Source organism: Mesocricetus auratus, unplaced genomic scaffold, assembly GCF_017639785.1.
Source record: "Mesocricetus auratus isolate SY011 unplaced genomic scaffold, BCM_Maur_2.0 Super-Scaffold_100007, whole genome shotgun sequence".
In the NCBI taxonomy this organism is placed as follows: Eukaryota; Metazoa; Chordata; class Mammalia; order Rodentia; family Cricetidae; genus Mesocricetus; species Mesocricetus auratus.
The window spans coordinates 78,590,125-78,652,831 of NW_024429191.1; the positions used below are offsets into that span (position 1 = coordinate 78,590,125).

General features: G+C 46.0%; 1 protein-coding gene across 8 annotated transcripts; it reads left to right on the forward strand.

Moving 5' to 3' along the window:
* The first annotated feature begins 342 nt into the window (after positions 1 to 342).
* On the forward strand, positions 343 to 54,260 carry Atp6v0a1 (ATPase H+ transporting V0 subunit a1). Of its 8 annotated transcripts, none has more exons than XM_040749721.1 (23): positions 343 to 493; positions 2,755 to 2,914; positions 10,338 to 10,416; positions 12,417 to 12,514; positions 13,038 to 13,166; positions 19,409 to 19,512; positions 20,051 to 20,177; positions 21,908 to 21,990; positions 23,084 to 23,177; positions 24,555 to 24,767; positions 27,431 to 27,581; positions 29,384 to 29,523; positions 29,882 to 30,039; positions 30,929 to 31,019; positions 33,399 to 33,517; positions 34,326 to 34,542; positions 35,082 to 35,189; positions 36,016 to 36,090; positions 39,643 to 39,750; positions 40,681 to 40,698; positions 46,816 to 46,933; positions 47,328 to 47,499; positions 52,782 to 54,260. In XM_040749721.1, the coding sequence occupies exons 2-23, from the start codon at positions 2,798 to 2,800 to the stop codon at positions 52,873 to 52,875; spliced, it is 2,613 nt and encodes an 870-aa protein (XP_040605655.1). In that variant the 5' UTR covers positions 343 to 493; positions 2,755 to 2,797; the 3' UTR covers positions 52,876 to 54,260. The 8 variants fall into 8 exon arrangements, with proteins under 8 accessions (XP_040605655.1, XP_040605658.1, XP_040605657.1 ...); XM_040749724.1 differs by having other exon boundaries at positions 19,430 to 19,512; XM_040749722.1 differs by lacking the exon at positions 343 to 493 and adding an exon at positions 1,164 to 1,241.
* Positions 54,261 to 62,707: the final 8,447 nt, after the last annotated feature.

A 62,707-nucleotide genomic window follows, 5' to 3' on the forward strand; every position in this document is an offset into this window, starting at 1 on the left:
TGTGAGTGTGTGTGTGTGTGTGTGTGCTGAAGCCCCCTGCAGCTCTTACGTCATTCTATAATGTCAATTTATCTCACGCTACTTTCTTCAAGAAAAGGTTGTGAACTGCTTCCCTGGAAAATATAGATGGCAAGTAACCTTGCTCCAGGGACAACAGAGACAAAGGGTTCTGACGGGCTCAGAAGTCAAACACTTCAAAAGTCACACACGCCCAGCACTGACGATTCCAAACACTCCCGGTTAGAAATCACAACGCCGGAACAAAGATGGCGTCCGCACAGCAGGACTCGCCCGAGCCCCCTGGACTCTGCACTGCGGCAGCCCGGGAGAGGCAGCATCCCATTGGTCAACTGAGATGAAGTCATTCTGGGGGCGGGACTCGGCGGTGGCGTCGGGGCGGAGCCTTGCTTGCGTACGCTCCTCGGAACTTGCCCTGCCGGAGCTGGGGTCTTTGCTGCGGCGGCTGCGGTCGCGGCGGCCGTGCGGGCCAGAGGTGAGCGAGGGTTGTGGAAAGAGCGCGTCCCGGAGCGACCTTCAAGGGGACACTAGGGCGCACTCCGGTACATCCGGCCGCTTGTCAGAAGAATTAGCAGGGGTTTTAGGTCTCTGGGAGAAATACGGGGGGAGGCGGGCTCATCCCCCTGTTCAGACACCCTTCCTGTGGGCAGAGGAACTGGAGGGCCACTGCCCCGGGAGGACCGGTGAGGGGAGGCGACCGGATAGAGGAGATAGGATAGGCAGAGGGATCTAAGGGGATTTCTTAAAGGGTCTTAGAATTTGGGGATTTCTCCCTTACCCGGGAGACAGGTTATGCCCAGTCCAGAGAATTTCTGCTTTCTCACTGTGCAGCCCAGAAATGAAGCAGATGAACCACAAATGCTCCCTGTTAGGAAGGGGAGATTGGAAAACCGGAGCGAGATAGAGTCCTCTAGGGAGGATGTTGGGTTTGGATTCTCCCCCTTCTGCAGAATTATTCTTTGTTCATGTTTCATTTCGCGACCCCCGGGAACTGCTCTTCCAAATTCGTTTTGTGTTTGGCTTCAATGTGGGTAGAGATAGAGAGGCCTGTAATCATGAAGGAACAGGAGGAGGGTGGCAACTTGTTAGAGGTTGTCATCCCTGGCAGCTCCTGGTCTATGCTGATCAGACATGATTTCATTTATTTTGAGGTTGTGGCGTCTGTCCTTGTTCGAGGTGGAGAGACTGGTAATAGCTCTTGTGGGTGATTCAGATATCCACAAGTAAGTCAACCCACATAATCTCTTGGGAAATCCTTGCTTTAGCAGAGTGTGTTGTTTTGCTGTCCTTGAGAACACCAAATGCAGAAAGGATTTGTTATTTGGGTTCCTCAAAATGTCCTCCTGCCTTCCTTCCCAAAGAGCAAATCTTCTCTGAAATGTCAGTCTCGCCTATCAGTCAATGTGGAATATGCATGACCTTACGACATTAAAAGCAACGTAATGTATGATCTGGTGGCTTTAGAAATTGCAGACCGTGCTGTACCTGAACTGAACTGGAGCTTATCGAGAATAAAATAATTGCAATTTCAGTACCACTGATAGCGCCCTTGCTGACCTGAAAGGAAGTCTTCCGTGGCTTACAAGGGGAGATGACAGTTGTTTTGAGGATGATGGGGATGGGAAGTAAAAAGCTGCAGAGGTGGAAGGCTTTTCCTCTGGCTTATTAAAAGTGATTTATCATTACCAACGTGTTCCTGTCATGCCAGAGTTGAAACTGTGGGGGGCTCCTTTGTCTTTTTACAATGATGTTTATATATTGGGATTCCTTAGACGAGGAATGATGTTTTCCCAGGAGTTTGGAAGCTTGATCCCTTTACCCACAGCTTTTTGATAGTACTGGGGATTTTTGGATGTTGGAAGTGGGCATTGTTAATGGAGGAGGGGAAGCTAGGCACATCTTTTATGTAAGAGGGTAATTAAAGTCTCTTGTTGTTTCCTGCTCGAAAATGAAACAAACACACAATGAGAAACAACAAAGAGGATCCCTTTTAGTAAGAAAATTCTGTCAAGTGTGAAAAAAAAAACCCAAATAGTAACAACAAAAAGCCCTGGTTTTGTTTGTTTATTCCAGTAATCTAAGGAGGTGGAGGTAGGAGGATCAGGAGTTCAATGCCAGCCTCCACTCTATGTTGAGTTTGAGACCAGCAGAGGTTATATAAACAAAATAAAACCAAACCTCCAGGCACTGTGAATGTCACTGTATGATATGACAGAGCTTTTTGGAGTTCCCAATTCCTGTCCTTAATCTGCATATATTCCATTGTATTGTGTGTTCAAAATACTGTCAGTCAGTCCTAATATTAACTATAAAGGAAGTGACTCTGTATAGACTCTGTAGTCCGGGATTTAGTAAGGGCTTTTTGCAATTTCTCTTTTGCACTTTTCTTTCTTTCTTTCTTTCTTTCTTTCTTTCTTTCTTTCTTTCTTTTTTTTTTTTTGGTGTTTTGGTTTTTCAAGACAGGATTTCTCTGTATTGTTTTGGAGGCTGTCCTGAAACTTGCTCTGTAAACCAGGCTGGCCTCAAACTCACAGAGATCCACCTGCCTCTGCCTGCCAAGTGCTGGGATTAAAGTTGTGTGCCACCACCGCCTTGGCTTCTCTTTTGTACTTTTCTAAGCAGATAGCAAGACTTCTCACAGGGCACAAAAGAAATAAAGAACCTCACCAGGGGTATTGTTTGTTATTGGTTCTAGAGGTTAATTCTCAAGCCATGTCATTTTCTCTCTTGCCTCAGATTGGAGTGAACCACAGATATTCACTGACCACTCTCTGCCAACATGGGGGAGCTTTTCCGGAGCGAGGAGATGACCCTAGCCCAGCTATTTCTACAGTCAGAAGCTGCTTATTGTTGTGTCAGTGAATTAGGAGAACTCGGAAAGGTCCAGTTTCGTGATGTAAGTGGAAGCCAGACTGCTTTTTGATCACCGTCGAACTGTTTTGTTTGTTATGTTTAACTGCTTTGTCTGGAGTCTTTTGCCTTTTATTTGCAAAGTAACATCATATCACTGGCTTAGTACTGAAAAACTTCAAGTTGTCTTTTGCCTTTCTAGAGGTAGAAATGGTTTCAGCCAATCCTTCTATGGTTTTTGCTAATTCTTCCTTAGACAGTCATCCTTAGCTGGGTATGGTGGTTCATCCCTATAATGCTAGCACTTGGGAGGCTGAGGCAATGAGGTGATGAACCTGAGCTACAGAGTGAGACCTTGTATAGAAGGAGGAGAAAGAGGAGGAGACAACAACAAAAAAATCAAAAACAAACTGAGCATGATGGAGGGCAAATGACCTAAGACCCCTGCACTTTGGCAGTATTATGAATTCAAGGTCATCCTTGGCTATGTAATAAGTTTAGGCCAGCCTGAGCTACATGAGAACTTGTCTGGGGGAAAAAGAAAAAGGAAAACTATTTTATGTAATGTCAGGTAGTTGTTAGGAATGCTGGCAGAGGGTACCACACTAATCTTTTACTTTTTACTTAATTTGGGTTCCTTTAACATCACAACCGGATATTTAAGACAATAGCAAAAACTGTAGTTTTTCCTTTCAGTGGGATATAAAAGAAAGTTTTTAAACAAAATCTGAGACAGCTATATACATGAACAAACTTATATAGTATGTAAGTAAGCATACACTACTAATTCACTGTTTTGAATTCTTGGAAAGGATCTCAAAACAAAAAGGACGTCTAAGATTTGTTTTTTGTTTAATAAGCTCTGGGAATTTATAATTTGAGCAAGAAGATACACTGTGCATGTTAGTATGCAGGCATCTGTACTGGCCTGCCTTTTGAGTTCTGACAGCTATGCCACTAAGAGCACCACCTGTGCACATTCACTATGTTCCCTTTAAAAAAGGGACCCTGCTCACCTCCTATCCCTCTCTCTTTCTCTCCTCTCTTTGTCTGTCAGTTCCTCTCTCTCTGCATCCCTCTCTTCTCTGTCTCCTGCTGCTCCTGTCCCCAGAGGCCAGTTTCCTTCCTCTCCTTTTCCTTTTTTATGTTCCTTTTCCCTTAATAAAAACCCTCAGCTTGAATTCTGTCCCTTGGCATCTTCGCTTTTTTAAAATCTTAAAACGACAACAGTGCACACAAATGAAAGGTGTGTGTGGTCAGGAGGTTCAGAAGGGTCCCTGACTCAGCTCCTGCACTCTCAGAGATCCAGGTACTTTTGATAGCATTCATAGTGGTCATGATTTCACATTTACCAATGGGAACAGTTGACTGTAAAGTCCCTCCACAATGATCTAAGCCCCATAAAGACAAGAATCTTCTGTGTTTTTACTCATAATTGTAGCTTTAGTGCGTATACAGGCTTTTTTTTTTTTTCATCATAGTTGGTTGGAATGAGTGGGTGAGTTAAACCGGAGTGATCAGAAATGGGTAGGATTGCCGGGCGTTGGTGGCGCACGCCTTTAATCCCAGCACTCGGGAGGCAGAGGCAGGCGGATCACTGTGAGTTCGAGGCCAGCCTAGTCTACCAAGCGAGTTCCAGGACAGCCTCCAAAGCCACAGGGAAACCCTGTCTCGAAAAACCAAAAAAAAAAAAAAAAAAAAAGAAATGGGTAGGATTAACTAATAAAGGTCCTGGAGTTGTTGAGCTGCCAAGAAGTTCTCTGGCACTACTGTGCACACCTTGTAACCTCTGTGTAGTCAATAGACTTGCCTTAAAAACAAAACCAGTCAGCCGGGTGTTGGTGGGGCACGCCTTTAATCCCAGCACTCGGGAGGCAGAGGCAGGCAGATCTCTGTGAGTTCGAGACCAGCCTGGACTACCAAGTGAGTTCCAGGACAGCCTCCAAAGCCACAGAGAAACCCTGTCTCGAAAAACCAAAATCAAAACAAAACAAAACAAAACCAGTCGTGATAACTCACATCTCAAATCCCCAAATTGTGCTTGGGAGGCATAGGCAAGAGGATAGCGAGAATGTGAAGCCAATGTTATCTACACAGTGAGGTCTAGGCCAGCCAGGGCTACATAGTTATTATAATTAGGAGGTTATTGTAGTAGCAGCTTAGCTGATAAAGTACTTGCCACATAGAAACCTTCACTGAGTCCTTAGCTCTAAAAAACTGGCTATGGTGGCATATGTTTGCAATTCTAGCACAAGGGAAACAGAAACATGTGGATCCCTGGAGTTTGCTAGCCAGACAGCCCAGCCTAATTAGTAAGCACCAGGTCCTACTGAGAGAGCCTATCTCAAAAGGCAAAAACAAAAGAAAAGAAAACAACAACCAAATAAACCATGGTAGGTGACTTCTGAGGAATGACATCCAACATTGAGTTCTGACACCCATGTGTCTCACTAGTCAGACTGGCCTTGAAATCAAAGAACTTCCTTCTACCTCAGCCTCCCTGATTTTGGGATTTCAAGTGTGCCTACTATGCTGTTCCTATTCTATATTTATTTTTTGTGTGTCTGTGTGTGTGTGCACACACACGTGCGCGCACATGCACATATGCCTATAAAGGCCAGAGGTAAATATCAGATATATGCCTTAGTTAGTGTCCACTTTTATTTGTTTGCTTGCTTCTGTCTTTTTTTGATACAGGGTTTCTCTGTGTAGCCCTGGCAATCCTGGAACTCTCTCTGTAGACCAGGCTGGCCTCGAACTCACAGAGATCCACCTGTGTCTGCCTCCCGAGTGCTGGGATTAAAGGTGTGCACCACCTCCGATGCCTAGCTCCACCTTAGTTTTTGAGACAGGGTTTCCTCACTGAACCTGGAGCCTGTCCAGCTTTCTTTTCCTTCTTTCTTTCTTTTTTTGGTTTTTCAAGACAGGGTTTCTCTGTATTGTTTTGGAGGCTGTCCTGGCACTCACTCTGTAGACCAGGCTGGCCTCGAACTCACAGAGATCCGCCTGTGTCTGCCTCCCGAGTGCTGGGATTAAAGGCGTGTGCCACCACCGCCCAGCTTCTTTCTTTTTTTTTAATTTGCTAATTTTTATTTTATATGTGTTGGTGCTTTGCCACGGGTGTCAGGTCCTCTGAAACTGAAATTATAGACAGTTGTGAGCTGCCATGTGGGTGCTGGGAATTGAACCCAGGTCCTCTGAAAGAGCAGTCAGTGCTCCTAACCACCGAGTCATCTCTCCAGCCCCTGTCCAGCTTTCTTATGTAGGTTCTGGGGTTTTCATGTTTCCATGGCAGGCGCTTTATTGTCCTCAGCCTTGCTTAGATTTCTCCATTGTAAAGGTATCTTATCCCCCATGTAATTAATAAGTAATCTGGGGTGATACTTTTAAAAGCTGTGTGACTATCCTGTTTCCCAGAATTGTTTTACTCAGTAGTTTTAAAAAATGTGAGATAGGGTCTTACTATGTAGCCCTGGCTGTCCTGGAACTCCCTATCTATACCAGGCTGATCTTGAACTCACAGAGATCTGACTGTTTCTACCTCCTGAGTGTTGGGATTAAAGGCATGCACCACTATATCCAGCTTATTTGTTATTTTTTTAATCTTTAAAAATTTATTTATGTTATTATTTTGGATTTTTGAGACAGGGTTTCTCTGTGAAACAGCCCTGGCTGTCCTGGAACTCACTCTGTAGACCAGGCTGACTTCGAACTTACAGAGACCCGCATTTCTCTGCCTTCCAAATGCTGGGGTTAAAGGCAACCAAGTTTAAAATTTATTTTTGATTATGTGTTTGTATGTGGGGATGCACATGTGAGTGCAGGTGCCTGAGTAAGTCAGATTCCCTCGGGAGCTGGAGTTACAGACAGTCATGAGTTACCATGTATTAGGGTGCTGGGAATTGTACTTCTCTACTTGGGAAGAGCAAAGTGTTTTTAACTGCTGAGCCTAGGTTTCAATGTAGCAGAAATATTTTTTTCTTTCCTTTATAACTTGTGTTTTTTTGTATGCATCTTGATTTCTTAACCTTTCAGTACTTGGGAGGTAAAAGCAGAAGTCTATGGAGCTCAGGGCTTTCCTGGGCTATATAGCAAGTTGCACTGTTACCGCTTAACTGTGCTGTGACTGAGTGGGGCAGGGTGGTGAACCCCTATAATCCTAGCACTTGGGAGGAGGAGACAGAAGATCAGCAGTTCAAGGTCATCCTCATCTACATACTGATTTCAAGGCTATCTCAGCTGTACATTATACCTTGTCTTAAAAATTCAACTAAGGGGCTGGAGAGAAGTTAAGAGCACTTGCTGTTCTTTGGGGGACCTGAGTTCAATGTCCAGCACCCACATCAGGTTCTCCTGCTCCTATTATTACTTTTGAGAAAGGCACTGCCATACTGTCTATTTATTTATTTATTTATTTATTTATTTATTTATTTATTTATCCGTTTGTCTGTCTATCTATTCGCTCATATATGTGTTTATTTATGTGTTTATTTATTCTTGGTGCTGAAAATTGAACCTAGGTGCTCGTGTGTATTAGGCAAGTGCTCTGCCTATGAGCTACACTCCCAACCTTTTATTTCGAAGCAGGGTCTTACTAAATTGTCCGTGCTGGCCTAAATTTGCCCTGCAACCTTGTCTAGCTTTGAACTGAGAACCCTATTTCAGCCTCCTGAATAGCTGGGACTATAAGGCCTGTACCAAGTCCAGCTTTGTTAGTTTGAGTTTGTTTGTTTGAGACAGTCTCCTGTAGCCCAAAATGATCTCTAACTTCTGATGGAGCTGGGGAGAGTATTAAACTCCTAATCCTGCTACCTCTACCTCCTAAATGCTAGAATTATAGTTAACCACCTGGGTTGCACATCAGTTTTTTTTTTTAAGTTTTTTGTTGGTTTTTGTTGTTGTTGTTGTTGGTTTGTTATTGTTTTGAGACAGGGCTTCTCTGTGTAGACCTGAGTGTCTTGGGACTCTCTGAGGATCAGACTGGCCCCGAACTCACAGAGATATGCCTGCTTCTGCCTCCCAATTCCTGGAAATAGAGCTGTGCACCACCGCTGCCCAGCTTGCTTTATTTATTTACTTATTATTATTATTATTGGTGGTAGTGTGTGTGTGTGTGTGTGTGTGTGTGTGTGTGTGTGTGTGTGTGATGTAAAGGTCAGAGGACAGGTTTTTGGAGTTGATACTGTCCCTCTAGCTTTATGTAGGTTCCAAGGCCTGAACTCAGGTCATCAAGCTTGCACAGTCTCCAGGCAAGCACCTTTACACACTGAGCTATCTTGCCTACCCTGCAATTGTTGAAAATTTTATCTCTGGGCTGGAGAGATGACTCAGTGGTTAAAGCACTTGCTGTGCTTCCAGAGGAGCCAAGTGTGATTGCCAGTTTCATGTCACTCCAGTTATGTGGAATTAGATCATCTCATCTATGTTTTGCCTCTGGGATTTTTACCTTTCTCTATTCTATATGTCTTTCTTTCATTCTTACTCTGAGGCTGGCTAGTGGCTGGCCCCTGGCATCCTCCTCTCCTCCTTTTCTCACTCCTCTCCCTTCTCCTTAGATTTCTCTTCCTTTTTATTCTCTCTGCATGCCATCCCTGCCTAGCCTTTCTCCTGCCTAGCTATAGACCATTTAGCTTTTTATTAGATCAATCAGGTGTCTTAGGCAGGCAAAGTAACACAACTTTACAGGGTTAAACAAATGCAACACATCTTTTCGTCATTAAACAAATAATCCACATCATAAATGAATGTAACATCTTAAACTAATATTCCACAACAACATGTAGGTAGGATGCAATGTGCTTGGTGTATCTCACTTAGTATAACCTTCCATGTGTTCTTCATCGACACATCTCTTGTTGGGTTGACTCTATATAGTAATTGTTGGGAATAGCCCTGCATATTCATTTCAGGTCTTCTGTGTACCCTGAAGGGGAATTGCTGGATTGTATGGCAGTTCTACCCATGCCCTGCTGGGACTGCACCAAGGTGTCTGTGCATGCTAAATCCCCATCTCTTGGTAGTTGTTTTTTTTCCCTTTTCCAAGACAAGGTTTCTATATATAATAGTCCTGGCTGTTCTGGAACTTGCTCTGTACACCAGGCCTCAAACTCACAGAGATCCACCTGCCTCTGCCTCCTGAGAGCTGGGATTAAAGACTTGGAATTAAAGGCATGTACCACTACCACCACCACCTGGCAGTAGTTCTTTTTTTTTTTTTTAAGAACTTTTTTTTTCCAGGAACTACCCTGTTTTCCATATAATTGCACTAATCTATATTTCTTTCAACAATACACAAGAGTTCTCTTTTGTCGACATCTTCATCAATTCATGCCTCTCATCTTTTCAGAGGTCTTGCTATGTAGCCAATGCTGGCCTATATCTTGCTTTGCTCTCCAGGCTGTCTTTGAACTTCTAATCCCCCTGCTTCTACAGAGTTGGGATTACTACATGTATGGCCAAGCCTGGCCCCCATCTTTTTCATGAAAGCCATTCTAACAGGTGTGAGGTGATACTCCTTATGGTGTGGCTTTAGTAAATTAATAAAATCAGACTGTCACCAGAAGGTGAAAACCTGGGGGAGAAGAGCAGGCATTTGCCTTCTGTCCCCTTTGCTTGGGGAGAAAGAGAGAGGAAGACCACACAGAGCACCTATGACAAGGCTTCCAGGTGGGGGGAAGCAAGGGAGCTCACAGTTTTGGCTTATTTGTCTCCTTCTCAGCTGTGTTGCAGCATCGACGGAGGCTTTTAACTTCAGCTTGTGTGGCTGGCACAAAGCCCTTCACATGGATTGGTAGACAGTTTTGATTCAGGTTGCATTATACAATGGCACAAAATTAAGATTCCATTTATGGGATGTGTTGCTTATAAAATAGGATGTTGCCTGGCGGTGGTAGCACACGTCTTTAATCCCAGCACTCTGGAGGCAGAGGCAGGCAGATCTCTGTGAGTTCTACAGAGTGAGTTCCAGGACAGCCAGGACTGTTACAGAGAAACTCTGCCTCGAAAAACCAAAACCAAACAAACAAACGAGTAAATTAATAAACAAAACAGGTTGTTGTGGACAGATTTTTTCTTTTTGGTCTACCAGCTCACCAAAAAAAAAAAAAAAGACATAGAGAATTATTAATTATGAAAGCTTGGCCTTATCTTAGGTTAGGCTTGTTCCTAACTAGGTCTTACAACTTGAATTAACCCATATCTTTTAGTCTATGTTCTTTTACATGACTCTGTTACCTTTACTCTGTACTGCCCATCCTGCTTCCTCTGCATCTCACTGGCAACTCCTCCTTTCTTCTTCCCAGAGCTCTCTGTCCCCAGAAGCCCCGCCTAACCTCTTCCTGCCTAGCTAATGGCCATGCAGCTCTTTATTAAGCCAGTCACAGAGATAATATCTTCAAACAGTGCAAAGGAATATTCCACAAGATGCAGACTCAGTGTTTGAAGTTTGCTATCATGTTCTTGTTTTTCAGTTAAACCCAGATGTGAATGTCTTCCAGAGGAAATTTGTGAATGAAGTTAGAAGATGTGAAGAGATGGATCGAAAGCTTCGTATGTACCATTTGGTCTTATGTGACACTCCTATAGTGAGTCATTTGTCTTAAATTAGAGCCACTAGCCTGCCTCTCAGTAAAGGGATAAAACTGTGCGATAGAAAAGGAAAGTGGGCCAGGGAGGTGGCTCAACATGTGGAAGTACTTGCCATGCGAGCCTGAAGATCTGGGCGCTGTCCTTGAATCGTGTGTAAAAAGCCAGACGTGGCTGCCTAGGATTCTAGTTCCTTATCCAGCCGGTTCTCCCTTCGCAGTGTATTCGATAAGCAACAATAAGGAAATCACCAGATGTGACGGTGTATGTCTGAACCCTCAGCATTCCTTCAGTGAGGTGGGAGGGCGAGGCTTGCAGGCCAGCTAGCCCAGAGTACATGGGCAGCAGAAGCAAGGAACAAGCCCCTGCCTCAGCAGGGTGGAAGGCGAGAACCAACTCCCAAAAGTTGTCCTTTGACCCCCACATCAACACCCACACTCATACGTACATAACATACATACACATGCACAAAATAGCCTTGTTAAAAGACTTGAAAAAGGAAAAGGGAAAAATCTGCATCCATGACATTAAGATGAACTTCTTGTATATAAATAGATTTTATGGGGAAATCTTGTTCAAAGGGCAAACTGAAAACACTGTGGTTTTTTTTTTTTATTAGATTTTTTTTTCTTTTACTCTGACACTTTGTAGCTCAGACTGACCTGGAACTCTTTGTAGCTTTCCCAGGCAATGATCCTCCTGCCATGGTTTTTGGAGTACTGTGGTTACCTGTATATGTCAGTATGCTTTTAGATTCTTATGGGTTTTTAATAGCAGAACCGTGTTGTAGAACTCAAAAGATAGGACCCAGAATACTATCAAATTCAGATGTCAGCTGAGCTGTCTTTTCATCTGAGCAGTTTATGAAAAATGGGACATTCTCTAAGACTTTACTAAAGGCTGGGGTGCTGATTAAGACCTCTATTCATTCCCCCATGACACCCTTTAAGGAATGGTGGCATACATCTCTAATCCCAGCACTTAGAGGCAGACAATTCCTGTAAGTTCCACACCAGGTTGGTGTGCATAGACACTGTCTCAAAAAAAAAAAAAAAAAAAAAGGATAGGTGTCACCCTCATGTAAGGACTGAGAAGCCTGTGACTTCCTTGACATACCCAAGAATATAAACAGTCATAATGGAGTCAGCATTTGAAAGTAAGTGGTTCTGCTTGGCTCCAAACCAAAAAAAAAAAAGATAGGTGTCACCCTCATGTAAGGACTGAGAAGCCTGTGACTTCCTTGACATACCCAAGAATATAAACAGTCATAATGGAGTGAGCATTTGAAAGTAAGTCGTTCTGTTTGGCTCCAAACCCATGATCTTGCCATTCTACCAAGTCCATAGATAAATTGGTTCGTATTCAAAAAACAAAAAAAAAAGTTGATAGTTGTCATGAAAACACTTTTCTCTTTTGGTGTTTTGGGGCATTTGTGCTTAATGTTTGGCTTTTGACGTTAGATAAAATAACCCAACTGTTTCTAAATTAAATGAATCTTTTTGACTTAGAATTATCCCAACTCCCAAGTGGCCTGTTAATGCTGTATTCTTCTGGAGCTTTGATTGACCAATAATACCTGTAAAGAGAGCTGTCAAACCTGAAGGAAGTACTTCACATAGGGTGGGAGGTCAAGTGGCTGCAAGCCAGTTCTAAACTCAGAGAAAGCCAGACGCCTGTAATCACAGGTAGAAACTGGGAGAGAGTTGGTAGTCCAAGGTCATTCTCAAAACAACAGCAAAGACCAGCAGAGAGAAAGGAGCAGCCATGGGCTTGACCGCCCTCTTTGGGATAGCCTTAGAGAGTCAAGTGCGAGAAAGAGAAGTGCAGAGAAAAGAGCCGCTTCTTTGGTTTGTTGGTTCTTCCCGGGATGAAGCTTAGTCAGGTGTTGGATCTGTGTGTGTGTTTTCTCAAATAATGAGAATTCCAGGCATCTACATGTGAGTACTCTGACTCTATCATTTTAGGATTTGTTGAGAAAGAGATAAGAAAAGCAAACATCCCAATTATGGACACTGGTGAAAACCCAGAGGTGCCCTTCCCCCGGGACATGATCGACTTAGAGGTAAACAATTCTTAGATAACTTTCTATGTAAATGCAGGTATTGCCTTCCTGAGTGGCTGGCATAGAGGAATTCTTGACAACATTGTGAGCATTGTCTTTCATTGTAAATTTTTTCTAGGTGGGACTGGAGTGAATTCCCTCTTTTATAATGTCAAGCAGTACATCACACAGAGATAGCATATTATAATACACCACCAAATTAATGCTTATTAGTTTCCTGTTCCCTTGTTAGCTGATAACCATTACACACTAAATGAATAGCCAATGAGCTTTTGATATTTTTGAGTGTCTGGATTCTCTCAAAAAAACTCACTGAGTGCACAGTGGACTCTGTAGACAAATAAAGGCTCATTTAAGCTAAATGTCTAGTTTATAGTTGCTCTTAAAATCACAGCATTGGCTTAGTAGCTGTAGCTATATGTTGCCATGGCAACAGTTCTAGAGTACAAATTCAGTTAATGTCCTTTAGAGCAAGCACAGGGAGCTTATTTTGAATTAACAACTTTCTTTTTTTAAACCCTAGGCCAATTTCGAGAAGATTGAAAATGAGCTGAAGGAAATCAACACAAACCAGGAAGCTCTGAAGAGAAACTTTCTGGAACTGACTGAATTAAAATTTATACTTCGCAAAACTCAGCAGTTTTTTGATGAGGTCAGACTATTGTTTCTTCTAGTACTTGAGCAGCTGGTATACCTGCACAAGTGGGCCATTTTTTATTCAAATAATTATTTTAATTTGCTAGTTTGGAAGCAATGCCATTTTTGCACCCTGTTTTAGTTAGAGTGTCAGGTTGTGTTCCATTTTCCATGTAGTACACAGCCAGCCATGGTTTCATATATTTTCACAACTTGTGCAAACCTTCATCTCAAGGTGGAGGATGGAATCCTAGAGTTGATGTATACGTATAGTTAGTTGCAATGTCTCTGTGACACTTTGTAGTCATGTGTTATAAGGTAAGTACAGTATACATGAAGTTGAAGAAACAAGCCTCTGGTTGTGTGCAAACTTACAGTGAAGTTTCAGTCTCCAAACCTTTAGTCATCCAATTACTTTGTTCACCAACCCTTGGGAATTCTTTATCACTTAGGGCTCACGTCACAGTTTTCGGTGGCGATATTTTGTTTGTACTCTAACAAATAAAGCTTGTCTGAAGGTCAGAGAAGTAAATGAGCCAGCCACTAAAGAGATCTTTTACCTCTACCAAATCCTCAGACCAAAGTGGGCAAGATCCTGTCTTCACAAATCCTCAGACTGAATATGATGAGCTCCTGTCTCCTCACACCTTATATTCCTCTCTCTGCCCAGCCACATCTCTTCCTGTCTCCACTTCCTCAGTGTTTTGCATTCTGATCTTCAGTGGCTTTATTAGACCATAAACAATATATCACCACATTTTCCTGAGTTTTCATTGTGTCCTATGGAAGCATTGGTTTGATACTAGTTTGAATTTTCCCATAGACTCAAGTTTATTACTTATAAGGAAAGATGTTACTAAGTTTTCCCTGGTTAAATATGAAGGTACTGAATCGCCAAGTGACAATTTGCCAAGGAGACCCCCACCCACCCACCCTGAAGAGTTAGTTCAGATTTGTAGAATGTTTCCTTCTCCTAATTAACCTTGGGAAGGGAGCATAAGCATCCAACCTGCATGTGGTTTTTCTGGTGGCCTAAAATATTGATAGTGCTCTTTTTGACAGATGTCTTTCCCAACCAAATATTAAACACTTCAGACATCGCCCTAGTTACTGTTACTGTGTTCCACCCATAAAGTTGATTTCCTTTGCTTAACAAAAAGCTTTGACAGAGATTTGATAAAGCTGGGTAGTAGCAGTGCACCACCAGGGCAGGTGGATCTCTGTGAGTTCAAGGCCAGCCTATAATACAGAGTGAGTTCCAGGACAGCCAGAGCTACACAGAGAAACCCTGTCTTGGAAAAAAAAAAGAAAGAAGGAAAGAAGGAAGGAAGGAAGGAAGGAGAAAGAGAGAAAGGAAGAAAATTGGATATAGAGAGCCTATCTCAGGCAGTATCTGTTATGTTCTCAGTTTTACTTTAACTCTGTTGCCCGAGAAGAGACCAGTACTCCATAGTTCTCAGGGCTTCCAACTAGCATCAACAACCTCTTCTGGAACCTGTGAGAAATATAAATGATCCTTCCCCACTGAGGACCTACTGAGTTAGGAATCCTGGGGATGGGGCCCAGCTAGCTGTTTTAATAGGCATGTTTTTATGAAGACCACTATCTAGAGAAAAAAATCTTTTGAGGAAGTGATACATTTCTCAGTAACTATGGATTTGATCAGACAGTCATGTTAATCCAAAGGGTCTGTGGAAACAAGGAAATGAGAAAAGTTCCTATGAATTTAACTACCTAGTCTTCCCAAGAGTAGGAATCTGGTTATAAAATAATAAAAATTCCATATGAATATTTGCTTATGCCCAAGTTGAGAACTTTGAGCCTGATCACTTTAGAAGATGTGAAACAATGAGATCAACTCTGTACAAGTGCTTAGGATCCTAGCCACAGGCAAAGCCACTTACGTCTTATGATTCCACTGAATGTTCGATTCCAGGATGCTCACTGCCTGCATTTTGCTGTATTCTTATCTGTCATTTCCTTGCGTGTGTAAAGAGCATGTACTCTTTATGAGGTACAGATTGTGAAAGACCCAGTTCCTTCAAAGGATACGTCATTGGTTATGTCAGGAAACCCCTGATCCTGGAGCTCCATATCTCACAGATTTGTACTTTTCCTAAATATGTCCACGCTGCTCTAGTGTATCCCACCTGACCTCACCGTCAATGCTCAGCTACTTTTAGATTCATTTGACACTTCTTGTACCATTTATACTGCTTTTATATGGGGGACCTGATCTTACTATATATTTGAGATTTTCCAGATTGCTAATTCAAGGCCAACCTAAGCTTTATAGTGAAACTCCCCCTGCCCCTCCCCCCAAGAATCCAGTAAAGTAAGATGAACCATTTAAAAAGGTGATTTGCTATTCAAAATTGCACATTAGGAGTTGGGTGTGATGGTATGTGCCTATAAACCCAGCATCTGAGAGATGGAGGCAAGAGAACTAGGAATTCCAGGCAAGTCTCAAGCAGAAAGAACAGGCAGAAGGGAAAAAAAAATAAATGGATTTTTAGTTTTGTTTTATGATTATGAAGTCTAAGCATGAAGTGCCAGTCTTGAGGAGACTTTATTACCTTCATGCCCTGTCCGTGGTGGGTTGTTCTCTCTTTCCTATGCAAAGCCACCCCAGCCCCAATCTCCCAGAAGCTTTGAGCATAAGGCCTTGGGTATGAGAGCTTCTCCCCTGCTCTTTTCATCAATCCCCGCTCATTTCAAGCGCCACACAGCAGTGCAGAAAGGCCCCTGGCCAGAACCACTGTGCTTTTCTCACCCCTTGCAGTCAGCCCCTGGCCCATTCTGGCCACTGTCCCAATCTCAGCCAGGCCCCTTTCCATAGACCTTGCCCTGCTGTCAAACAGCAATTGCAGATGCTGCCGCCCTGACCCGAGGCAGAGCCTCACTGAGTGTCACACTGCGTGCAGGTGCACATGTAAGAAAGGCTAGCGAACCTGGGACCTGAGATGTCGGAAATTCAGCTCATAATGAGATTTCGCTTCGTGTTTGAAATTGTAACGTTTGTAAATGGCACCAAACACTGCCAACTACAAACCTCTCGCCTTTTCTTATAATTTGGTGAATTCAATCAGTAACTCATACCAATCCATCAAAAATGGCTAAATCAGAAAATGATGTTCTTCTCATTGGTGATAATAATTGGCAGGGTGTGTAGAAAGGGAAGAGTAAACATATGTTGAATATTCTTATGATTTAAGATGATTGTCAATTCAACGTAGCCATTTCTTACCCAGAGCATTTAAAATGATTTATTAATGATTATCCTTTTCTAGTCTTCTTGCTTATGAAGAACTGTAAGAGCTGGAGAGGTTTCTCTGCATCTTTTACCATAAGCATCATAACATATGAGAGCGTAAAGAAGACTGGGAAAGTAATGGTTAATGGCATGCAGATCCCCGCCTCCCCTTCCCTCTGCGTTTTCACCCATCTGCTTTCTTCTTTTTCTTTTCCATCTGCCATCTCCTCTGGGTGAATACCTCAAGTAGTGACATGTCATTTCTTTCTCACTGTAGCTAGACAGCTAAAGGGTTCTTAGTAGCTGATGTAGCTTGACTGGATGTGCCGCTTATGTTGAAATGCTACAGACAGCTGAGGTTCCATTCAGCTACTCGATCTCTGTAAGGTATGGTTTTCAGTGTTCTCAATGGGGAAAGGGGCAACTCAGAGGAAAGAACAGGTGATTTAGAGAACTTGGCAGCATTTGTTGTTACTAGAGAACTGCGTGGCGTTGGGCTGGAGAGATGGCTCAGTAGTTAAGAGCACTGGTTGCTCTTCTAGAGGACCTGGGTTTAATTCCCAGAACCCACATGGTAGCTGATAATTGCATGTAACTCCAGTTCCAGGGGATCTGGCACCTTTAGACATGCATACAGGCAAAACACCAATGCACATAAAATCTTAAGGAGAGAGAGAGAGAGGGAGGGAGAGAGAGAGAGAGGGAGGGAGGGGGAGAGAGAGAAAGAGGGAGGGGGAGAGAGAGAGAGGGAGAGAGAGGGCCTCAGGTTTTGGTTTTAGATTTAAAAAAAAATATGTATATATATATATATAAAGTTCCTTAGTTCTGGTCACTGTAGTTTCCCATCAGGCACGATTCCATTTATAATTTTTTTGGCTTTCCTATGTAAGACTTGAAGTGGTTAAATAGACTATCTATGAAGTGGTGAGATTAGTATTTAGAATTTGATCTTTCTGTTTAATTTTAATCTGCTGTTTTCTTTAAATCTAAGCCCCAGTTATCATCTTTTGAGCGGGGCCAATCTAAGTACAATCCGCCGTTCTTGTCGCCTGTCCCCTTTGAGAGCACACAGGCTTGCACGGTGTTGGTAAGACTCGCCTCTACCCAGCACTTAGGAGGCAGAGACCGGTAGATCTCAATGAGTTTGAGGCTGGCCTGGTCTACAAAGTGAGTTCCAGGACAGCCAGGACTGTTACACAGGGAAAGCTTGCCTCGAAAAATCCAAGAAAAAAGAAAAAAAGAGCACAGATATCCACACTGATTCAAATGTTTGTGGTTTAAGTAAGAGCCAGGTTCTGAGATCCAACCCATAAAGTAGTAGGAGAGTCTGTGGGGAACAATCAATTTTATTCATTTTGCCCATGGGCACCCCAATAACCATTGGAATGTAGTAATTTGAATATTCAGATTGCTTTCAGCTGGATGATTTGTTTCTAGGTTGAAAAAAAATCCTTTTCCACACGTGACAGCAAATAGTCACCAGTGTCCCCATTATCTCATCTTAAATATTTCTAATCACATGACAGTTTTTCTCTGCCCTGTGTGCTTTTAAAAAAACCAAACCAACCAAAAAAAAAAAAAAAAAAAAAACAACCAGCCCTGACCATAACTTCCCAAAACAATTACTTTCACTTTTTTGCCCTTCAGAGTTACCTGGTTTGTACTGTTTACCACATAAGGTAAACATGTGCCTTTGTTCCCCTTCATAGTTTAATTGACAGGAATAAGGCGAAGTTGAAATTTGGAAAGAAAACAAAAGGGAATCTCTGTTGGTGTTTTGTTTGGCTTTTGAAGAGGGAGAGTATTGTTCTGGCTTCTTCTAATCTTTGGGCAAACACATGGATGGATATGACAGCTGGGTAGGTTAGGCTGCTCGAGTTCACCTTTTAGGGCAGCTTCTCCATTCTGATGAGACCAGGTGTTAAAGAGAGCGAGGTGAGGAAATAGCAGACCTCTGTAGGGAAATGCTGTGCCTTCATTTCATTGTATAAGCTGTCCTAGTGGAAGTCATTTTAACTCTAATCCGTTAAACAAGGCCAGGAGCTCTAGATTGTTTAGTTGTGGCCTGTTATTTCTTGTTCTCTGCTATAGAGTGTACATGAACTTTTCAGTATTCCTAGATCCCTAGTCAGAAATAGAACCTTTGGATGTTTTCGCTTTTTTCTTGCCTGTATTGACTGCAGCAGAGGCCCAGGCCTGTGCACCTTCCCCACTTCTTTTTTGTTTTCTTGGTTTTTCACCCCAGGGTTTCTCTGTGTAGCCCTGGCTGTCCTGGACCTCACTCTGTAGATCAGCCTGGCCTCGAACTCACAGAGATCCTCCTGCCTCTGCCTCCCGAGTGCTGGGATTAAAGTCTTGTGCCACCATGCTGCTGCGCTTCTTAGCCTTATGACAAAACCCTTTAAATCCTATGCTTTTGGGGTGTTTTATGTGTAGGCATGCTAGCAGTACTCCTGTTTTGGGTTTACCAAAGACTAGCGGTGCCCTTTCTAGCTCCAGGTCCCTTACTTGAAATAGTGTCCTACTGCCTGCATGCTTGCACAGAAGTGTTCTTGCTGTCTAGATATCTGCAGAGCTGTTTGAGGTTTTGTTTTTTGTTTGTTTGTTTTTCTCTCAAAAACTTGTCAGCTTCCTGCCCAGGTTTATTTAGGAAAGCATTAAAGAAAGAAAATGACTTCCACCAAGTAACAGATTTATACATGTCACCATCATTTCATGTCTTCTTCTGTCCCTTATTTCTAAAACCATTTCCCCAGATGCTCTTCTGGGGAAGTTTTGCTTTCTTTATCTCCTGTGTTTTCCTTTGTTTCCCTCCTTATTACTCTCTCTTCTTTTTGTGGGTATGCTGTATCTTTCAGTGTTTTGGGTTTGTTTGGCTTTTTGTTTTGTTTTCCCTCTTTTTCTTTATTCTTTTCATCTTTATTTTCTGAACCCATCTCCTGGTTCCTCGGTCCCTGCATGCCACTAACTATTTTCATTAGATATTAATTGATTTGTGAATTCAGGCTGAATTGCATCATCAGCAGATGGCGGATCCAGACCTGTTGGAAGAATCCTCATCACTCTTGGAGCCAAATGAGATGGGAAGAGGCACGCCCTTAAGACTTGGGTAGGTAGCACTTCAATCTTGGTGGGTGTGTTCTTTGCTATTCAAAAGAGCAGTGAGTGGTACCAAATATAGTGGTGCATGATTATAATCCCACCCCTCAGGAGGCAAGAGCAGGAAAATCATACATTTGAGAATAGCCTGGGCCACATAGTGAGGTCGTATGGTAAACTATGGGCTGGAGATATAGATCAGTGGTAGAACATTTGCCTACTATGTCAAGGCCCTGGATTTCATTTTGGGTGGGGAGTGAGGGGGAATCATGAATGAGTCTTGGGACTGATTTGCTGACCGGAGCCACTTTGTTCAGAACCATTGAGAGCTGTTCCTAGATTTGTCAGAATTCAGTTCCTGGATTGTCTCTCAACCCTCTGTTGGGTCTAGAAATGAGGTCAGGAATAATAGAGTGGCAGCCAGCCCTCTTGACACCACTTCATGTAGTCTCATGTGCAGTGTATAATATTTCCCCTTTCCCTCACTCTCCTGCTTTGTCTTAAATCCCCGGACCTAGAGTTCCCAACCCAACTCTTTCTCCCCACAGCTTTGTGGCTGGTGTGATTAACCGGGAGCGGATCCCCACGTTTGAGCGCATGCTTTGGCGAGTGTGCCGAGGGAATGTGTTCCTAAGACAGGCTGAAATCGAGAACCCGCTGGAGGATCCTGTGACTGTAAGACAAGGGAATTGTGTCTTGGGGAGTAGTTCTTGTAAAGTGAACCCGGAGCGTCAGAGGAACCCTTGTTTGATCAGGGCCTGGAAGACTCACTCCCCTTTCTTTAACTTAGCTCCTCCATGTAGACAGGAGACACACAGATTTTTAAACTTTGCCCATACAGGTTTTTTCTTTTTCTTTTTAAGCACATTTTCTTCAATTATTCTAAATTTTAGCTTTGCATGTTTCTTGTTACTAATTTGGGCTGAAAGAAAAATAGCTTTTTATGGAAACTAACATAAAACCAAGATACCTCATTCCAAATTTGGTGATGTCATGTATAAAAAAGATAGATCCTAAATCTTAGTCTTTATAAGCTGATGTAAACTTCACTTGCCAAGATTTTATTATCTGCCTGTTTATTGGGCAGATTAGAAACTTGATCTCAGCATAGATACACTCAAGGTAAGGGTGACCTTGTCCACCCTGTTCTTTGTAATGTTTTGGCATTTGACACAAGACACAGTTCGTAGCAACAACTGCATGACATGGGGTCCTGATCTCAGGGATCTCAGCAAAGGTCAGATGTGTCACTGAGACAGCATGTCACTCTTACCTTAGTATTATTTAAAAGCCCGAAGTTAGCCTACCTTATAAATGTCTTAAGGTAGTATTTTTTGTCCTAAGAGGAATTTAACTTGGGAATTTCTCAGCTTTAGTCGGTAGCACTCTGTGGCTTTCACCCCCTCGCTCAGTAGGAACATGGTGACTGTGAATACTTAAACCCTGGGATGTAGTTCTTCAGGCTGCCTTGGGTTGTGGAAACATTGTAATCTGTAGTCATGCCTAATATGGAGCCCTTCTAAGGGATGTTCAGGCAAGTTTTCTCTCCACAGCAGGAAGATTATATTATCAGCAAATGCAGGAAAGCGGGATATGATATCTCTAGCAGAACAGCTGCACCAAGAATGAGTTCCAGTTTAGTCGGGAGTGTTTTGAATCTATCTTATGATAGCTTCTGAAGTTGTTTTCTTTTATAAAAGCAGTACACACTCTGTATGTGAGGCATTATGGGAAGCCTGATAAATCTTAGTTAATAGCTCATACGCACATTTTCATTTTTTTCTGATTTTTCCTTTCTGTTCTTGTATTTGAGGTGTGAGCTTGGTATTTGGGATTGTCTGTCTTCTTTTTTGCTTAAAGTCTGACAGCGATTCTCGAGATTCAACAATGTTCTTACCAGTGACTTAGTTCCTTTGTATCCAGTGAACTCTTTATCTGGTTCTCTCTAAGCCCAGGAACAGACAGGCTTCCTTCTGTTTCTTCTCCTCTGTACTTTTGTCATCCTGGAAATACAAGAGTGCTAGTAGATAGATAAACAAACTCTACTGTGCTGAGCAGCCCCTTCTGTGTCAGGCTTCCGGTTGTGTCTAAAACAGGAAGATGTTTGTGGATCTGGGGTTATAGGGCAGATAGTCTCACAATGAAGCTTAGGGGCTGCAGTAAGGGTAGAGTACAGAGGCCATGCCCTTAAAGGAATCAATCTGATGCCACTCAGGTTTATTTGTTCTAGAACTTTCCAGCTATAACTGTAAGCCCAGCACTCAGGAGCCTGGGTTAGGACTGCCATGAGTTAGTAGGCCACACAGTGAATGCCAGGCTAGCCTGAGTTGCAGTATAAGACCGTCTCAATGGAAGTTCTCATCTATATTGAGTTCTGAACTCTTGGTTTTTCTTTTGGGGCCTAGGGCGACTACGTGCACAAGTCTGTATTCATCATTTTTTTCCAAGGTGACCAGCTGAAAAACAGGGTCAAGAAAATCTGTGAAGGGTAAGAGATGCCTGCCTACAACCAAGAGGCACAGCTGTGCTGCCTGCTTACAGCTCAGAAAAGTGACACTCAGATCCTTGTTCTGCTTTACACAATGAGTGCGCTGCTCACTGGTGTTGGCAATATTTTCAACCCTCAGAAGTTTGTTTTTCATCAGAACCACAGCTTGGGGACTGGGTGATAGCTCAGAGGATAAAGTGCTTACTGCACAAACATAAAGGCTGGAGTTCAGATCCCCAGAATCCACTTAAGTGCCAGGTTGCATGGCAGCCACCTGTAATCCCAGACAGGATCCCTGGAGCACTCTGGCTAATTAGGCTTCCTGCATGGGTGTACTCTAGAATCAAGAGAGATCCTACCTGAAGGACTAAGGTGGAGAGCAGTCCAAGTGATTCCTGGTGTCAACCTTGGGTCTCCAGGACATGCACACCATACATATAAACCCTTACCCCCAAAAAACAACCAAACTCAGTTCCTTTATTCAGGGACAGTGGGTTTACATGCCAGCATAGTGCCATGGGCACTATATAAACTATGGAATTCTGTGTTATGGATAGAAATTTTGCTGTGTCATATTTCTCTAATAACATGCATGATAAGAATTGCTTTTTAATTATTTTTTTTCAAAATCCTTTGGTAAAGATTTACTTATGTTTATGAGTACTTTGCCTGTATGTGTGTATATGTACACATGCATGCCTGGTGCCCTTGGAAGCCAGAAAAGAGTGTCGGATGGATCCCCTAGAACTGCAATTACAGGCAGTTGTGACATGTCACACAGGGGCTGGGAACTGAACCGGGGTCCTCTGAAAGAGAAGCAAGTGCTCATAACTATCAAGCAATCTTTCCAGCCCCTTATTATTTTTTAATCTCAAAATGATTTCATAGCTATGGAGACTGTCAAGACTGTTCAGTGTAGGTTCACTGTGGGCTTCATATAAGTCATTAGTGTTGATTGGCACAACAGCCTGACCTAGTTGTGTTTTGATCCTACTGATTTACTACTAGTTAGTTAGGATTACTTTCTGAGGTGATGTAAATAGAACATACTCAGCAACTTCGGTGTTCCTAAGGCTGCTCCCATCCCTTCCAGGTTCCGAGCCTCCCTCTATCCCTGTCCTGAGACTCCACAAGAGAGGAAAGAAATGGCTTCCGGAGTCAATACCCGGATTGATGATCTCCAGATGGTACATGGGGGACCGTGGGAATCTGACTTTGTGAACTATGACAGCAGTGAGCCACTCTACTCCCTTGAGTCCTCGACAGTCTGTTAAGGCACCTGCAGCAATTGAGGATACCAAAAAAAGAAATGTGTGTGGGTAGTAAGTCCCTCTGGAAACTGGAAAACTCTCAGGGTAGGATTCTTAAAAATGGCATTAGTCATCCTCCAGCAAGAAAGGAATGCTATGAGTCTGGAATCTTTATTGCCTAAGAGCAGCCCATTCCCCTCTGCTTCATGAACCTGAGATGTTTTTTCCAATAATACATTTTTCCTATACATGCTGAGTTAAGAAAAAGAAAACTCAAGCAATCCAGAAGTACATGTAGAATCCATTCTTCCCTCACACTCTCCTGGCAGCCACTTTTAACAGCGTGATATAGCTTCTGATTACCTTTGATCTTAACCACGTGGGCTGGCCAACGAGCCCAGAGTTGACTCTTGAACACAGTAAGAGACTGTTAGATTTTTTATCAATTTACAGTGCAAAAGTGTGGCCCTAACAGGGTTCTAGAGGAAGAGTCATGATGTGTGAGTAGTTGAAGGAAACAGCAACCAGGGAAGTGTGTTACTTTTTGAAAGAAAGACAGTAATAGTTGTTTGCTTTCTTGAAAACATCGATAAGCACACCTCACCCCGAAGCAGTTCTTTGAAGCAGTAATATATATAGCAAATATGTGTGATGGATCCCATTTCAATTCCTTTCTCATGTTACCTCCAGCCCCCTCTGTAGATGACCTACAGCTTGAACTATTGCTGCCTCTAATATGCTCATTTTCCTTTCCTTTTTTTTTTTTTTTGTGGTGCTGCTAGGAATTGAACCTTGGGCCTCATGCATTCTAGGCAGATTTCTCTACTACTGATTATGTTCTCAGCTTCAGAATTCAAATTTCATAAGCTATAGAGACATGATTCAGTGGTAGCATGCTTGGATAGCATGTACAGGCTCTGAGTTCCATCCCTAGTTCCTAGCACTGTGACTTGACCAACCCCTACCACCCTAAACCCACAAGTAGTCCATGTTGCTAGGGGAAGAATATGACTGTTCCCTGGCAACCCTTTTTAGAAAGCAATGCCACAGCTGAGCATGGTGGTGCACACTCAGGAGGCAGAGGCTGGTGGAACTCTGTGAGTTTAAGGCCAGCTTGGTGTAGAGTGAGTTCCAGGACAGCCAGGGCTGCACAGAGAAACCCTGTCTCGAAATAAAAAAGAAAGGAAGGAAGGAAGGAAGGAAGGAAGGAAGGAAGGAAGGAAGGAAAGCAAGTGATACCACTTCTCCATCCTATCCTAGGATGGAAGACTTGTCTTGGAAAGATCCCTCTCCTATTTCCTCTTCTCCTAATAGGTTCTGAATCAAACAGAGGACCACCGCCAGAGGGTTCTGCAGGCAGCTGCTAAGAACATTCGGGTCTGGTTCATCAAGGTGCGGAAGATGAAGGCGATCTACCATACCCTGAACCTGTGCAACATAGATGTGACCCAGAAGTGCCTGATTGCAGAAGTGTGGTGCCCTGTCACTGACCTTGACTCCATCCAGTTTGCACTGAGAAGAGGCACGGTGAGTCTCCCCCGAGGATGAATGTAGTGGGCAGGAGGAGAGCCTCCTATTAACCAGCTTTGTATTTATGACATTTTTGCTTTCAGAGTTCTTATGTGTGCTTATACCCTGAGAGTACAATCTGTCTGTTGCCTGAAAGACTGGCCTTATTACAGAGTGAGGGCTGCAGCTCAGCAGTGCTAAGGGATATTTGGTGATGGCCTTGATTCCTTAGGGCAGACCATGCAGGAGCATCAGCTTCTGACTCACTCTGACTGACAGCTTCTGCTTGGCGGTTAGAGCAGCCACTTTCTAAGACACTGACCTAAGCCAGGGAAGGTGCATACATATACATATGTGTATGTATATGTGTACATATATACATAAGTATGTTTATATACATATATATGTATACACATATACATATACAGAGGTATGCAGCTATTCTTGAAGTACCTTACAGTTAAGACAGGTAGATTGACGAGAGACAGTCTAGGCTGAGTGGAGATGTGTGTGGGGAGGGTGGGGGTGGAGCTTTTCTAACTAACGTGACCAGAAAAAGCTTTAAGAAAAAGTGGAGTTGGTGGGAAAGGAGTGTCGCTCAACAGCTTTTGCTTGGCATGTGTAAAAGCTGGGTTCAGTCCCTAGAGCTACAAACAAATAAGCCAACAATGAAAAGGTGACTTGTTTGTTGAGACAAGATCTCATGTAGCCCAGGCTGGCCTCAAACTTCCTATATAGCCAAGGATGACCTTGAACTCCAGATTCCCTTGCTGTTACTTCCCAAGTGCTGGAATTACAAGGACATGCCAACATACCTTGGCTTATGCAGAGCTGAAGATTAAACCAGGGCTTCATAGCCAGGAGCAATGGCACACATCCTTAATCCCAGCACCCAAGTGGCAGAGGCAGGCAGACCTCTGAGTTCAAGGCCAGCTCGGTCTAGAGTTCCAAGACAGCAAGGGCTATACGGAGCAGCCCCGTCTCAAAAACAAAACATACAAACAAAAATACCAGGGTTTCGTGCATGCAAGGCACGCAGTCTCCCAGTTCAGCTGCTCCCCCAGCCTTGTCCATATGGTTTTCTGCTTACTTAACCATTGTACCCATTCGAGTCCCTGGTCACAAGGCACCTTTTGGAGCCTGGTTATGACTGATTTTTCAAATGTTACAGGGTTTAAAACTTACTCTGGAGCCAGGCGTTGGTGGCGCACGCCTTTAATCCCAGCACTCGGGAGGCAGAGGCAGGCAGATCTCTGTGAGTTCGAGGCCAGCCTGGTCTACGGAGGGAGTTCCAGGACAGCCTCCAAAACAACACAGAGAAACTCTGTCTCGAAAAACCAAAAAATAAAAACAAAAACAAAACTTACTCTGGGAGGCTAGAGAGGCAGTGAGTAGAGCAGATTTGAAAACACGATCAGCAGACCGTGAAGAGCAGAGGAACCCTGAGAGTGGGTGGCCAGTCACGAGGCTGCTGTGAGCACAGAGTTGTCCTTGATGAGGGCTGTGGGCGGGACTTGAGAAAACATGATGAATTCATGAGACATTCTGAGGGGAAAAAATGAGTTCATATCCTTTAGGAACGAGAATTTAAAAACTTTCTGAGGCACCAGACTGTGTGTACCCGAGGATTAATGTTCATGGAAGTCAGAACCCAGCGGGAGGAACTTCTCAATAGGAAGGACGGCAGGTTAAGCTGCCGGCACACTGAGGCCCTGAACAGAAATCTGTGAGGAAATATCAAGCAGACATTGGGGCCAAACTAAGGAAATCAGAGTGCTACCAAGAGTGGAGGCACTGAGACCTCAGAGGAGATCCTAAAGAGAGAAAAAGGAGTCCCTGGGAGCCCTGTGGTGTCACAGGGTGGGCAGAGGCAGGCTGGTGTCTAGCCAGTCACTTCATGAGTGTTTCAGCTGAACCGCAGGACTTGGGGAGTGAGGAGTTGGTGACTACGAGAGGCAGACAGCATATTTTGCTTTCTCTGATCTTGAACTCTTGAATTACTTAAGTGATCCTTCCTCCTCAGCCTCCTGAGTGTGCCACTGCCTGGCTTAAAGTTTTTCACCCTAATGATATACTCCCTAAGCCTTAATTAAAGCTTACTTTTTATTTATTTATTTATTTTGCCTGCAGATATCCAGTCTGTTTGCTTTGTTTTTTGTAGTTTCCAGTTGTTTCTCACTATGTAGCTCAAACTGGCCTTGACTCCCAGTCATCTTTCCTCTACCTCCTGGAGCACCAGGGATCACAGGCATGTATGCTATGCCTGGCTCCAAGACTTCATTGAGATCCTCTGTTGTCAATTTTAGATCTAGTCCCAGTTTTTCCAAAGACTGAGAAAGATGTAAAATAATCTTGATTTTTTTTTTTTTTTTTTTTTTTTAGCTGTGTGTTGGTGGTGCACGCCTTTGATCCCAGCGCTTGGGAGGCAGAGGCAGACAGATGTCTGTGAGGTCAAGGCCAGGCTGGTCTACAAAAAGAGTTCCAGGACAGCCTCCATAGCAATACAGAGAAACCTTGTCTTGAAAAACCAAAAGAAAATAGTCTTGATTTTGTTAGTTTAATTGAAATGTAGCAATAGAAGAAGATACAAGTTTTAGGCGTGCAGTTTGGAGTGTGATACATATGTGTGTCTGCATAGCCATGAGAACACCTAATTTTGACATGTTGCTGATGTTTCCTAGGAACACAGCGGGTCTACTGTCCCCTCAATTCTAAACAGGATGCAGACGAATCAGACTCCCCCAACGTACAACAAAACCAACAAGTTCACACACGGCTTCCAGAACATAGTAGATGCTTATGGGATTGGGAGTTACCGAGAGATAAACCCAGGTAAAAACATTTGATCTTTTCTCCTTAGCAGGTGTCCTCAGTGTTGTAATTTAAGAAAAGCAGGGGGGGCGCATGCGACAGGGTTTTTTTTTTTATTAGAGAAAGATATCATAAAAAGGGAAAGGGAATGGGGGAGACCTGGCCTCCAGAGACAGGAGCAGCAGGAGAGAGGGGAACAGACAGAGAGAGTAAGAGAGACAGAAGAATGGGAGGTGGACAGGGCCCTTTTAACAGTGAACATAGTGAATATGCACAGGTGGTTTGGAGAATTTTTTGACAATTTTTTCGTTAAGTTAATTGTGTAGTTCTCTAATACAAACTTTGTAAATGGCAACATTATGTCAACGTGTCAAAAGGTTGGACATGCCTTCTACTTTTGTATGATTCTTTTAAGTTTTTAAATTCCTTTTTGTTTTTAATGTTTTGTTTTGGACAAGGTCTCATCATATATCTCTGGGTGGCTTGGAACTTGCTTTGTAGAACAGGTTGGCTTCCAACTCACGGAGACTTGCCTGCGGCTGCTTCCTAGTGCTAGGAGGACTAAAGGCCATGCACCACCACACTTGGCTAATATTTCAGCATTTCCTTCCTTCCTTCTCCTCCTCCTTTTTTCTTCTTCTTCTTTTTTCAAGACCAGGCTTCTCTGTGTAGCCCTGTAGCCCTGGCTGTCCTGGAATTCTCTCTATAGATCAGGCTGGTCACAAACTCACAGAGCTCTACCTGCCTCTGCCTCCCAAGTGCTGATATAAAGTTGTATGCCACCACTGTCTTGCTAATAATCCTGTTGGACAACTGCTTTAGAGATGTTTGGATCTCAGCCAGTGTGCAAAGCATACCCATTAGACATGAGCAGATCATCACTGAATAATGCTTCACTAAGAACTTCTTACTGGATTCTTGTATGTTCCCTCAGAGCTACAAAATGCCTGGCCTCTCAAAATAGCAACAAAAATGTTCACTGGTCATGGTGAATCCCATCACTTGGGAGGTACAAGCAGGTGAATCTCTGAGTTCAAGTCCTTCCTGATCTACATAGTGAATTCTAGACCAGACAGGGCTACATAGTAAGATCTTTCTCAAAAAATCAAACAAAATACCACTTTTTTTGGAGGAGATACTTAAACAAACACACAAAAAATGTTTTTAATGTCTTATATCCTAGAATGACTTCTTGGCTTCCCTGACCTGAGGCTAGGCAAAAAGTAGAGGAATAGTAACTTTTCACTTCAAGTCGGGTCTTTCCCATGTTCAGTTAATTATTAATTCGACCTACTTTGCTCTGGTTTCAGGCTTCCCCCTGTTGCCTGAGGGCTTATTAGTCAGAAAGGGTTGCTGCTCAGAGAGGCAACCGATAGCCTAGAGTCCTGAGACTGGAGGAAGGATGTAGAACAGCAAGCTAGTGTTGTCAAGGCCCTGTTTCCTGTCTTCTTTATAATGTGGAGTATTAGCTGTAGCACGCAGCCCATCAGCTGCTCTGTGAGAGTGTGGATCTCACTGTGACAGAGTTCCCTGAGGGAGTCCATTCATCCAGCATGGAGGAATAAGCCACCCGTGTTGACCTCAGAGTCCAGACAAGAATGAGGCATGTGGCCTTTAAACCCAGCACTTGGGAGGCAGAGGCAGGCGGATCTCTGTGAGTTCGAGGCCAGCCTGGTCTACAGAGTTCCAGGACAGCCTCCAAAACAATACAGAGAAACCTTGTCTCGAAAAACAAACAAACAAACAAACAAAAAAAGAATGAGGCATGTGGGGGACTCGTGCTTTTTATGCAGCTCATGGTTTTCTCTCTGATTTATCCCTAGCTCCATACACCATTATCACTTTCCCTTTTCTGTTTGCTGTGATGTTTGGAGACTTTGGACACGGCATTTTGATGACGCTTTTTGCAGTATGGATGGTGTTGAGGGAGAGCCGAATCCTCTCCCAGAAGAACGAGAATGAGGTACTGTCTCAGTGACTCCTGCACTGGACTGAATTCTCTAGTATCTCAAGCAATTTACAAAAAGGAATAAAGTTGTTTGGATTTTGGTGGTGCCATGTGCCATGCAAGTGAATTTAACTTAGCATTCTTTCTTATTTCATTAGTGGTTGTGGGAGTTGACCCTTGGGCCTCACGGGGACTAGGCAGGTGCTCTGCCATCAAGCTACTCCCCCAGCCCTCTTAGCCTTATATTGGTCATCAGCTCAAGCTTTCAGAGCCGGCATGGGGTGGGCTGGTGCATGGTTGGCATATCATAAGTAGTGCTGTCACAACAGAAGCTGCCACACTTGTTCTTAGAACTCCTTTCCTCTGGTTCCAGATGTTCAGCACTGTGTTCAGCGGGCGATACATTATTCTTCTGATGGGACTATTCTCCATCTACACTGGTCTCATCTACAATGACTGTTTTTCCAAGTCTCTGAATATCTTTGGGTCATCATGGAGTGTACGACCAATGTTCACTCTAGGGAACTGGACGTAAGTTGCAGAACTCAAAAATCAAAACTAATTCCTTGTATGTTCAGCTCTGACTTGTAGGGCGAGCAGTAAACTAGAAGAACCTGAAAATGTCCATTTCAGAGGGACGTGTTGTCTCCTCTCAGTTATGCTTCAATATGTGAAGGGCTATATGATTTGTTCAGCGAGTATCAAGAATCTGAGCCTATGAGTGAATGTAAACATCTATTTATTTTTTTTGTAAATTAAGAGCAAGTTACCTAGATTCCCTACTTAGTTAATATTCGTGCTTACTTTTTCTCAGTGTTTGCTTTCCTCTTGTTCTTGGCTACTAATTTCTCCTTTTTTTCCTGAGTATGTATGTGTATGTGTGTGTATGTCCAGCTGTGTAAAGATGCATGTGTGTGTGTTTGTGTGTTTTAGTGGTACGGAAATGCATGTGTGTGTGTGTATTTAGTTGTGTGGAGATGCATGTGTGTGTCCAGTTGTGTGGAGATGCATGTGTGTGTTTAGTGTGTGGAGATGCATGTATGTGTTCATTTGTGTAGAGGGGTGTGTGTGTTGTGTAGAGATGCACATGAGTGTTTGTGAAGGCCCACGGTTGTCTTCCTAACTCATTTTGTCCCACAGCAGACTTCTGGGTCTCCTCCTGAGCCTGGCAGCCGCCACCCAGCTAGGCAGGGCTGCTTGTTTGTCTTCCCCTCCCCACCTCCCCTAAGGGATGCTATACCTGCCTAATTTCATGCTGTTCTGGGGATGTAAAGTCCTCCTGCGTGCCAGGCGAGCACGCTCTCGCTGAACCACCTCTCCAGCCGCAATAGCCATAGTAGTTTCTTTTGTGCTCAGTTTTTAGACCTGGTAGTATCCTTTTCTCAATCAAAAATAAATGTGACTTTCTTTAACCCAATAGGGAAGAGACACTTCTGGGGAGCTCTGTTCTCCAGTTAAACCCGGCTATCCCTGGAGTTTTTGGTGGACCGTACCCATTTGGCATTGATCCGGTAAGTGTGCCTCTTGCCTACATGTGGCTTTCCCTGAAGGTTGGTGCTTGTTTGTTATGAGGGCTAAGAACTGACCCGAAGGCCTTGTGCGTGCCAGACAGATGCTCTACTTCTTGGGCTGTAGGCCAGCCCTTGGGTCAACTTTTGTTTTCATTTGAGATATGTTCTTACCACACACTAGCTCAAGCAGAGCTTGAGCCTTTTAATCTTCCTGCCTCAGTTTTGAAGCTTTTAACTGACCTTGAAATGAGGTCACCTAAACGCACACCTATAGTCCCAGCACTGGGACTGAAGTAGTGAGACCACCCCAGGTCGGAGGCTAGCTCAGGCTGTGCAGTGAGACCCTGTCCAAAAGAAACAAAACAACAGACAAAACCCTAAACATTAACTGAAAGTTAAATAGGAGCGCAGCTGATAAAGTTCTTGTGAGTTTTGTAAATTAAAAAACGGTGCAAGAGAGAAAGATGCCATGCGACAGGGTCCAAGCAGAGTGGTTTATTATTATGGGAAAAGAATTATAACAAGGGAAGGGGGAGACCTGACTCCAGACACAGGAGCAGTGGGAGAGAGGAAAGGGGGGGGGGGCAAAGGGAGAACAACAGAGGGGGGGCAGGGCCCTTTTAAAAGGGAACATAGTGAACGGGTACAGGTGGTGCTCTTAATAGCATCAGCTGAGGGTGTATCCTGTCAGAACTCCAAAGGCAGGCCAGCACAAATGTCTAAACACTAACATTGAAGATCTGAGTCCAGATCTCAGCACTCACATAACAGCTAGGCATGTTGGCACCACCTATAGCCCTAGTGCTGTGGAGCCAGACCGGCAGAGCCTAGGGGAATAACTAACCAGCTACTAGCTGAGTCAGTAAGTGCTAAGATCAGTGAGAGACCCTTCCTCAAAAAGAAGCAACTAAGGAAGGCATTCAACATCAGCCTCTACCTTCCATGTGCCCACATACACATAAGCACACTTAACATATTTTTAAAGTTTAAAAATTTTTTTAAAGCCGGGCATTGGTGGTGCATGCCTTTAATCCCAGCACTCAGGAGGCAGAAGCAGGCGGATCTCTGTGAGTTCGAGGCCAGCCTGGTCTACAGTGGGAGTTCTAGGACAGCCTCCAAAACAATACAGAGAAACCCTGTCTCGAAAAACCAAAAAAAATTTTTTTAAATAAGTGAAGATATGTTATAAATTAGACTTTTTGAAAATGTATACACAAGGTTTTTTTCTTATAGAAATATAACAGTATAATTATGAGAAACAAATCATGTTTTTCTATCACCATTTATTAACATATAAGTATCAAATTAGTGTCTTTTTGGGTTGTATTGCATTAGAATGTTTTTTTCTTTTCTTTGTATTAGTATTGATGAAACCCAGGGTCTCAGGCATGCCAGGCGAGCACTCTAGCCATTAAATTATGTCCCAGCACAGAATGTTTGAATTGCTTGCCTTGAGTTCATTTGAGAGGTAGAAAAAGACATTAAGTTAATCTTGCATAAAATTAGGGCAGAATTTCCAATAATTTTTGCGATGACCCTTAAATACACTTCAGCAATTTTGTATTATATACTTCTGCAGAGCAGAATTCTAATGTTGATAATTATAAAGTTAGAATATTGATCAAGTCTGAAAGTGTTAAGGATGCTTTACATCAGACAGTAGCAAATATTCAGCCAACATCTAATTCTTTTGTGTGTTTTTTGAGATAGGGTCTCACATGGCCCAGGGTGGCCTTACTCAGTCTGTAGTGGAACTCCTGATTCTCATGTCTCCACCTCTTAAGTGGTAGGATTACAGGAATGTGTCACCATGACTACATGAAGACTTAATTCTTGGGGCTGGAAAGATGGCTCAGGGGTTAAGAGCACTGCCTGTTCTTCCTGAGGTCTTAAGTTCAATTGCCAGCAACGATAACCATCTATAATGTAGTCTGGTACCCTTTTCTGGCCTTCAGGAATACATGCAGGCAGAGCACTGTTTATATAACAAATAAATCTTTTTTAAAAAAACTTTAAAAAAATATTTAATTCTTAATGTAAAAATAAGCATATCCAACTCATTACTATATGAATCTGTTTTCTTTAATAAATGATAAAATTGTACCAAATTTATTTTAAAATTAAGTTTATGATTCATTTTCATTGAGTGTTTGATTTGCATGCCTGTTTTATATAGCTGTCTACCCAGTCTAGCACCATTTTTCTCAGACAGAAAAAGATTGGCTGGTAGGTACATGAAAGTTTGTTTTAGTATTGTCCCTATTTAGTATTGTTTGGAATTTTCCATAACAAAAAGGGTATTTTTTAGGTAGATGGATAGTGTCTTCCCACCTGAGAATTCTTTGTGCAGTACCTTTTTGTTTTCCTGCATTGTAACAGATTTGGAACATTGCAACCAATAAACTGACCTTCCTCAACTCCTTCAAGATGAAGATGTCTGTTATTCTTGGGATCATCCACATGCTGTTTGGAGTCAGCCTGAGCCTTTTTAACCACACGTGAGTCCCTGTCCCTGTCATCAGAAGACTGTGTTATTTATTTAGATAACATTTTTGCCTAAAGAAGTCATCATCACACCTTTGGAGAGGAACCAGAAACTCAGAACTCCATTCTATACTGTAGAAGCAGTCTATATTATACAAACATTGTGGTCTTAAATGAGGCTTAATATTAGTTCCTTAACCATTTATAGATGCAAAAAAAGATCTTTAAAAAAAGACATAGCAAGTTTCATTGGATTTAGGGAATTCTTTGGTTGTTGAAGATGATGATTGACTCAGGCCTTGTACCTGCAGGTAGACACTACAGTGGACCTAGACCTCAAGCTTAAGTGAATTCTTCTTTTTAGATATATATTAATTTTATTCTGAATTATGTGTATGTGGGCAGCATGTACATGTGTGTAGGTAATCACAAAGCCAGAGGCATCAGATAGATGTCCTGGAGCTGGAGTCACCTGAGGTTGTGAGCTGACTGACATGGGTGCTAGGAATTTGCACTTGAGTCCTCTGCAAGAGTAGTAAGTGCTTGTAGCTAATAAGCCCTCTCTCCAGCCCCATTACTTCTTCCTTGATGTGTAATTACAAACTGTGTCCATATATTAGATTTTCCAGGTACTTTCTCAGAGAGTTGGGGGGAGGGGTTCCTGGAGCCATTTGAGGCCCAGAAGTGGTCTCTGTTGTCTCCAGTGCTACTTAAAGTGACAGCTGAGGGAATAGTGTAGAAAAGTTTATTGAGCACTCCCGTCAATGAAGGAGTGACATAGGCCTGTTTACTCTTAATATCATTTTCTCTTTTCTTTCGTAGCTATTTCAAGAAGCCCTTGAACATCTACTTTGGCTTTATTCCTGAAATAATTTTCATGTCCTCCTTGTTTGGCTACCTGGTCATCCTTATCTTTTATAAGTGGACAGCCTACGATGTCCACTCATCTAAGAATGCACCAAGTCTCCTGATCCACTTCATAAACATGTTCCTCTTCTCCTACCCAGAGTCTGGTAACGCAATGCTGTACTCTGGACAGGTATGTCAGCCCCAGAGGAGGGGCGCTGTAGGTGGCTACCCAGGTCACAAAGCCACGTGTAACTCAGACCTGACGAAAGCCTAAAATACTGTTCTCAGGCTTTCGGCTCACACTACCACATATTAAGTCAAACCGCTCCCCCACCCCTCTTAACATTGGAAGGCTGGCTATAATTCTGTTCTATAAAGGATAGAGATTGTAGAGCTGAGTGCCACAGACCTGTAATTCCAGCACTCAGAAGGCTGAGGTGGGAGGGGCCAAAGATCTCGGCAAGCCTGGGCTACCCAGTGAATTCCAAGCCAGGGTGAGCTACATAATGAGGACCTGTCTCAAACAATTAGATGAGTAAAGAGGGTCAGAATTTAGAACTACCATTTTATGAGTCAATTACTGGGCTTGTCATGGCACCTTCTCATTATTTAGAGAACCAATTAATATTCACAGACCAATAAGATAAAAGTGTCTGGGGGAAATTGGTGCTATAGTTGGAAATGGTGTGACAATGGACTCTGTGAAGTAGCTTGTCTCTTACTTTGCAGAAAGGGATTCAGTGTTTCCTCACAGTGGTCGCCATGCTTTGTGTCCCTTGGATGCTGCTGTTTAAGCCACTGATCTTGCGCCATCAGTATTTGAGGAAGAAACATTTGGTGAGTACACGTCTATAGCTGAAGGTTACTAGACTTTTTCCTTGTTCATGATGAAGCCAGTTTCAGAGGACATAATTAATTGTGCACACATGCATGTATTCTTAAAATGCATTTGTGTTACATATGAGCATGAACACCAGGCCTGCCAATGTCAGAGAACTATGTATCTGTTGCTCAGACACCTGAATTCCAGCTTCAAGTAACTGGATTGGAGTGAATCAATCATGTTTTTACCTCTCCTGATCATGATGTAGTCATGCTTTCCTCAGCAGACCCCAGGCCTAGGCCTGTCTAGATGCAGCGTCAGCCAAAACAAGGTTAGAAGAGCCACAGATGACAAACTCACTCGTGCGGTTTGCCTGGGCAGCCACAGAACTGACACCAAGACATTTTTTATTTTTTAATGAGACCATGATGCATTCATCTGGGAAAGGGGTCTGATTTAGAGCACAATGATTTTTTTTCTTCTTTTAAAAGCAGCATATGCACAAACAGGTGTTTACTTAATGTATGTGTGTATACCAGCTCTACACACATACACACAAAGTTAAGCTTGCCAAATGTGCAGTACTGCGTGTAATTTCTGACTATCCAATAACGCTTACGTACTGCACTGCCTGGGAAAACCCGAGAGATCTTGTTGCATGATTCCTATGGCTGTGAGATGATCCCTCCCATTGGAGAGCAGCTGAGTTACAAGACCCTCCTTCTCCCTTTTCCGACCATCTTCATCCTTTCATGTGCCCTCCATTCGTCTCTCCTTTCCCCTTTCCCCCTCCCTTTTTCGTTCTCTTCTCCCTTCTTCTTTTCTCCCATTCACTATCAGGAAGGGCAACCCGTGGAGGCCCCAGTCAGCCCAACCCCGAGCCAAAAGGGACTAGAGGCAGCATCGGCTGCAACAGTGAGTCAATTAACTCCAGCAAAGCCAATGTTTGTTTAAAGAGGTGACAAACAGTGCAGCCGAACTCTTTTTTAATGCTGTTGAGAGCATGGGACGTGTGCTCTCAAGACGTGTGTCCTTGTTGCTCACTGAGACGATGACAGAGGAGCCTTCCACCTCTTAGGAATAGATTCAGGTATCATCTTTACTGTTGGCCTACTAAGTTTCTGTTCAGATGTGTAAGTACAGTCCTACCCTTAGGAGCAAAGTGCCTGCTGTTCCTCCTCCAGCCCCATCATCTTACTTGAAGACAGCTGCTTTCGCAGTCATGCACTTTTGTGTCTGTGTTTTGTGACATGTGAGGGGTAAGTTTTCAGCATGGAGGAAGAGGGGCTTCTTTCATTGATGTCTCTGTACTTGAGAGTCCATCTTTAAAGGATGCTTGGCTATGACTTGCCTTCCATAGAGAAGGCCTGTGTACACACTCTTTCCCTTTCCGGACGCCGGAGCCCTGTGTACTCAGCTGTCTTACCGAGCCCTCCCCTCTCATGTGCTCATGTGTGTCTCCTGCATGCTGCACACCTGTCATAGCAACCAAATCCATCTTTCTGGACCTTCCCCTCGTCTGATACTAACTTTCAATCCCGCAACCACACTTTGAACGTTAGGCATTTAAGCATTTGTCCTGAGAAACCATCTCTTCAGCAGAATCTTAGAATGCAGTAGTGTCTATGTAGTCCAGCATTCTAGATTTTCCATTTCACTGGTCAGGATTGCTCTATTTAGCATATACTCCTTTAAAGAAAATGCATGCTTATGCCAGATGAACCTCTCATCTTGCTATTTGAAATTATTTTCAAGTAGGAACACATACTGCCCATGGTTGATTTTCTTTCCACGTAGTTTCTTGCTGCTGTCTCAACATGGCAATGTGCATCTGAGAGATTCTTGATGCCTTTAAGTCTGGCACCATCTTCCATGATAAACTCCTCAGCATAGCTCTGCTCATCTGGAAGCTTGCAGCCCAACAGAGTCAGGATAACTACCCTCCAAAAAGGACCCTGGACTTTTGTCCTCCAGGGGCTGAGGCTAAGAGCATAGATCTGTTTTTGTTCTGCTCCTTGTCTCCTTGGATGTCTCTGTGAGTGGTATTAATCACAGTTCAGCCTTTCCTTTCCAGTCTTTGCTGATGTGTCTGTCATCTCGTTCCTGTAGCTCTTGTTTCCTGCACTCTGCAGGGAACTCATGAGTCTGGCTGGGAGGTCCAACCTGTCCTCACTTCTTCTGCTGGCTAGGAAAACCTTCAGAAATGGCCTCTGTTTGGAATCCTGAATTACGAAGCCTTCCTCCTCTACCCTGTATAACCCAAGCCAAGATACAATGGCGTCTCCCCTGCGCCCTCTGTAATGAATGCTTAGAGTCCTCCTTTAGAGGTATCGAGGTGCCATCTGTACCCAGCCTGGAAGTGCTTAGGCTTCAGAGGTTCCCAAACCTGACTGTATATCAGAATCACCTGGTAAACTCTGAATCTGAGGGGAAAAAATTTAAAGTGGCCCATCCTTCCATGACCCCGCTGATCTAGAAAGGAAAGGAGGGAGGGAGTGAGGGAGGAGGAAGCGATGGGTACACTCTGCCTGGAGAACTAGACTACTAACCAGAAAGACACCTCAGTCCCCACCACTGTCCTCTCTGGGACATTGCTATCAGGTAGGGGCTTTGCCTTCAGCACATGTCTGTCATCTGTCAATACACATGTAGACATGTATGTGTATCTAGAAAGAGAGATTTGTGTCAAGAACTGTTTTTTGTTTGTTTGCTTGCTTGCTTGGTTTTGTTGTTGTTGTTGTTTTTGTTGGTTGGTTGGTTTTTGTGTTTTTGGTATTTTGAGACAGGGTTTCTTTGTGTAACTTTGGGGCCTGACTTGGAACTCACTCTGTAGATCAGTCTGGCCTCGAACTCACAGAGATCCACCTGCCTCAGCCTCCCAGGTACTGGGATTAAAGGTGTGTGCCACCACTGCCCAGCTCAGGAACTGTTTTGTACTGAATCACTCTTCCACCTCTTAGTGTATTATAGAGGTTGTTTTCATCGTATTCCCCAGTCTTTTTATGGTACCCAGCATTCCCTAGGATCCACTGGATATGCTGACATAAGTAATCACTGTTGATGATGGTTGTGGTATTTATTCCAGTTCTTTGCTGTTATAAATAATAATGCAGAGACTATTCCTGATGCACATGTATGCTACTGGATTTTGTAAGTACAGATGTCCTAGCAATGGGACTGTTGATCCCCATGGGTGCAGTGTGTTTGTATTTTGGTGTACCCTTCACAAAGATTATACCACTTTTGGGTAATGCCTTCCTGTACACCCCAGACCTACTAAGTTTATACTTTCTGAGGATAGCATTTGAGACTCTATTAAAAAGGTAACTTCCAGCTGGGATTGGTGGCAAATGCCTTTAGTCCCACTACTTAGGAGGCAGAGGCAAGTGGATCTCTGAGTTTGAGGCCAGCCTGATCCACAAAGTGAGTTTCAGGACAGCCAGGGGTACACAGAGAAACCCTGTATCAAAAAAAAAAACAAAAAAAGAAGAAATAAAGAAAAGGTAGTTTCCAAAGTGCTCCTCCTGTAGCTGCTTCCATGACCAGCTTTGTAGGACAGCTGCTATAAGAAAAGAGGGAGTCTACCTACATAAACCCTGTTTCCATGACCAGCTTTGTAGGACAGCTGCTATAAGAAAAGAGAGAGTCTACCTACATAACCTGGGGTCTGAACTGGTCAATGAACGGTAGTAAAAGAGGAGCTCCAAAGGTGAAACTAACCGGGGTCCACCGGGAAGTTCCCAGCCCTGTTCACACACTGCTCGTGCTCACTGGGAAGGTCAAGTTGCAGGCAAGCAGTTCCCATAGGAAATAGTTCAGGGGCTGCTTCCCAGGTCCCCTTCACTCCGCCCAGAACCCTCTGGTGGAAAGGGGTCTCTAGTTTATTTTACAGAAATGAGTGTCTGTTAGGATGTTGTTTTGTTTTATTTTCTCTTCCCTGACTTAGGGAGTCCTTTGTTCCTAGGCAAACCTGGTGCGTTTCTCGTAGAGGATGCTGGGAGCCTTGGGCTCCTGTTGAAAGCATATTAGACCAGGGTAAACTCATCATGTCATTTGCTGTCATCTGTCCCCCAACACCCCACTTGGAAAGTTTAATCTTCAGTTCTGGCAGCACATAGACCCTTGTGGACTTACAGATCCAGCTGCACTTGTTATGAGAGTGTGTTCGTGTTCAGCTCCTCACTCGTGCAGAACTCTGTTAGCGTTGACCAAGGCAAGGTTGCTCCGTCTTGGTGTCGCTGGATGAGGTGATAAATGCAGGCTGCCCCTCGTGGGGGCCAGAGCGGTGGTGGTTGGGGTGGGACAGTTACTGGTTTTACTTAGCTTGTTCAATCGGTGGCTGTTGCTTTTGTTGTTAGGATGTATGCCTCTCTGAGGTATGTATGTACTAACCATCACCCTTCCCCACCTCACAGAGTGCCACATTAAAGCCCAGGCGAACACTACTCTTTCTGTTCATCTGTGTAGGGAACTCTCAACTTTGGTGGGATCAGGGTGGGCAACGGACCCACAGAGGAGGATGCTGAGATAATTCAGCATGACCAGCTCTCCACCCACTCAGAGGACGCAGAAGAGGTAAGATGCAGTGGTGCGGGCTTCCTCTCCTACCTTGGGCAGCTCCAGTCTTGCTTTCTAAGAGGCTTACTCAATCATCTCCTTGAAAAATAAAACCACTAATGATTGGCCACTGTCAGGCCTGCTTAGGCTGCACAGCTTGCCCTGTGGGGCCTGTTCTAATCTCTAGGCAGCCACAGAGCCCATGCGGCTTTGCTGTGCTCGTCTTGAATTCTGCCCGTCTGTGGTGCGCTGCATGTGACCTCAGTTACTAACTGCTCTCCTCCTCCCAGGCAGCACCCAGCATCCCACCTCTTGCTACCGGAAACCTGGGAGCCTTTAGAATAGCTTTTCCATCCTTCGATCCTCCCAGGAATCCTTAGTCACACTGCTTACTGGCTGCACTCAGTATTTCTTTTTGAGGCCTACCCCATAGATGTGTTCTTGATCCAGGGGTTTTTGTTTGTTTGTTTTTACGAGCTTTCAAAAATTGTTATCTGTCTTTTTTTTAGAGTGAGAGTGGAAAGGAATCAGGCCAGTCTGCCCTTTCCTTTTGATGCTTCCAATTTTGGCTATTTAAAATTCACTCTCCTTGTCCGAGCACTTGTGGCACAATGCATCCAAACTGAACTGTTAATCCTCACCTATTCATTATATTATTTTTAAAGCAAATAAAATAGCAATGAGCAACCCAGGCCACCTTTTTTTTTTTTTAGTCTAGCCACTTTGGTTATGTTTTTTTTTTTTTTTTTTATCTAAAGCATTGGGAGTGCCTTTAAAAATGTGTATCTTAATTCTGTGATGCCCCTCGACATGTTTGCTAAGGAAGAGTGTCTCTAGCACCTCGTCCCCATTAGCTGTCCTCTCCCAAACAGTCAGTAGCACGTGCTCATAGCTTGTGACCTTGTGTGCGGCACAGCCTCCCACTAAGTGTGACTTTGTGTTTTCAAGCCTACCGAGGACGAAGCGGTAAGACCAAAGCCTTTGTGTCTATCTGGGGCTTCTCCTTTCCCATCCTTGTGCTCACTCTGCCCACCCTACTGCACCCTGGGGCCACGCATATGACGCCATGCATCCTGCATCTCATTGGCCATTTCTAACCAATTTGTGAGCCTGCATTCTGAACCAGTTCATCTCCATTAACTGCATCTCATGTCGGTCACCTCTGTCCTTGTGTTGTTGACTGCTGATCTAATACCTCTGAAACTGGCTTTGAAGAAGCTACAAGTAATGTCTGTACTGGCATTCTTGAAATCACTGCCCTCGTGGTTAAGTTCCATGCGCCTCCACTTCCTCTCCTGTGATGTGTTGGTTGCCCTGCCACCTGGGGTAGTGGTCCCCACCCCGATCCTCTGAGTGCTTGCAAGCAAAGCTTACCCTTCCTCCCTGTCTGACATGCAGCAGGCTCTTTCTGCTGCCCCATCAACTTGGTCGTGCTTCAACTTAGGGCCACCCTTGCTTGGAGTCAGTTCTAGCTTCACATGACCTGGTTGAGAAGTGAACTGTTTTCAAAATGAGCTTTGCCTCTTAGGTACATTCATGGAAAAGCAATCCATCTGCATGAAAGGCCTTCATATGTTAAGTACATAAAGAATAATAGAATGGAGAGAGAGCTAATGTTCAGACCACATCTAGAGTAACAGGCCTTGTAGCTTGGTAGTCATTCATTTACTAACATGTAGATTTTGAGATAGGTTTTAAAAGGCCTTCCTGCACTGTTTACATCTTTCCCCCAAATTTCTCTCTAACATGCCTGTACCTATGAACCGTTCTCTTCCCTCTCCTGATCTCTCCAAGGGGCAGTGCACGGCCATGGGAGAACTTTTGCTGTTCTGTGTCAAAACAGGCAGTGTTTGTTCTCCCTGATGGCTGGGGAGGCTCCCTTGCCTGCATCAGCAATAACCATCACTCCTGGACCAGGTGTCTGTGCATAGTTGCTGGCTGAGCTGCCTGGCATGGTTGAGGGGGGATGAATGGGATTCCATGTTGCTAAGGAGCCTGGCCCTCTCCTAGTATCACCACCTCCAACAACACTGCTTTCCAAATGTCTACCTCCTTATGTACCAGTACCTTCATCATCGGCAGAATGTTCTAGTGCCAATGTCCTCATTTACAGCCATGTCCCTGGGAGGTGGGCAGTCAAGAAGACAGACTGTGGTGTAGTCTATCCACTCCCTACCACCGATCACACTCACGGAATTATCTCCCCCTGGCTTCTTTGTCCAGTGTTGATTGTCCACAAGTTTAGCTACCTGACATTTGTGTAATGATTTCAAACAAAACAGATTCTTAATAGTGTAGCCTATTTCTATAATTCCCTACATTGCTTGGATGTAAACACGTGTTTATTCCAGGCAAGACAATTGTGCCCTAGTCCTAGGAGACACTTAGTCAGGTCCAAACCAGACCCAGGCTGTTGACATCTGGGAAGTCTTTGAAGCTGTGCCATTCACCAAGGGTCAGCGGCCCCTCCCCTGCTGTGTCTTCTTACCAGCTGCCCTCATCAGCTCAGTCACACTCGCCCTCCTATCTGTGCAGTCACATTGCGTGTCAGCACTGTGTTTCGTGCTATAGAAACGGAGAGACGAAAACTAGCTCTTGCCTTTAAGGATCTTCCAGACAAGGTAGGGAGACAGTCTGGAGACAGACACCATGATGGATGTGTGGCCAGGATGCTGTGGGAGCAGAGAGGGCACCTGACGGGCACTGGGGAGAAACTGGAAAGAGTGCCAGACAGGATTCCTTTAGCTTCCTCCTCCTGAGCTGAGGCTGGCCAAGCAGGGGTGTCTGGAGGCAGGGAGCGAGGAAAAGGACCAGACCCACTGCATCTCCAGCATGAAGGAGATGAAGGCCGAGCCCATGCTCGGCAATGGTTCAGCTTTGCTAGGGCTGATGTGGGAGTTAGGGAACTCATGAGACGAGGGGTTGGCAGAGGGCGGCAGTAGTTGTTGCCTTGTTTTGGCAACAAGGAGCCATCAGAGTAGTGAAGCTGAGGTGCACGGGCACCGCTGGAGCCCTGTGGTAGAGACATAGATGACACTGGGAGGCAAGGACACCCTGTAGTGTGATAGTTCAGGAAGGGGCGGTAGAGTGAGCTGGAAGGGAAGGCTCTGGCATGGGTAGGGGACAGTGAGCAGGGTGTTGGTGGGACCGGAGCACAGGCTGCTGTGTTTCATTCAGTGAGGTTGAGTCTGAGGCCTGTGGCGTGTCAGGAGACACAGCATAGCCAACCGAGGACGGGCAGCACAGACACGAGGTGAGAGTCACTCCCAGGTGCCCAGTGAGCCTGTGTCAGTCCTACAGAAAAGACTTAGGGGTGAGACTGTGACTCCGGGCGTCTTGGAATGGTAGCGGTGCAGAGGAAGGAATGTCAGCAGAAGGGAGACCAAGAGACAAGAAATATCTCAGGGAGGAAGGGAGCAGCCCGGTGACAGACAGCACAAAAGACAGCCAGGACACGGTGTGTGTTAGCTTTAACCACTGGGGGTGATGTAGCCATCTTAGAAAAGCCACTCTGGAGGAGAAAGGGGGAAAGCCAAGGTGAAGAGCAGACTGCCCAGACAGAAGCTGAGAGAGAACGCAGAAGGGAGGCAGGGTGTGAGTGACTGGCCGTCACATCACACACGCCCGGGCTGTGATGAATGGCAGGCCCCTTCCAAGAGCTGCCCTGCATTTCTCCCTCAGTCCTGAGAAGACATTCCCAGGGAGATGTGAAGGAAGGAACAGAGAGCAGAGGTAATGCCTGGAAGTGAAGGTTTACCCCTTCTCTCCTTTCCATTGGGATGGGCATAGTGTCTCCTATAGCCCAGGCTAGCCTAGAACTCACTATGTAGCCAAGGATGCCTTGAGCTCTTCACCATCCTGCCTCTGCTAGAATCACAGGCCTCCACAACTGTACCTGGTGCTCCTTATTTTATTTTTTTCCGTCTTACTGAAAATGCCCTTTTGCTCACATAGTGTGTCCTGATTGTGGCTCTCCCTTTTTTTTTTTTTTTTTTTTTTTTTTTTTTTGGTTTTTCGAGACAGCTCTGTGGCTTTGGAGCCTGTCCTGGAACTCACTTTGTAGACCAGGCTGGCCTCGAACTCACAGAGATCCGCCTGCCTCTGCCTCCCAAGTGCTGGGATTAAAGGCGTGCGTCACCAACGCCCAGCTGTGGCTCTCCTTTTTTAATGAGAGAAAGTTGGGTGGAATGAAACATGGGAAGCCCTATACTTTCGCTGAGCCCAGGATAAAGACCAGGACTTCCTTCCCCATATTACTTCATGCAGCCGGGGCGGGCTAGTGTTCTTTTAGCAGTGCCGGACTGAGGTAGCTCTGGATCACAAAACAAGGGCTCTTCACTTACAGAGAGAAAAGCCCAGAAAGTCACAGGTTAGACAGAGATGACTGGAAGTGAGGTGTTTCCCCAAGGTGGCTTGCTGGAAGTGGCCCCTCTTCCTACTGGCCCTACTCTGATGACTTGCCAGCCCAGCCCCCAATACAGTATAGAAACTATAGCATGCCGGGCATTGGTGGTGCACATCTTTAATCCCAGCACTCGGAAGGCAGAGGCAGGCGGATTTCTGTGAGTTCGAGACCAGCCTGGTCTACAAGAGCTAGTTCCAGGACAGCCTCCAAAGCCACAGAGAAACCCTGCCTCAAAAAAAGCAAAAAGCAAAAAAGAAAGAAAAAGAAAAGAAACTATAGCATGAGACAGACTAAGACATGAGGATATGGGAAGCTGACGGAGCCTTGGGGCCTGGAGCTGGTGATCCTGTGCTGGACTTGAGGAGTAATCTCACAAAGAAAACTATGGCCTGCTCTTTGGTGGACATTTGATTTCTCCACCAGAGCCTTCTAGAACATACCAAGTTCAGAAAACTGCTCCTGAAAGGTAACTGGAGAATTTCTCCCAGACCTGGAGCTCTACCTACTGAACCTAGGCTACTCCAGCAAGTGCTTCCCCTGAGCTCCATCCCTAGCTCCTGGTACAGTGTTTTGTTGTAGTTTTTTGGAGACAGGGTCTCATTATGCTGTCCAGGCTGCCCTCAAGCTCGTGGTCTTACCACCTCAGCCTCCTCAGTGTGGGGATTACAGCATGAGCCACCATGCCAGCTACACTTACAGTATTTCCCGAGTAGCTCTTCATGTGGGGATTTGTGGACGGTTGGCAAAATTTCCCTAGGTGATCTTTTCAGAAGTCACAGAAGAAGGAAGTGATCTAGGTCTCAAAAGGCTAGAAAGAGTAAATAAGGAGGCTGCAGAGCTCAGTGTGCAAGTAGCTTCCTGCCCGTCAGTGAAGCCTGGGAGCTCCCTGCCTGCCCTTGCCATATTCCAAGCATGGGTGCTCCAATGTAAGGCACGGCTCCGCTGTGCCAAGGCCACCGGCAGGTCCTCACAGCCTCCAGTACAGGTGGGATCTAGGCTGAGTACACCTGATAGTTAAATTCAGCTTGCAAAATCTCGAGTCACCTGAGACAGGGCTCTCGCCATGTCCGAGAGGTTATCACTGTTGGGCTAACTGGAGTGGAAAGACACAGCTTAAAAGCAGGTGGCACCATTCCCTGGGCTTGGGGTCCTGAACTGAAGAAAAGGAAAACAGCACGTGCATCCATTGCTCTCTGCTGCTTGGCTGTGGATGTGACCAGCTGCTTTACGTGCCTGCTGCCTTGGCTTCCCCAACATGATAGCCACACCCTGAGCTGTGAGCCAATAAACCCTTCTCCCCTAAGTCACTTTTTTAAGTTTATTTTTATATGCATTGGTGTTTGTTTGGCTGCATGAATGTCTCTATGAAAATGTCAAGTCCTCTAGAACTAGAATTACAGGCAGTTATGAGCTGCCATGTGGGTGCTGGGAATTAAACCCAGTCCTCTGGAAGAGCAGCCAGTGCTCTTAACCTCCGAGTCATCTCTCCAGCCCCCCTAAGTCGCTTTTATTGGAGTATTTAATCACAGCGACAGGAAAATAATAAGATAATAATAATCGTTCTTGACTCAGCCTACCCCACTGTAGAGATCAGATCCCATCAGGGTGAGAAAAAAATTGTTGAAAAGAGTCTCATATAGTATGTGCTGGGGCTGGAGAGATGGCTCAGAGGTTAAGAGCACTGACTGCTCTTCCAGAGGTCCTGAGTTCATTCATGATATAGGACCAGAAAGATATTCCACTGATCAAGAGACTGACTGCTCTTCCAGAGGTCTTGAGTTCATTCATGATATAGGACCAAAAAGATATTCCACTGATCAAGAGACTGACTGCTCTTCCAGAGGTCCTGAGTTCATACATGATATAGGACCAGAAAGATATTCCACTGATCAAGAGACTGGCTGCTCTTCCAGAGGTCCTGAGTTCATACATGATATAGGACCAGAAAGATATTCCACTGATCAAGAGACTGACTGCTCTTCCAGAGGACCCGAATTCAACTCCTAGCACCCACATGGAGGCTCACAGACTACTAACTCCTGTTCCAGGGGATCTAATGCCCTCTGCTGGCCTCTGTGAGCACTGCGTGCGTATGGTGCACAGATATGCATTCAGGAAAGACACTGATAATAAGTCTGGCGGGTCAGTGGTGGCGCACGCCTTTAATCACAACACTCAGAAGGCAGAGGCAGGAGGATCTCTAAGTTCAACGCTAGCATGGTCTACAGAGTGGGTTCCAGGACAGCCAGGTCTACATGGAGAAACCTTGTCTCGAGAAACCAATAAATAAATAAAATATGTCTTTAAGAAAGAGCACACAAAATAAAAATAAAAAGATAGGCATTTCCTGATGCAGTGGCACACACTGCAAAGCCAGCACAAGAAGTAGGATGTAGGGTTCCAAATTCAGGACCAGCCTGCAACTACATAGTGAAACTGTTAAAAAAAAAAAAAAAAAAAAAAGATACAGTATAGTGTATTGAGAGGTACTAGGGTGCCCTAGTTGGAAGTCAGGAATCTGTTTTCAAAGTCAACACTGGTACCCAGCCCCTCTACAGGTGAGCTGTCAGCTATGAGAAATGTAGTCCCCTGCCCTAGCAAGGGCTCCAGGGGTGATTCAACTCCTGCGCACTCCCCTCCTTGCCTGATATCTCCTCTGTGGTTTCCTCCCATGCCAGTTTGACTTTGCGGACACCATGGTTCACCAGGCCATCCACACCATCGAGTACTGCCTGGGCTGCATCTCCAACACTGCCTCCTACCTGCGACTATGGGCCCTCAGCCTTGCCCATGCACGTGAGTGTGCTCTCTCCAGGCCCCACCCCAGCCCCCAACTCCTTTAGATTAACGGGGGCTTCCCCAGCATGGAAGCCCATGAAGTTTCTGGAGTCGGTTCAGCTCCCGAATCCAAGAGTGAGTGCAGATAAGGCGTGTTCACTCTTACTCGGGTTAGCTGTTTGGGGCGATGCTGCCCAAACTGCAGGAGCACAGTTTTCAATGGGCAGCACTGGTGCACACCTTTAATCCCGGCACTCTGGAGGCGGAGGCAGGCCTGGACTACAGGATGAGTTTTAGGACAGCCAGGGCCAGAGATACAGTTTTCAGGGAACTCTCCAGGTAAATGGTGGCAGAGTAAAATGAAAGTGTCCAGCCCTCCTCACCTGCACCTGTGTGTCTCCCCCTTCCCCAGAGCTCTCAGAAGTACTTTGGACCATGGTGATCCACATCGGCCTGCATTTTCGGAGTCTGGCCGGAGGGTTCGCGCTGTTTTTCATCTTCACCGCCTTTGCCACCCTGACTGTGGCCATCCTGCTGATTATGGAGGGCCTCTCGGCCTTCCTCCACGCTCTCCGGTTACACTGGTGAGTGCAGTAGGCTTGGGTGGGCAGCGTAGAGCAGGCCACCCCCTTGGTCACAGGGAGTGGACAGTGCTTCTTGTACCGGAAGCGTGTCCTGAATGGAAGCTGGCCCTCTCCAGCTCAGTTGAGGGTATCAAGGTGCCCCAGTTGGAAGCCAGGCCAAGGATTTGGGGGGGAGTCATTGCTGAAATCACTTTTCAAAGTCAACACCGGTACCCAGCCCCTCTACAGGTGAGACGTCAGCTATGAGAAATGTCGTCCCCTGCCCTGGCGTGGGCTCCAGGGGCGACTCAGCTCCTGCGCACTCCCCTCCTAGCCTGCTGTCTCCTCACAGCCACACCCCACATACCTTTCCTGGCATGGAGCCTTGGTAAAGGAAAGCCCAGCTCATCTTCTCGTGGTTCCAGGGAAGGCTCCCGCGGCTTGCTCTCGTGCCCCTCGTGGCTTCTGATGGCGCTTGTTTTGTGTTGTCGTTTGCTTGTTTCCTTTCTTTTTTTCTTTTTTTTTTTTTTTTGATTATTCGTTTTTGGCTTTTAAGACAGCATTTCTCTGTGTAGCCCTGGCTGTCCTGGAACTAGCTCTGTAGATCAGGCTGGCCTTGAACTCACAGACACCTAGTGCTGGGATCAAAGGTGTGCACCACCACCGCCTGGCTTGTTTTCTTTGTTAAGTAGGGTCTCACTATATAGCCTAAACTGGCCTCAAACTCACAGTTCTCCTGCTTCAACTTCTCACCTGTTAGGGTTACAGTCAAGGAATACCATACACAGCTAGGAGTTTGTTTTGCGTGTGAGGGCGTTTTTTGTGGCCTGTGACTCCTGTCTTCAGAGCGCTGGACTGGTCACCATCCAGGAATTGCTAGAGCACACTCTATCCTGACTTTGTCCCTTTACCGTGTCACTGTGCAATGCTTTGGTAGGATGCTAGGTACACTAAAACAGCTTTTCCAAGGTAGCATAGCGGTGTAGAGGTGTGCACTGTTTGCTCTCCTTAATGCGCCGTGTAATCTTCGTGACTCTATGTGAAGAATTGGCTCAGGAATCAGAGAGCTGGAGGCTGGGCTGTGACTATGACCTCAAATGTGGGTTCTCAGGTTGAGCAAGTAAGAATTCAAGAGAGGCCAGGCGGTGGTGGCACACCATCACTCAGGAGGCAGAGGCAGGCGGATCTCTGTGAGTTCAAGACCAGCCTGGTCTATAAGAGCTAGTTCCAGGACAGCCTCCAAAGCCAAAAAAAAAAAGAAGAAAAGAATTCAAGAGAGGTCTAGAGACATGAGTCAGTGTGTTAAGGCATTTGCCACCATGCCTGATGACCTGAGTTCAGTCCCTTGGAACCACACGGTGGAAGGAAAGAATCAACTTTTGCAAGTTGTCTTCTGACCTCCACATGTCCACTCTTGTACTCACAGACATATACACACACTCAAGATAAGCAACTGTAATTTAGATCTCAGCTAGGTAGCGTTTCAGGTAAACAGTGACTAATTTATGTGTGATTATTTCTCAAATGTGCCTGAAATGTAGTCATACAACAAGCCAAGCAGCCCGTGTTTCGCCTCAAACTCCTCCCCTCAGGGCTCCATTTACTCCTTTATGTATCCATTCTCCTTTGCAGGGAAGGGTCAGGCCTGGCATCCTGGGAAGCGGCTCTAGATGACCCACACGAACACTCCCACCACACACCCTGAAGGGCTCACACTCACTGGCCTTGCCTCAGAAACACCTGGATGAAGTGATGGGTGGTCTCTGGGCTCCACAGAGCTTTGCACAGCCTGGACCCTAAGGGGTCTCTTGCCTGTGCCCCTCCTTTCTCTCCTGGCTCCATTGCAAGTGTCTTAAGAGTCTCCTGTTGGTTGTGCCAAGTTATGGGGGAAAATTGAGGTGTGTTAGGGGTAGGCTGTGGCTGACATTAACCCTCCCTCCAAAGCTGCCTTAGGAGGCCTGTGCTTTGTCAGTAGGTCACTGGAAGCTGCTCTCTCTGAGCTGACTCTCCTGGCACCCAGCGGTTTGTTTACTGTAAGCCTGGGAGGTTGGGAGAACCATGCACTTTCAGCCACTGGCTCGGCACCCTCCCCTCAGGTTATCAGCCAGTCTCCCTGCACACTTCCTCAGCCACTCCAGTGAGGGAATGTCTGTGCCCAGCCCCGCTGGTGACTCACTTTTTCTTGGCCTCTGTGCTTTCCTGTTCTCATCTGTGTCTCCTGAGCTCAGGACTTGAGGGAAAGCGACTGCCCCTCTGTGACTGCAGCCAGTGTTAAAGGCCAGGTGCCTCCCATTCTGGGCAGGGAAGGAGCAGTGCAGGTTGCTTAAGAACCATCAGGCAGGAGCACAGGCGTGAAGAGGCTGCCTGGCCTTGGTTCTCACTTCCACCAGGAGCTGATGCAGTTGGGGACGCCATGTTTTATTAGCAGGTGAATGGCTTCATTCTCGGGCTCACCTATGGCCTTCAAGTGACCGTGTCTTCCTCTGTTCTCTAAGGGGAGTGGGAAAGTGGAGAGTGATGTGAGGCAGGCTTCTGAGACAAACTGACCCTGCCTGCTGCCAGGTGACCCTATGCTGTCTGAACATGGCTGTGTCTCGTGTGGAGAGAGAAGACAATAGCCACGTGGCAGTCACTGTGAGAACACAGGAAATAATGTACATACCAGATGTCTGTTACACACCCCTGACGTACCGTAATAGACAATGGCGGGAAAGTAGGATGCCCTGCAGAGAGAGACTGGCTGGTTAGAGAACGGGCACCCCATAAAGGAGGCATGTGCTGCCATCTGAATGCCCCCTAGATACTGTCTGCAAGGGGCGGGCTTGAGGTAGATGCCTCCCTTCAGTTTGTCTGTGTGCAGTGTAAGTATTGAGCAAGAGGGGAGACAGAGGCAGCCTTCTTATGCAATTTTCAGAATCCTGGCTTTGGAGGGATGGGTGGCGTTGACACTTTTGAGACGTGGCACCACCACTTAAAAGTTTAATCGGTGCTTGTGCACCCTCTACTGGCGCAATGCAGAAGTGCGCCAAGGGCTGCAGGGAGCTCAGCATAGCTGTCCTTTGGCGAGGGGTGGGAAGGGTCCTTGCCAAAATGGCCGGAGATAGTGCTGCTGGTTTCTGGCACCAGACACAAGCATCTTCATACCTTTCTTGTCACCCCTGGTGTTTCCCTGAAATATAAGTTCTGCGGGATTTTTTTTGGTGGGGTTGAGAAGAAAAACATTTAATCTGATTTGATAACATAAACCACTAGTCTGACTGTCATAAAGCCAGTGACATTTGAGAACATAATTTCTGTCTGCTGGGCTGTGTCTCCCAACCCACCATGTAAAGTGTGCTTGGTATTCATGCTCACCGTAGTCAGACACAAAGCAGTGATCTTCTGTAACGGGCCGTCAGAATGAGGCGTGACGACTGTAGCCCCGGACGAGGACCCCTTCCTACAGTCCATGGTGTCCATGCTCACACCTGTGTGCTCCCGGGTGGGTTGATGGCTGAGGAGACAGAATGGGGAGCAGCGTGAGGAGGGGAGTGATACTGCGGTAACAGTCCTGGGGAGATAATCCCGGGCAGACAGCACTGCACGACATCCGAGCCATCAGAGAGATGTGTGTTTGTCCCCAAAGAGTGGAGGCAGAGCCAGAAAAGCCAGAAAAGCAGCTGTCCCAGCCTCTCCTAAAACTGCCTCCCTCCACCACTCCCCACCATAACCCCTTCCTCCTTCAGCCAACCCCAGGAAGAGGGCTCTGGAACATGGCAGGAGCACTCATAGGGAGTACTCATGTTTGCCCTCGCAGCCCCCGGCTCACTGGGTGGACTTTGCCAGGAGCTGAAGCTGGAAGGGCAGCGGAAGGCGGTCTGCTGGGGTGCACTTCAGAGGCGGAGCAGACGCTGACGCGCCCACAGGGGGCAGCACCTCTCACCCGCCAGGCAGCTTTGCTCTATGTGTTCTCAGGAAGCACATGTTTCCCTGGGTGGGGGCGGCCGGGGAAGTTGTTTCCATCTCTGCACTGGGAACTTGAGTGGGGACTGTCGGGGTGGGAGCTAAAGTCTGACTGACCTCTAGGTAAACCCAAGATGGTGGCTCCCATCCTAAGCACTGTGGAAACAATAGCCAGATAAGAAAAACTTGGGCTCCATTTGCCCTGTTTGGAAACTAGAATTGTCTGTGTGCCAGCCAGGGAGTCATTTGGAATGCATCCTTAGTACTGGAGGCCTGGGTTGGGACCCTGTGACCGCAATCTTGGGCTATACGGTGTAGAATAAAGAGGAGAGATGTACTTCAGGAATACCCTGATGTACGTGAAGGAGGCCTACCCGACATGAACCCTCCAAACCCAGGGAAGGGAAAGAGCAGGACCCTAGCCACCCTCCCCCAGAGCCAGCTCTGTGTCTGGGACTTGCAGAGGGGCATCTTAAAGCTAGCACAGGGCGTGGGGTGAGTCTAGGCCCGGGAGGGACCTCTGCGGTACCACTAGCTGCCTCCCACCCTCTGTTCTCGAGTGGTAGAAACCCTGACTACAGATGAAGGGTGAGCTGGGCAGCTAGACAAGTCTCGGGCCTTGATGCTTCTGAAAGCCTTTGTCCCTAGAGCCCACCACTGCCTGTTCTTGCAAGAGTCACAGGGTGCCTAGTGGAAGCTATGCTCCAGGGAAGCTTGGCTTTTTCTGGATCAAGCATGCGTGTTTCTGCCCATATTTGGTGGTGGTTTGGTTGCTGGGCTGCTAGCCAGGGGAGTGTACAGGAGGAAACAGTCAGGCAGGCCTGCTCCTGACTTCTTCCTGCCCCTGTGAGTTGGAAAAGGCCCCAAAGAGACCAGCAGGAATAGCTGCCGATCTGCCTGGGAAGGGAGTTAAGGCCCTGTTTTTCCTTTTCGTCTCCAGAGAAGAATTCTTTCTCAGATGTTTTTGTGGCTGGAGAATATTTTTGCTTTGAGAAGAATCCCACCCCAGCCCCTCACCCTTCCTGAGTTTCCTCTTCTGAACCAACCACTTTCAGCCTTCTAATACTTCTAAAGTATTTTATATGTCTGAGTGAGGGTGTCAGATCTCCAGGAACTAGAGTTACAGGCAGTTGTTAGCAGCCCCGTGTGTGCTGGGAACTAAACTCAGTCCTCTGCAAGAACAGCAAGTACTCTTAACCACTGAGCCATTTTATTTTCTTGTCAGGGTCTCACTATGATGCCCTGGCTGGCCACAGATCTGCCTGCCTTGTGTCCCCGTGCTGGGGTAAAGCATGCGCCACTACACTCAGCCCTATCTTATTTTCCCTGGAAAATAGTGACTTTACTCTTCTTCTTTCCAGGGTGGAGTTCCAGAATAAATTCTATACCGGGGCCGGTTTCAAGTTCTTCCCCTTCTCCTTTGAGCATATTCGGGAGGGGAAGTTTGATGAGTGAGTCCTCAGCAGCAGGGCGCACGCCCAGAGCAGCTCTCCTGCTTGCCTCCATAGCGACTGTCTGTGTTCCTTTTTCCTGTTGGTTGTGATCCCTGGACACCAGGGCGCTTGTGTCACCCCTGCCACCCCATCCCAGCCATGAGTCATTTAGGTAGGTGCTGATTTTCCCTGGGTCTCTACCCCAAGCCTTGTGTGTAATGTAGATTTCCTGGCGAGACTTGGATGGCTGTGCCTGATAATGTCCATCCCGACAGCACCAGTCTTGGCCTCCCGGCCTCCGGACAGACGGTCCTATTCTACTCCCTGCTGGTAAGCCAGCCGGCATAGCCACATGGGGTACAGAGCCCTGAGAATGGAAGGGGTCCCTCTTCAGGCCGGTGTTCTTGGTCACACCTTGGAGGAGGGTCAGAACTGGTTTTCTCCTAGTGGGGGACGTGGTTTATGGAACATATCCCAATCCAGTTAGCAGGGACAGTTAGGAAGATGCTCTTGTCCCTTTGCCCACCCCTCTCCAGTTAGTATTAACAGGGAATTCAGATGGTCCCACCTGGGCCATCTTATCCTTGTCACCCCATAGGTCCCAGGATAACCAGCACCACCTAAACACCTTCCTCTCCAGCCCTGTTGGCCCAGCATAGCATCCCTGGGAAGGGGAAAGTCTAACCAGCTTGTGCACAGGGTTTCCCGACCTTAGATTACCTTCCACCCAGTCTGCATGAATGGGCCTTGCCCAACACTACATCCCAGGGCAGAGGTTAAAATTGGCTCTCTCCTGGTGCATCCCTGAGCCCTTCCCCGTCCTGATCATGATGTCCTAAGGCTGTGGTCAGTAAGGTTGGTTCTGCCGGCAGGCCTGCCTTGATCTGCCCACTAATAGTCCCTCCCCAGCTCCCACACTGACCCAGGTTTCAGGAGTGGTATCCTTGGCAGGAAAGGTCAGTGTCATTTACAATTTGCTAATTGGAGGTGGCTGACCAGTAGGCTGCTGACACAGGTGTGGTGAGCGCTGTGCAGGCCTGCCAAGCCCCTGTCACCCACGTTGGGTACTCCTGGCTGTGGATCTCAGACCCTTCTAATCATGTGCTGACCCGGCAGCCCTGGCTGCACCCCCTCCCCTCACCCACTGCCTTCTCTGGTAGGTAACACTAAATCAGCAAGGCCCATCCCCTCCTCCCACCCTGGCACCCAGAGAGCTGCTCGCACACTCGCCCAGGCGGGGCTGGCCCGCTGTGACCTTGCCCTGAACCCTCTCCTTTTGTGTCCAGTTTACATGAAGACCTTTGCTCTGTTTACAGTGAGGCCTGAAGCCGAGCTCTTTGTCAGGGGCGCTGCTCAAAGCCTTCTGTTCAGACATTCTCGTGCTGAATAAAGCGTGTATGCCTCTCACACAAGCTGCCTGTCTTGAGTGCACAGCCCTCGTCACTCCAGATCAGCCCGCTTGAGCCCGCCTGGTGCCCACACCTCTTCCTCCTGCCAGCATTTCTGCTTTTCCTCCTGATCCGAGGCCACAGTTGCCATGGTCCTGGCTGGACACTTAGTTTGTGAAATTAGCACCTTATCTCGAGTTTCCCAGGCGCCTTCCCATCCCTGGGAGCCAAGTTAGCTTTGCAGGGCTCGGGCAGCCTTTATCTCCCTTCCCTTGGCTGTGCTGCCCAGCCGCAAGGGGACGGGGTGTCTCCCCCACTCCTGTCCTGTGTCTTCTCCAGGGCTCCATCGCCTGGCTATTTTGAGCCCTGGTGCCTTCGGCCTTGGTGTAAGTGGAGGCTTGGCAGAGTTTCAGGGCAGCTGCAGAGTATGAGGTGCTGAAGTAGGCAGGCGACTGCAGGGAGACGCTGGGGGAGGGCACTTCCCTTCTCTGAAACATACACATTCTTTCTCTGCATATCACACAAGCACACGCACACAGGCAGGCAGGAATGTAACACCTGCTTCTCCTGAGGGCCAGGGAGAGGCTGGGACATCCTGTTCATTCCACTTTTTTTTTTTTGGTTTTTTGAGACAGAGTTTCTTTGTGTATCAGTCCTGGCTGTCCTGGAACTCACTTTGTAGACCAGGCTGGCCTCTGCTTTCCGGGATTAAAGGTGTGCGCCACCACTGCCAGACTTCATTCCATCTTCTCCCACCCTAGCCTAAACCCCTCTCTCTCAGCCAACAGGACACTTACCAGGGAGCAGCGCTCCCCAACTCCAGATGGCTCTTCAAATAAAAGGCCTCAAGGCAACTCTGCTGATGAACTCTTAACCTCATGCTTTTACCTAGTCAAAAGGGAGGCCTGATTAGACTAGCAGAGTTGAGAATTCAGGATTAAATCCTAATTTACAGTTAGTGAATTTTAGACAAGGAGGCCAAGGTAATTCTATGAAGAGAGAACTGGGCATGACACTATATGCCTATAATCCCAACACTCTGGGGGTGAATGCAGGATTGAAAGTTTGAGACCAACCTCAACTACATGAGGCCCAGTTTCCAAAACACACCACAAACTTCTTTGTGTTCATTAGCTAGTGCTTATACAGCTGAGTATCCACCTCCAACACATTTGGAATGCTCTCTGACCATAACAAGAATGAACTCAAACACCGAGCCTGGGCCTGTGAGTCCAGCACTCAAGAGCCTGGAATGGAAGGATCTTAAGTTTGAAACCAGCATGTGCCATATAGCTAGATCATGCCTTAACCACCTAAAAATGAATTAAAAGTGGATCAGAGACCTCAGTGGAAGAGTTAACACTAAAACTCCAGTGGCCTTCAAGCGAGCCAGTGAGTCTCCCAAGTGAGTAACAAGATAAAAATGCAGATGTTAGCCTTCAAACCCTTGGCAAGCTTTCGTGTATCGAAAGCCAGAATCAAAGCGCCTGGAAATAGAAGAAAGGTCATAGCCTGATACCCAGTCAGCGTGAGCTGTGCCATTCAAGGAAAGGGTAAAAGACCCTGAGACTGTCAAGGAGAAGGCAAAGGCTCGGAGATAGCTGTCTCCAAGGAGTGTGTGTCGGGGCTAAGGGAACACTGTCGCGGATTTTCCTGTCTGCTGCTTCTCCAGCCTACACACCATTCCCCACAGAAGCCTCACTTTGTAAAGAGGGAAGCTTGCTTTCCTTCCCTTTCTTTAAAAAAGGGGAAAGGTGGGAGCCCCACATCCCTATAGTCCTGGTACTTGGAGTTGGAGCCACAAGGAGCAGAAGATGAAGGCCACCCTCCCCTTTGGCTACATAGTGAGTTTGAAGCCAGTCTGGGGTACATGAGAGACTGTCAAAAAATGTAAAAATCTGGTGAGAAGGCTCAGCAGGTAAAAATGCTTACCACAATAGCCTAATGGCCTGAGTTAGACCCCCGGGTCCCATATAAAGTTGAAAGGAGAGGAGAACCCTAGGAAGTTGTCTTCTGACCTCCACCATCCACCCCCTACACCCCATCATACACACACAACGATGATAGTAAAAATAGTTTAAAATTTAGAATAAAACGTAAGCCAGGCAGAGGTGGCACACACCTTTAATCCCAGCACGCAGAAAGCAATGGCAGTCTGATCTCTGGGAATCCAAGGCTAGCCTTTCTACAGAGTGAGTTCCAGCACAGCAAAGACTACATAGAGAAACACTGTCTTGAAAAAAATTTTTTTTGTTTTGGCTACATAATGGTAGGAGGCATGGCAGCAGGTGGCCAGAACAGGAAGTTGAGAGATCACATCTTTAACCACAACCAGAAAGCTAAGAAGGCAAACTAGAGGCGAGATGAGGCTGTAACCTCTCCCACCTCCTAAAGCAGTGGCTCTCAACCTTCCTAATGCTGCCCTTTAATACAGTTCCTCATGGTGTCTGACCCCCAACCACAAAATATTTTTATAAATTTTTATTTAATTTAGAACTTTCTTATTTTACAAATCAATCCCAGTTCCCTCTCCCTCCCATCCTCCCATCATAAAAATATCTCCATTGCTACTTAATTATTTCAAGTTTGCTACTGTTATTAATCATAATGTAAAAATATGTTTTCCAATGGTCTCAGGTGACTTTTGTGAAAGGGTTGTCCATCACGACCCACAGATTGAGAAACGGCTCTCCTGAAGGTTCTATAACATCCCCAAACAATGACACTAGCCACTAGCCAGGGACCAAGTGTTAAAACACGTAAGTCTATGGGTGACATTTCTCCCTCAAACCACCACCAGTATATAATCTGAATAAAGCAGGAGGACAGTGGGGCTAAGACTTTGGAAAGAAATGCTTCCTTTGCTGGGCAGTGGTGGCGTACACCTCGGGAGGCAGAGGCAGGCGGATCTCTTGTGAGTTCGAGACCAGCCTGGTCTACAGAGCAAGTTCCAGGACAGGTTCCAAAGCTACACAGAGAAACCCTGTTTTGAAAAACAAAACAAGAAAAGAACAAAAGAAATGCCTCCCAGGTCTGGCTGATGGGAACTGGGGAGAAAGCAGAACCCAGGAGTCCTTAGCTAGAATCCAGAAGCTTCGGGTTTCCTCCAGCCCCCTGAAGATGTGTTGACCCGGCCGTGGGCTGGGAAGTTATGGGTGAGGAACAGGTTACATTGTGCCCTTTCGGGTTCATCTGCTGAGAGTCTGCGCCCTGTCCAAAGAATAGCCTGATCCTGAGGTCCTAGAACCAACCTCACAGAGAGGGCGGCTGCGGGTCAGCGTCACAGAAATGGGAATAATTCCGTCGCTGCCTTCATAAGATGGAACCGGCTGCTCCCCACCACCATCACCCGGTCCCCCATCCCCGTCCGTCCGTGTCGTGTGCGCCCCTCCCCCCACGATGTAGAAGTTACTGCATGGCAGAGCTTCCCCGTAGCCTCTGCCCTGCTGTACAAGCAACGACCCACCTGCAGGGGCCGCTCCCAATCTACCCGTCATGTGCTGGCTGTAGGCTGCCCCCTGGTGGTCACACGGGGAAAGTCTCATGCCTTCACACCAAGTGGCTAGGGTCGAATCTGACCTTTCAGGCAAGAATGACAGGGCATAAAGAATCTGGGTTATTCTGGAGTGTGTAAGCAGAGGGAAAGGGTGGTCAAAGACAAATGAAAACAGAGAGATGGAGCAGCAAGCCAAGACCCCAGACAGCTTACTTCACACATTAGTGAAAGAGTAAGAATGCCTGTCACACACTACAAGGAGGTGGTGGATCTCTGAGTTCAAGAACATCCAGGGCTACACAAAGAAATACTGTCCAGAGGGGGAGGGGGAGGAGGAGGAGGGGAAGAGGGAGGAGGAGGGGGAGAGGAGGAGGAGGAGAGAACAGAACAGAGGCCGAGAATGGCGGCCCCACTTTTAAAGCCAGCTCTTGAGAAGCGGTCTCTATGTGATCCAGGCCAGCCTGTACACAAGTTCCAGGCCATCCGGAGCTTCGTGTGAGACCTTGTCTCAAAAGAAAGGACCGGAAACAAGATAGTTGAGTGCTCAGGGTTTATAGGGCTGGCTGCTCCTCCAGGGGACCTGTGCTCTGTTCCCAGCACCATCTTGGTGGCTCACGAGCCCCTGTAACTCAAGTTCCAAGGGATCTGATGCCCTTTTCTGGCCTTGCAGGCAAACACCCACACACACTTAATTACTTAACTAATTAATTAATTACATGTAAGCCTCCCATCCCCAGCAGGCCACTTGGTGCAACTGCACACATGTCACGATTGGTGTGTGGAGGTCAAAGAACAACTTTTGAGAATCAGTTTTCTTCTTCTTCTTCCTCCACGTGGCTCCCAGGGATTCAATTCAAGTTGTCACGCTTTGTGGCAAGTGCCTTTGCCTGCTGAACAGTATTACTGTACCCTCCCTGCTCACCCACCTTTTTTTGTCTTGAGGTTCAGGCTGGTCTTGAACTCCTGGGCTCAAACTACTGTCAGTACAAGGGTCCATAAACCCACCACAATGTCCATGTATTTAAAAAGAAATTAGGCATGCCTATAGTCACAGGAACTTGGGGAGCCTGAAGCAGAAGGCCCTTACTTCACCTGCAGAATGAGACTTTGTATCAAAACAAGAAGAAATTAGAGCCTCCAAAACAATACAGAAAAACCCTGTCTCGTAAAAACCAAAAAGAAGAAGAAGAAGAAGAAGAAGAAGAAGAAGAAGAAGAAGAAGAAGAAGAAGAAGAAGAAAAAGAAATTAGAACAAATAGAGCCAGGCTTGGAGGAGCACACCTTTAACCCCAGCATTTGGGAGGCAGAGGCAGGCAGGTCTGTGAGTTCGAGGCTAGCCTGGTCTATAGAGTTCCAGAATAGGGCTGTTAAGCAGAGAAACCTTGTCTATGGTGGCCGAGCTGCGGGGTTGATTTGCTATAGTTTGGTCAGATTGGGAGGGAAGTCAACCAAGTCCTAGCCAGCGTCTCCATAACAAACCCTGCCCTCAGTATGTGTCCTACAGTGACTTCGGTGTCAGTCTGTCCTGCAGTAACTCCTAACAGATTTAAATCTTCCTGCCTGCCCAGAGGGACTCAACCTTTGCAGCCCCTGGCATGAGATCCTTGGGAAAGTTCAAGGTTCTTCAGGTGCATTGTCTCAGAAGTCTAATAGACAAAGGGAAGAACACAAAAATGCCTCTTTTTTTTTGAGACAAGGTTTCTCTGTGGCTTTGGGGGCTGTCCTAGAACTCGCTCTGTAGACCAGGCTGGTCTCGAACTCACAGAAATCCGCCTGCCTCTGCCTCCCGAGTGCTGGGATTAAAGGTGTGTGCCACCATCGCCTGGCCACAAAATGTCTCTTTAGAATTGTGGTTCTCAACCTATGGATTTTGACCCCTCTGGGGTCAAACCACCCTTTCACAGGGGTCACATCAGATATCCTGCATATCACATGTTTACATTATGACTCATAACAGTAGCAAAATTTCAGTTATGAGATAGCAATGAAAATAATTGTAGGGTTGGGGGTCACGACATGAGGAACTGTATTAAAGGTCACAGCATGAGGAAGGTGGAGAACTTCTCGCTGCTTTAGAATATCCAGAGAGTAGGTCTTCATTTCTATGCATGGGTGCGAATGTGTGTGGTGTGCGTATGTGTGTGGCCAGCCATTTGTATGTGTGCAGGCCAGAAGAGAGCAGTGTCCAGCACTCTCTGCTTTGAGACCTCTCACTGAACCTAGAGCTAAGTTGGCGGGCAGCCAGCCCAATGATCCTCTTGTCCACCCTTCAACAGTGCTGCCCTGGGGGCGGGGAGTGAAAAGGGAGATACTGTGATTAGCGGGAAGTTAATTGGTCAACCAACCCTCTAGATGGTGTCCCCAAGCTGCTGAAATAGTCCTTTAAATCGGCTTTTTCTTAAAAAGCGCTTGGGTCCAGAAGATAACTCAAGGCAGGCTGGAAGCCTGGCATCCCCACCTTCGGTTGTGTTAACATGTAGACTTTGGGTCAGCCACTTTTGCTGCCTGTTAATCTCTCCTTGAGTAATAAATAGTGCATCTCCTCCTCCTTCGAGACTAAAGGCATACAGGTAACACTTGTTTGTTTGTTTGTTTGTTTGTTTGTTTGTTTTGGGGATGAGGTCTTGCTATGCAGCCCTGGCTAGCTTTGAGACCATGCTATTCTTGAACTCACAAAGCTTGCTTTGCCTCTGCCTCTGGAATGCTGGGATTAAAGGCATGTGCCACCATGTCCAGCTGTGGAGAGCACAGCCTATGGGCTATAGGGCGTTCACTCTGCAATTAGGATGTGCACACAAGATTTGTCTTTTGGATGTGCTCGGTTTGTTCACACAAACATTCCTTAACAAATATAAGGCTAATATAAAAGACAAATGGACATCTTACCGAGTGGGGAACAGTTGTTTGGGTGGGAATGCTGCAGGGTTCCACTCTTTCCCCGTGCTTCGGAAACTTCCAGGCTCTCCCCACGTCTGCCAAGTCCTTCAGCTGTAGCAAGGGGAAGGATGGCACTGACGGAGGCTCAGGAGGTCCCTCAGAGTGTAGGCCAATGGCTAGTGCTGTTAGGTGAAACTGTGTGGGCCCAGCAACAGTACCTCAGGTTCAGTGGTCACTGAGGCTACCGCCTCGCACAGTCTCATTCAGGTCCTCCTGCTGGCGGGTATCAACCTGGAGGCTTGAGAAGCCGTGTCTGGGAGCACAGCATGGGCAGCGCCATCCTAGAGACTATCCCAATCGCTGTATCGCTTCACTGGGCAGTAGCTGTGTGCTCCCAGCTCCCAGCTTGGGGCTGGTCCTCTGCTGCATCACCAGCACGGCAAGGCCTGTCCCTGGCCAGGTGTATCCGAGCTTGCTTTTGGATCCTAGCGTTTCTCAGTATTCCAAGGCACATAAAATGGCTTTTGGGTTAAACAAAATGGTTTTTAATTTATGTTCCTAACTCCAGCCAAAGAAAAACATTTTTTTTGTTTTTTTTTTTGTTTTGTTTTGTTTTGTTGGTCTTTCAAGACAGGGTTTGTCTGTGTAGCCCTGGCTGTCCTGGAACTCTCTTTGTAGACCAGGTTGGCCTTGAACTTACAAAGATCCACCTGCCTCAGCTGCCTCCTTTTTTAATTAATAGAACTGTTCGCCAGTGGTGGCGCATGCCTTTAATCCCTGCTCTCAGAAGGCAGAAGCAGGCAGATCTCTGAGTCTACAGAGCAAGTTCCAGGACATGCTCCAAAGCTACTGAGCAACCCTGTCTCAAAAAAAAAATTCTTTTTTCCCTCAGGAGCCTACTACTCCCTACCCCCATCCAGTGCCCAGCACCCTCTCCCTAAGCTCTGAGACAGGCAACCTGAGCCTTCCCACGGCTTGGAACATCTTCTGGGGCCCATGCCGAGCTCTGGGAACTAAGAGTTTCCATCCTCTTTCAGCTCCTCTACAGCTGCTGCTGGGTCACCGCTTCAGTTCCCAGGCTGTGGGGTAAAGTGACAATCCCTGTTCCTCTCCCAGAGCCCCTTGAGGGTCAGCTGGAAACACTGCTAGCCAAGCGGGGCTCATGTGGTCACAATTTAGTTCCTCAAGTCCCCCAAGCCACTCAGCCTCCCCGACCTCATCTATCTCTGCAGCCCTCTGCCTAGAAAGCTCTCTCCTCCTCCATGCAAATTCCTACCCATCCTTGGGTTTCAGATAAAATGCCCCTGCTTCTTCAGAGAGCTTGGTATTCTTCACAGCCACACAGCCCTGGGTGAAATTACTTTTTTTCCCTGTGTGTATGGAGTGTGTGTGCTCGCCTGTGTATGTGTGGGAGTGTAGGTGTCTGACCCACACACGATGATCAGAGGGTTGACCCAGAGCTCGAGGAAAGCAGTTTCTCCTGAATCTTCTGCCATGCTGAGCAGCTGACCAGAACTACAGGGCTCTGAAGAATTGGAAATGCGCGTCCAGAACCAAGTTCTTTTGGGCCATCTCAATAGCCATTGTCCCCACCCTCCTCTGTCCCTGACCTAAAGGACCATTATGTACGTCTTTTGGAATGTACAGACCATTAAGTTTTCCTTTGGAATGCATTAACTTAGACCACCAGCCTCCATCATCCCAGAAGCCAAGGATGTCATCTGAAGCCTGTGACATTTCCCAGGTTCACTATAACCTGCCTATGATGTCTCCAGCAATGTATTTGAAATGTCTTGTATTTGAAAAGTGTCTTGAGGGGCTGGAGACATGGTTCAGTGGTTAAGAACACTGGCTGCTCTTCCAGAGGACCCAGGTTCAGTTCCCAGCACCCACAGGGCAGCTCACACCTGTCTGTAACTCCAGTTCCAGGGGATCTGACACCCTGACACCAATGCACATAAAATAAATTTTAAGAAAAGTGTCTTCATTTGTGATGTTCTTTGCTCTGTTACTGTACAAGCTTGAGCAAATCATTTCCATAGTGGAACATGGCATTTGGGGTGACTTAAAATTGTTCCTGGACCATGGCCACT

Coding starts and splice junctions, on each gene's coding strand:
- Atp6v0a1 (XM_040749721.1), top strand. CDS start 2,798: ATGGGGGAGCTTTTCCGGAGCGAGGAGATGACCCTAGCCCAGCTATTT. Junction 2,915..10,337: donor GAAAGGTCCAGTTTCGTGAT/GTAAGTGGAAGC, acceptor CTTGTTTTTCAG/TTAAACCCAGATGTGAATGT. Junction 31,020..33,398: donor ACCCATTTGGCATTGATCCG/GTAAGTGTGCCT, acceptor GCATTGTAACAG/ATTTGGAACATTGCAACCAA.